General features: G+C 35.3%; 5 protein-coding genes across 5 annotated transcripts; 2 read left to right on the top strand and 3 right to left on the bottom strand.

Moving 5' to 3' along the window:
• Positions 1–3881: 3881 nt before the first annotated feature.
• LOC126699666 (F-box protein PP2-A13) lies at positions 3882–7986 on the bottom strand. Its single transcript, XM_050397619.1, has 3 exons — positions 7262–7986; positions 6665–6783; positions 3882–4549 (listed from the first exon to the last, which is right to left on the bottom strand). Exons 1-3 carry the CDS (start codon positions 7580–7582, stop codon positions 4129–4131), a joined length of 861 nt encoding a protein of 286 aa, XP_050253576.1. The 5' UTR covers positions 7583–7986; the 3' UTR covers positions 3882–4128.
• An 8329-nt stretch (positions 7987–16315) lies between these two features.
• On the bottom strand, positions 16316–19899 carry LOC126698287 (uncharacterized). The gene is made up of 3 exons (XM_050395411.1): positions 18571–19899; positions 17272–17318; positions 16316–17150 (listed from the first exon to the last, which is right to left on the bottom strand). Exons 1-3 carry the CDS (start codon positions 18698–18700, stop codon positions 16977–16979), a joined length of 351 nt encoding a protein of 116 aa, XP_050251368.1. The 5' UTR covers positions 18701–19899; the 3' UTR covers positions 16316–16976.
• A 132-nt stretch (positions 19900–20031) lies between these two features.
• LOC126698286 (DNA-directed RNA polymerases II, IV and V subunit 6A-like) lies at positions 20032–24689 on the bottom strand. Its single transcript, XM_050395410.1, has 6 exons — positions 24520–24689; positions 21651–21684; positions 21374–21546; positions 21230–21281; positions 20637–20704; positions 20032–20384 (listed from the first exon to the last, which is right to left on the bottom strand). Exons 1-6 carry the CDS (start codon positions 24552–24554, stop codon positions 20315–20317), a joined length of 432 nt encoding a protein of 143 aa, XP_050251367.1. The 5' UTR covers positions 24555–24689; the 3' UTR covers positions 20032–20314.
• Positions 24690–28479: 3790 nt separating this feature from the next.
• Positions 28480–30303, top strand: LOC126699804 (probable (S)-N-methylcoclaurine 3'-hydroxylase isozyme 2). Its single transcript, XM_050397777.1, has 2 exons — positions 28480–29476; positions 29568–30303. The coding sequence occupies exons 1-2, from the start codon at positions 28586–28588 to the stop codon at positions 30171–30173; spliced, it is 1497 nt and encodes a 498-aa protein (XP_050253734.1). The 5' UTR covers positions 28480–28585; the 3' UTR covers positions 30174–30303.
• Positions 30304–33692: 3389 nt separating this feature from the next.
• LOC126698250 (probable (S)-N-methylcoclaurine 3'-hydroxylase isozyme 2) lies at positions 33693–35731 on the top strand. The gene is made up of 2 exons (XM_050395354.1): positions 33693–34071; positions 34829–35731. The coding sequence occupies exon 2, from the start codon at positions 34892–34894 to the stop codon at positions 35432–35434; it is 543 nt and encodes a 180-aa protein (XP_050251311.1). The 5' UTR covers positions 33693–34071; positions 34829–34891; the 3' UTR covers positions 35435–35731.
• The last annotated feature ends 22334 nt before the right edge of the window (positions 35732–58065 follow it).

Genomic DNA, 58065 nt, shown 5'->3' with positions numbered 1-58065 from the left:
GATGAATGGAAAGGGAAATGAAATAAATATATAATTTTATTATGATATCATTCATCTTTTATTTGTTTTTCTTAAAGTAAGGATAAAATTAGTATTTCACATCCATTTCATTAATAATTTGTGGAGGGAAAGGAATAGAAATGAATGGAGTAAAATGATGTTTAGGGAATATTCTTTCTTTTCCTTGGTTAGAACTTGTATGTGTGTGTGTGTTTTTTTTTTTTTTTTTTTTTTTTTTTTTTTTTTAATTTTTATTTATTTACTAAAGTACATTTTTAGCCTTTAAAGTTTGGGGTTGTTTTCCTTTTATCCTTTTATGTTTTAAATTTACATTTTAGTCATTCAAATTTAATTCTATTTTTGTTTTTTAAAAAAACGTTTAATTCCATTTTTATATTGATTATGTCATCTATCTCTGTCAAACCTATTATGCGGCAACTCATAAAACCATTTACATGTATTTATATTTTTTAATGTCATGTGATACATTGAATGATGTTTAAGGAATATTCTATCTTTTCCTTGCTTGGAAGGGTTTTTTTTTTTTTTTTTTTTTTTTTTTTTTTTTATTTATAAAATTTTATTTATTTACTAGAGTACATATTTAGCCTTTAAAAGTTTAGGGCCGCTTTACTTTTATGTTTTATCCCTTTACATTTCAAATTTCCATTTCAGTCATTCAAATTTAATTCCATTTTTGTTTCCAAAAGAAAAAAAGAGTTAGATTCTATCTTTACATTGACTATATCATCCATTTCCATCAAACCTATAATTACGTGGCAATTTATAAAACTATTTACATGTATATATATTTTCTTAAAGTCACGTGATACATTAAATAGACTAGTGTATAACTTGTGCATATACATGCTACAATTAAAAACAATCACAATCACATACATATATGGGTTCAAATTATAACTAGTGTAAGAGTTACATATTTTTTAAGTTAGAGATATATACATGAGTTTTACTTCTTTTTTTTTTTTTTTTTTGGTGTGGATATACACATGAGTTTACTATTTTTTTTTTTTTTATTGGGTTTTTAATGGTTTATCTATATTAATTAGACTCTTCGTCTTTTGCGCAACTTTAACTCACTTAGAACCAAAAAAGAAAACAGAAAAAAAGATAGGATATGTGGTGCAAAATTAGATAACAATTAGAATAAAGATAGGATACGTGGTGCAAAATTAGATAATAATTAGAATTTAATTTAGAATCTAATTGGATTCTCTTAGCTTTGACTTTATATATATATATATGCACACACACACACACACTAGTGCTTAAATCCGTGCATATGCATAGGTACAACTAAAAACAATCATAATTATACGATTCAAATTATTCGTTTTTTTTAGAAGATGTTGAAATTATACATGGTATTAGCTTATACCTTTTTTAAACCATAGATTTCTAAAATATGTAATGGTTTCTCATTATATATATGATTTAGAATTTAATTGGATATGCAATCCTTGGTTTTTAAATCCAATAATTCACTTGTCACAAAAATTACAAAATTAGATGGACACGTGGTTCAAAATTGGATTTCAATTTAGAATCTAATTGGATTTAGAATTTTTGATTTTTACATTTAATAATTTACTTGACACAAAAATTAAAATTAAATGGGACATAAGGCACATAATTGGACTCTAATTGAAATTCAATTTATATTCTAATTTGATTTTTTCTAAGTTTTGGCTTTACACACACACACTTACTTTTTTATTTGTTTAATAAATTTGATAGTTACAATAGAGGAGAGAGAATTTATAACCTAGATGTATCAATTGGAAATACCATGATGTACTAGTTAAGTTACAAAACTCTTGATCATCCTGAATAAGTAAAATTTAATATTTAAAATAAAGTCCTTACTCTTTGAAATGATTATAGACATAATGTTAATACAAATTTAAACTCATTTTTTACTTTATTTGAAAAGTAGATGTCCATTTTTTCTTTTACTTGTTTTGATACATTTTAAGTGTGTTGGGAGATTCGAACCTTAGACATTTTTATTGAAAACTCCAAGAAATGCTATTTGAGGATAATTTAAACTTTAAAACTTGTAAATCATAGCCCATTAGGAAAAAAAAAAAAAAAAAAAAAAAACTCTTTGACATTTGCATTAATTTTTTAAGTAACTTATAGCTTCATACTAAAAGCCATATCATTCTTATAGAATTGTATTTTTTTATTTAAAAAAAAAAAAAAAAACTTATACAAAGTATGTTGTTTTTAAATGTGTTTTATACTTTTATCAACAAAGACTGAAATCTTAAACTATTGCCTTAAGCAGCACAATTCAATGGATTTGGTCATAAGATTTATTTATTTTTTTTGTGTGGGGGGAGGAGAGAGGAGGGAGGGTTGAAATGAAAATTTGATTTGATTATTTAGCCGGACTATTGTGGATGAACTAATAAATTGCTTGAATCATTAATCATCATTTGACTCTCTCTTTTTGGCTAAGTTATTTTGAGTTTATCCTCACACAAATTGATACGTGTTATAAATAGTGTATATAATAATACCTATACACATATAGTGTGACGGCACTAGGATTGTAGTTCAAGGGATGAGATTAAGAGGCAACACTAAACATTCTATTTCTATATATATTCTTCAATTTCTTTTTGATAATTTATTTTTTTTTGGGAATTTTTTTTTTGGTAAATTATAAAATGCGCAATCTTATCTCTTTCTACAGTTATTTGAAATATTAGAAATAGAATTGTGCTATTTTAAAAGAATAAAATAAAAATAGTGTTGTGGTATAAAGAAAAAAAAAAGATTCCTCTTTTTCTTGACCATAAGCAATTTACCTAGTCATGCACTACGGACCATGTTTTTACTTTTTAGTTTTTAGAGGCCAAAAAAAAAAAAAAAAAAAAAAAAAGAAAACCCACATCAAAGTTTCGTTTTTTTTTTTTTTTTTTTTGGGTATGTACTATGTAGTCTAAATCTCAAAATATATATACAAATAGAACAAAACTTTGAGCTTTGTTTTTCGATGGATAATAAGAGTGGGCAAGGTGACTTGCAACCTAAGTAATAGTCACCTCCGTATTAATTAAGTGTTCTCACCTAACACAAGTCGCATTTAATACTGAATGACCAACATGAACAATACTATACACACCCAAAAGTCCATTTTCATCGTCGAAATGAGAGAGGAGATGCCTAATGAGACAAACATCTTCTAACATCTAGCATCACTACCTACTATCAAGGGTATGGACTGTGTGTATAAATAGGACTTTCTCTCACACTTAGAGGAGGTTGGAAAATTTTAGGAATGAGAGTGTAAGAACTTGTAGAGAGTGATTGCATCTGCCCGAGGGTGCTAGTAACCTCGACAAGAAAGTATTTTGTATCAATTAATCAGAAAAGTGTTCATTCAGACTCGGATTAATTTACTTGTTTAGTTCTCCCACTATAAATTACCCTTTTGTTTTAAATTAATTGTGACGACTAGAACCTTAAAATATGTATTCGGGTTTTATTTAAGGAGTTTTTGACCCCACAAATAGTAATAGTAACAACAAAAAGAAAATATATAATTAACCTGAACATATTAATTATTTCTTTATTTTCCGTTAACAGGGATGGGACAAACGAAATATTTTGTGGGTCCAAGGATCTCTATAATTCTCTATTCTTTTTTCTTTTCTTTTTCATTTTTTTTTTTTAAAATTTCTGAATATAAAATTCTATCCATTTAAAAAAGTATAAGGAGAGATTATTTGACCTCAACAACCAGAAAGTTTTTCAAACCGGCAATTGTCAATTTCTCCTACCCACAGAATTAGAAAGGAAAGAAAGATAAAAGGTACAAGTTTTCCAACCAAACCAGACAACCACCAAACTAAAGATCACACTAGAGCTTTTTGTGCAATCAAATATATCAATTAATTCTGTGTCCCAATTTTCCTTTACAACGCCAGTACTCTTTAACATTAACAACGCTGTTAAAAGAGTACCACCCAAATCAACATTTGAAACAAAATAAAAACAAATGCATACACTACTTTGCTTCAAATGCAAATAATTCTAAACTAAAAAAAAAAAAAAATGAAGTACGAACTGAACTACTATACTTCCTGTTAGTGCTTCCTAAACTTTTTTGTACCTTTCTCTAAATTCACTTGGGCATATTAACACAGAGTCCACACATAAACCTCCTTTGATGTGTGTGCAATCAATTTGGATCATTGAAAACTTGATCTTTGTGGGAATGCTATGATTCTCAATCACAAAATCACCCACATGGTAATGAACCCAACTGCCTGGATCACATAAATAACATTCAGAAATTGCAGGCTGACCATTTGATACTGATAACTGGAACCGAACAGGTTTAATGTCCCAACCATGAACTTGGTCAAGGTTACAGACCCTTCGACCAAATCTTTTAGAGGCTTTGCCTAGCTGAAGCCGAAAGAATAGGCTATAGGTCCCAGGTGGAAATTCCAGCTCTAATTCTCCAAGTATCTCAACCCACCAAATTTGATGAAGATATGCAACTGTTTGAAACCTACACACAAAGAAAATAATGGAGTGGTCCAATCAATAATTGGAAGTATTTTAATTTTTCTAGTGTTCAATATAATAAATTATCATTTGTGTTATATTCTTCTTTAAATTATGATGTTGATAGGTTTATCACAAGAAAAGTTAGTGGAAACTTTGTTTTTATTAATAAAAGTCATTAGCAATCTATGAGAAATTATTAGATCTATTGGAATGATTGTTGAAGTGGTTATTTTAACTAATAAAACGTTGTTATTTATGCAAATATGACACCATCTAGTGGAAAAAAAATTTGTTTAAAATTTTTAATTCTTATGTTTTTTTTTTTGAGAAAGTTTTAATTCTTATGTTGATTAGGAATCCGACTTACACATTTGCATAAGTAACATTATTTTATTATTTGGGAGGACCACTTCAGCCGTCCTACCAGTGAATCAAATAATTTCTCGCAATCTAGATTAATAAGTAAGAAAAGTAAATGATATTTAGTTTACATTTTGGGAAACATGATATACAAGATTGCAAGAGAAAGTGACAACAAACAAGATCCAATATTATATACCATGTTTCCCATTTAGCATTAAAAATTTAAAATGCAGTTTGAGACGGCATTGAAATTGAAACAATCCTAATTTATAAAATAGGGGAAAATATGGTTCATGGATTAAGCTTGGAATGCTTCAAGCTGTTGGAAGATATGCTCTATAAAATGTTTGTTAAAATCAAACATTTCACTGAAGGAAGAAACTTCTTAAGGAAAGCAAAACTAGGAAGCAATTAATTAACATGTTATGTTCAGTCAACTTCATTGGCATTTATAAAACTGAAAGGCAAATAATTTAATCTATTCCACATGGATCACACCAAGATAAAAGAAAAAAAAAAAAGGAATATAATAATAGATTAATATTTTTGTTTTGGTTCATCTTTATGGTCAATATGTTGTCATACTCAAGACTAGAAGATTAATACGGGAAAAGAATACTTTGGTCACAAGGCAAGCTATCGTTTAACCAAATAAAATGAAATCTATTTTTATATATAGTTTGATAGTAAAATGTTGTGATAAGAAACCCACATTGATCAAGTCTTTGTGAGTCATTATTCTAGAGTGCAAATTAAACGCTAGCTTGCACTCTTTTTCTTATAGAATACTTTTGTTTATATTTAAGTCATGACAATGGATTCTCAAAAAAAAAAAAAAAAAAAAAAAAGTCATGACAATGGTAAGGGCTAGGGAAATTATATTAAAAAATGTTACTAGACTTTGAAAAAGTAGTGCTTTCTATTTTCCCACCCTGGTCTAACGAGAGGATAGTGTGATATATATAATAAGGGGATAAATTTCATTATTGTACTGTCAATAGGAAAACAATCCAATTGATTACAATGGAATTTGAAAAAGTAATATATCATCATGAGAAAATATCAAATAAAGCAAGAACTTTTTTTGACTTTTTAATGTTTGAATTTACTTTTCTCCTGGACACGCAGTATCTGTTGGTTTCTTTTGCACAGGCATCAATTATATTTTAGGGGATGTTTGGTTGTGTTATTTAAACAATAGTTTTCGTTATTTAAATAATACAATACGTATTTTTACAGTACTTAAATAATATTAATAGAATAACATTACCAAACGAACCCTTCAACTTCAATGACTTTCGGGATATATATATATATTTATATAAATGATATTCTCTTTTCTTTTGCGTGTGAGTTTTTATTTTTTAATAAAAAATCATATACATCTTGAAACCAACGGTACCAAAAAAAAAAACCGATCTATCTCGGCGCTTCAAACATCAGAATTGCAATTCTGACATTTGCTTTATGATCGCCTTGGGCTCTTTCGAGATAAATTTGCGAAAGCTTTTAATTGTAATAATTTTAAATCGAGTTCTGAACATGATTACTAGATCATCTTGTAAAACAATCGTATTTGGAAACAGAACAAAAAGTTAAAAAAAAAAAAAAAACATATATACGTAATTAAAAAAACTTGAATTTCTATGAAATTGATATTCCAATATATATTTAAGCAAGAAGGGATCAATAATTTCCACAGAAACCCAAGTCGTATCCAACGAAAACAATCTCATAGAATTGAATATTTCACCTGGATTCTTCAGTTGGAATATAATTCCAGTATCTTCGATCATCTATCCCCGTTATCCTCAAGGCCTTTGAAGAAATTGAGATAGAAACCTTACCACTCCTCTTGTCCAGCCAAACTTCCTACAGTTAAAAAAAGAAAAAAGAAGAAGATTATTTTGAACTCATTGTTAATATATATATATATATATATATAAAGTAGAAGGAGAAGCTATTGCTAATCTTTCCCACATAAGGAAAGTTGTTACAATCTTCTGGGCAAAATAAATTTGTTGGTCCTAGAATGGATCACTTAGCTGGTACAAAATTTGCTCTTAAACTAAAGTTGAGGGACCAACAATATATTTTTTTGACCTAATTTTTTCATCTTATAGAGAGAATAAGTTGCTAGAATTTGTGACATTATAATGAAGAAACTAGGAAGCTCTCAAGGTTTAGGGAATGAATTGTTTGTAAGTAGATGACTGAAAATGAAAACACACTATGTCTATCTACTGAAATCGATCTATGTCATCGACTCATTGTTAAGCACTTTGTTACTCATCTACCAGTCTACCACCAATCATCAACAAAGGAGAGAGAGAGAGAGAGAGAGATGTACCTTAGTGTCATTATCAAATCGATTGGATCGACACAGTCTTGCATAAATTTCTTTCTTGGCCAAGTTCTCAGGGCTTTCATGAAGAATTTTTCTAACAAGAAACTTATAATTTGAAGGCAACTTTGATTCCCACACAAAATCAGCCCAAGAAGCGCCACGAAAAGCACGGTTCAATCTTGCCAATTTACAGATCTCCGGTGGATCCAAGTACATAAGAATGGATGAGATACAATTCTCTGGCAGGTCACCAAGACTAGGTTTCGATGGAAGAGAGCCTCCATCATTACTCTCTGCTCCAAGACCAGAGAAAGCAGCCCCCATAAACAATAACAAAGACTTTCAAGAAAAGAAAAGAAAAAACCCAAAGCTTATTGAAAAAAGAGGTTCAAAGGTAGAGAAGGAGGTGATAGATTAGTAGATGAGAAAAAGGGTTTGAGAGAGGTGATGATCGATGCTGCCATTTTCTTGTGTATAGAGGCAGAGTTCTTGGGCATGTGGCATAACTCATAAGAAAAGAAAGAGAGAGAGAGAGAGAGACAAAGCCCAATTGCCCAAAGGGTCAAAGAATAAAAAAAAAAAAAAAAAAAAAAAAAAAAAAAAAAAAGGACAATTAAAAGTATAGCTTTCTAAAAGGAACGTGTATATGAGTGTGCATGGAATATGTTTCTGTGGGAATAATGATATGTTATTCTCACACGTTTAAGGGGAGTGTGGAAAAATAGTGGCCAAGCAATAATTCATGGAAGAATGGAACAAGTTCGTAGCTTTATGGAGCCTTAAATAGTAGTGTGGATCTGTGGATTTGGTATGGCTTGTTTTGGTTTTTTTTTTTTTTTTTTTTTTAATGTGGATAAAAAATTGAGGGGTAAGAGAGCGTGGTTGTATTATTATTATTTTTTAATAATTTAAAAGTTGGGAGAGAGGAGAAACTTAAACTATGGGAATTTTTGTTAAAAATTCCAAGAAGTGAAAATTGAGATATACAAACAAATAAGTTAATTAATAAACTATCAAAACAGGCCAACAAAGACGAACATAGTTTTAGTGAGCAATGAACTTGCATTGAATTTCAAACTCTTTTATGTGTAACTTAAGAGATTATTTGTATATACTTTTAATCACATGACATAACTTATTATTATGTGACTTGTTTAAATGATTTAATGAATCGTGTTATTTAATTCATGTGTATGATCTTATGAACTGCCACTTAATGAATTTAAGGAAATATTTCCAAATTAATTTGAAGGAAAACTTTATCTTTTGTGTTTCGTTATTATGAAATCTTCTATCAATATAATGAAAAAATTAATATATATATATATAATATTATACAAAACACATATATTATACGAGGATAAACTTCTTCATGGTAACTATAGATGAACTTGCCAATAGCTCTATGAACATTCAACAAATGTAATTAGGACAATAAACCAATTGAGTTTAGTTAAGTATTAAAAGTTTAAAATTGGTTCATATTTAGTTTTATTTCAAACACATATTGAGCTTGACTCATCGCCAAGTGAGAGTACATGCATGTTCAAGTTTGGTTCAATTTCTTATTAAGCAAGCTCAAGTTTGTCTACAATTACTTTGTTAACTTATATATACTTTATCCATATATGGTAAACCATCACAACTACAATCTTTTATTTATTCCCAAACCTATGCTACTAATTAATAACTAAATTGTAGTTGAAGTTTTATAATTTTAGTTAATTAGATATAATAGTTTTCGTTATGAAATTATTAAAAATGGATTCATTTACCAACCTTATATTGTTAAAAAATATATAGCATTTTTCCTAGGATATAGGTGATCTATATTATCCATAAATTACAATAATGATGTGATATCTTAAAAACTTATTTACAAACACACACTATTCAATCTCAAATTCATATAAATATTTTTGATATATGTATAAATATAAATATTATATATATTTAAGTCAAGTCTCATGCTCACTAGTTTGTTTGAGCACACAGTTATATTTGAGCTTAAATCTAGATTTGAGCTTGACTCTTGTTTGCGAAATAGACTAGTCTAAACAATTTGCTTTTTTATTACGTACTTCATTGATTCCCGCGTCTTTTCACATTATTTTTCTCTTCTTTTGTTTTTGTTTTTTGGTTAAAGTATAGATCCTTTTATGCTTATTGCTCCTTCTCATAGTTTTGTTTTTAGACAATATACAATGTGCTATGGAAAGATACGCTTGTCGGCAAGAAGATCAAATAGCACTGAAAGGTAAAAAAAAAAAAATGAACAAACCGTTAATTGCGATGCATGAAATTTGATGATGTTCTCTAATAGGGGGATCGACGGCATTGAGATAATGATGACCTACACTTTCTATGTTCAGTTTCCCACGTGATGCACTAATGGAAAATTTTCCCAAATCCCTTGGGGAAAAAAAAATCTCAAATCTATTTTTCTAATCTTTAGTGATTTACTTCTCAAAAATCATTTTAGAAATTTTATAATGGTGATATCTTGGATTCAATTCCCACTTTCAATTTAATGTAATAAAAAAAAAAACTTGAGATATTTTGCAACTTTTTATGTTTGAATCCGAATTTGATAAAGATGAGGTGTAAAATTCATGTTTTACAATACTATCTAATAATAGATTGTCACATCAACTTTTTACTTAAAAATTAATATATTTTACCACACGTAATAACATCTTAATAAACTTACAGTTAAGTTGGATTTTTAAATGAATATTAAAATTAATTGAGTGTGGTTGAGCTTATTCTTTAATATGTGATATGATTACGTAGCATGTTGGGATTGAAGGGGTAAAACTTGTGTTTTATACTATATTCTTATTGAATTTAATATTTTTTTGTTTACACATCATAGAATGCATAAAATATTGTCTAATTTATGTACTAATATATATTACATATAATACTTATATAAAAAATTGTGTGTGTATTGTTGAATATACATGTGTAAATAAAGTCTCACATTAAATAAAAATTAAAAGAGGGAGTAACTAATCCTTTTTTTTTTTTAGCTTTAGCTTGATGAGTTAATAAATTTTACTAAAATTACAACTCTAATTTTTCTTAAATTCAATACCTCAAAGTTTATATTAGAAATCTTTTCGTCAGACTACCGTGAGTTTGGATTTTTTTTTTTTTTTTGTCTTTTTTAGTTGGTTAGTTTATTTGTTTTTATATATTCTTTTAAATTAATTAAAATTTTAAAATTAATTAACTTTTTTAGAATTGAATTTTATAAAACAACTTGGATTCCTTTGACGATAGTTAATCTTGACTGCACATGTTTCATTGTGACTGTATTGTATTAATTATATATATGCACAAGAGAGTATCTAACTAACAAATATATATAGTAGATAAACAGCTAACGAAATAGAAAAAGAAGCAAAGAATTTAGAGGATTATTGAAACTTTCAAACGGGTGTAGTTTGCGTTAAAAGTGTCAGCAATGCTTAACATTAAACCAAATCTTGGAAATAATTTTTTCTTTTTCTTTTACCCAAAGAAGTATTATCCGCCCGGAGAGTTGGTTGCACAAAAACATAATTCTTTTTGCCCACTTGATTTATCATTGTACCACAATAAATAATTTGCTTACCTAAAGTTAGGGACAAGTTGGTCCCTACTCCCTCGTGTTTTGTGCCACACACTTTCAAGATCTAGATTTGTCTCCTAGCTATGAACAAGCATAAAGCAACATTCTAAAAAAAAAAAAAAAAACCATTGATTAATGTAAATGTGTGTGTTTTTTATTTTGAAGAGAATGTAAATGTGTGTGACTTACCCAAAAAAGATGTATATATATATATACATATATAAATGTGTGTGTGTTTTTGTTTTGTTTGAGAAATGTAAATGTGTGTTTGAGAAGGTTTAAAATCCAAATTATTTGGTTGATTAATTATAAATTTCTAAAGTCTCACTTTTGTTTTTTTTAAGTACAGTATATTCAAACATCACTTATCGCAAAAGAGTTTTTATTTTTTAGTGATAAAACGTCAGAATTTTATTCAACCATAAAAAGTATACAATTGGAGCAACCAGCACAAGCTAGAGGAAACATTCCAACCGAAACCAACAATAGAGACAGCATACAAATGAATCTTAATTAAGCACGTCCCATATATTTTTTAAAAGAATCATAAAATATAAGCCATTCCAAACATTAATATATTAAAATGAAAAAAAGATTTTTCTTCAAAATATACAAATAAATGAGAATCTCTGAATCCACTAGTTCACGTGAATCATGTCTAGTTTAGAACAATCTAGTTGATGTGCAGTTGAGTCAGCAGCACGCGCGCCTACATACAGGCCACAAGTTTGTGACACAGTCAGAGACAGAAATTGATCAAATTCATTATTGCATGGTTGATTAGATTTAGACCCAAAATCCCTTTCTTTAAAAAAAAAAAAAAAAAAAAAATCCCACTTGTTTAATTTAATATGTGTTTGGATATCGCTTATTTTGCTGAAAACTGAAAACATTGTAACAAAATAATTTTAAATGTGTGAATAGTCCTGTGAAACCCATTTTTAATGAAAGTTTTGTTGAAAAAAGAGATTTGTGGATCTTGTGAACAATGCACGAGACCCATTGGAAAAGCTAAAACCATTTCTCCAAAAAAAAAAAAAAAGGTGAAACGCTGGACGCAGATGCTATCCAAACATTAACTTAGTATGCGTTTGGATACACGTCTGCAGTAGACGTCTGCGTTTCAATTTTTTTTTTTTTGGGAAAAGCACTTTTCTGGGGTTGTTTTCAGTTTTCAATGGGTCCCGTGTACTGTTCACGGGACCCACAAACCTCTTTATTCTATAATTTTTTCATTAAAAATAGACTTTACGATACTATTCACACATTTAAAAATTATTTTATTATAGTGTTTTCAGTTTTCAGCAAAATAAGCTGTATCCAAATGGACCTTTAATATTATTATTGTTATAGATTAGACCAAAAATGCTCAATATAAGCATTACCTCACAGTGACTTTCCAAGAGTAATAAGGTTCTGCATGCAATTGTTGATGTGACAAGTAGCAATTATACCCTAAAAAAACATGTCCGTTTGTTACATGTATTTAAATAACAATTTTCAATGTTTAAACACTGAAAACTGTTATTCAAAAAAAAAAAAAAAAAAAAAAAAAAGCTTTGCCGTATAAAAAAATAGTTAGTTTTTCCTTCCACATTTCTAGATCATCCAAGATTTCCAAAAACCCATTGTCTTCAAGGTAGAAATGCCCACAAACAATTGTTAGTGCTATTAACTCTAGTTCCTATTTCCCCACTTTTCTTTTAGTTTTTCTAATATTATAAACATTTTTCCTCTTTTCTAATTTATTTTTTGAGAAAAAATTATTATTTTTCTTTATTGTGTGTACATTGTTTAATTCGGCTGTGTGCCTTCTTGCCAGCCAACCCCACCCAAAGTCCAATCATTATTCATTTGTTCTGAAAAATTTGAATATATCAAGTTTTTTTTTTTTTTTTTTGTGAGCGAAAGATATGAGCAAAGATTTGCTGTAAACTAAGTTGCAGTAACTCCTGTAATATGCACACATGTCAAGTGGCCATTTGGTAAAAAATTTAATCTTGACAAGAAAATTTTTATTTAAAATATAAACTTTGACAAGTGTCTATTTAAGGCATTGATATGTGTGAATTTTTGTAGGAGTTGCTTCAACTTAATTTGATAGGTAATTACCACTGCGCACTCTTGGTGCGGTGGTCATTCCACAGGTATAACTACTTGTGGGGTGTGGGGGCAAGAGCCGGGGTTCAAGTCTCCAAGAAGGAGTTTCACACACATATACACTTAGATTAGGCTAAAGTAAAAATTCTATCTTGTATTGAGAAATAATTTTTTGATAGGTAATTAATTACAATACAATTAGCGATAGGTAATTAATTTTGAAACCAACTTTCCAAATTTTCTTTCTTAAAGTTTCATTGGTGGCCTAAGAATCCACTAGTTCCTGAAACATAAGTTGTGAAACTTAATTTGTTGGGTTCGATTCTTTCTAGAATTCTATGTGAAGCCTAGCATATGATTCTCATACACTTGTCCCTACCTTTTGTGGAATATTTTCGAAATGGATGATCACATTAATTAATTTTAATTGATAGATCAAATACGGGGAAAAAAAACTGTAATAAAAAAAGCCATTTGAGTGGAAAATGAAATTCATCAAATCAAATTGTGTATACTTGGTTAAGCCCTGCAATTCACATGGATATTAAATAAATGGTAAAGGTCACAACCTTCCCCAGCATTTGGAGTATGTACTATTTAGTAATCTAAGAGGCAAGTTTCATCCCAAATACTAGAAAACAAATTCTTATCGGTTGTTCTTAGTTAATTTTATTAATTTATTATGAGAAATGTTATGTTTACAATATTTTCACAATAAATTTTAAGTGGCAAATTGCCATTGATTGTTACTGGAAGAAAAAAAAATTTTAGTAATAAATTAAAATTAAAATTAATAAAATTTACCACGAATAATTTATTGTGAAAATATTATAAATGTAATACTTTTTATTTATTAAAGGATGTGACAGTTTGAGAATAAGCATCAAATGGTTTATCCCAAGTCAATGAGCACTAGGAAAATGGAGGAAGAAAAAACAAAGTATCAGTAGGGCCTACAATCAGCCAAAGCCAATAGAATTCTCATAGGATAGAGGAACTATAAATGTCAAGCAACCCAATAAAACAAGCATTAGAAATTTAGAATAGTGTATTACATACTTGTCAAGTGGGTTGGAGTAGAGTTGCTGTGAAGTAAGTACTTGGGTTCATCCACCTTAATATGTTACTCGCTCTTGAGAAATCTTACAAATGTATGTTATTTACATTTTGGCTGCAGCAAAGCTTAAATTCATCTTCATGGAAAGGTAGTTGGAAAGAAAGAAAAGCTGTTGAATATGCATGGCCGGTTACTTTTGGTACTCAATAAAGTCATCCCCTCGAATGAACTATTTCTTCCAATATATTTATGGGTTTTTTTTTACAAGAAGTTGAAGCCCATCTTAGAATAGAGTTCAAGTTTTAATATACATAAATGTTAGTAAAAAGAAAAAAAAATAATATATATATATATATATATATTTTTTTTTTCTTCTTCTCCAAGGATGGATACAATTTTTTTTTATGCTTCTACTTTTTGAATTTAATGCAATAGCCATAAAATTATGGATCAGCAAAAATTTCACTATCCATACTATGCCAATTGCCAAGTACAATAAATTTAGTCATCCTCATAAATCTAATTATTATAATTTTTTTATTTATTTATAAATTGGTGAATTAAGCAAGCACTTAATAAGTTTTGAATAGTTAACCTCACCCTCTATTATTGCAATAGAAGGAAGTTAAACACATTGCCCATGACTTTTCATTCTATAAGTTTAGATGTTGATTGTTGAGTAGGATAGTTAACTCGTACTACATAGTCTATATTTTTGCTCATTGTCTTGCCCTAATTGCAATCTACAGCCACTATATATATAATGGAGCCAATAATATAGGTTCAAATCTTATTGCTTACACAAACACATAATTTATAATAGCTGCTCGAATTCATAATAAGGAGCCAAAAAGTCTTCTCCCCTCCCCTCTACCCAAGAAAAGAACCAAAAAAAAAAAAAGGAATGGATTATGATTTGAAGGATGGCCCTTCAGCTAGAATGAGCTTCTGCATTGTCCTACGGCCAACTCATTTATTTCTATCAACAAAATGAACAAACTTTTACAATAAATAATTCTTTATGGATAATATTTTTTGGAAAAGATTTTGTGCTCTCATTGAAGAAATCACTAAGCTGTATATAACTTCTTTGTTCAACTTAAATTTGATTAGCTAAAATAAAAAGACCCTGTCTACGCAAACTTATTGGGACCAGTAATTGTGACTCCTCCCATGCCAACCTTCCCTGGTCAAGACAATGTAGGGAATTAACCCGAATTCCCAACATGTGAAAAACAAAAAATAATAGTAAAAACACATGCCAAAGAAAATAATCATACGTACAAGATAATATTTACGTGGTTCTGCAATTTGCCTATGTCCATGGAGTTGCAGGAATTTCACTATTATTAGGAAAAAATACAGAGTGCGGCTACAGTTTTTCCTCTCTCTCAAAAACACGACCACACAAACCTTAATAAAAAAATTGCGTTTTCTACATCCTGCGTACAAGATTCACAATGGGTTACAAAATGGGCCGAAAATTTTTCCTGGGGGCAACGCCGAAAGGCTTATCCATGAGCGCTTTGGCTTGGGCTTATCAACCCAAGCCTCCACTCTATGGATTAAATCTTAGAAAATCTCCTATTAAAAACCATGCAACATTATTTGGGTTGGATTGGATCGTCAAACCGGATCAAATAAAACTAGACTCCACAAAGCCCAATAGACAAATCCAACTCCCACTTGCAGAGACAGCAATTCTGTGAGAGAGATAGAGGAAGTACACTATATGAAAGTAACATAGATACTTCTAAGATAGCGAATGATATTCGATAAGAATTATTACTAAAAATTATATGAGGGTCATTGTAAACTCAGTGATAGTAATGTAAGCAAGGACTGGTCTCAGTATATATAGACATCAAAACAAAATGAAAAATGACTTACCTTATTATTTCTTAACCATTTTTTAATGCAAAGGTCATGTTATTGGTGTCTGCAGGGCAAAGTGATCAGCATATCCCCATTTTTGTACTCCATTTTACATATTGGGCACCTAAACATGGACACGTCAGAAGCTTTATTACAAAATATCATCAATTTTGAAGGAAAAAAAGAAGAAGAAAAAAAATAGGAAGAGTGTGGAATAATTTGAAATTATTAGCAGTTAACTCAGTTTTCAGGAAAACCATTACTAATCTGCTGGCCATCATAAGAATGACTTGCACATCACCATAAAAGTATTAATTTTGTTCCTATTAACTGTAGTGACTCACGCTGAATGATGTGAATACTTGAATAATTAAATTCAAAAAAGAAAAATTAAAGTATTATCACTTCATAGAGTTATGTGAATTTCCAAATTAAAACCTGAAGTCATTAAGTGATAGCTGTTTTACTATTTTTTCTAGCAAGCCAAGTTTGTAATCATGCCAAAGAATTCTGCTCTTCATAGTATGACTAATGGTAACAGGTTCAAGGTTATGCACACAAGCGAGCATGCAATAAGCAAGCATGTTCACTTGAAACAAGCTTGCAACTTAAGGTGTATACTATTACTGGTGGAGAGTGCACATTTTCTAGTTATATGCACAACACTATGTGACAGAAAACTAAAGCTTATATAATCTGACTCTTCATCCTTGTATATAGATTTTCCTTTTCCCTCTAATGACACTGGTTTGTATTTGTGAGATGGCAACCTGGAAAGGAGCTTTTCAGACAGCTCTTTGCTTACACTCCCATTAGTCTCTTGCAATCTTATCAATTGCTGAAACAAGATAACAAGCACAAAGTTACATCAATAACATGAGAAAAATTGGAATAGCATTAATTTGAATTGGAATGAAGTCCCTTGGAATCCTTTATAGTATTTCAACACATGCATCTTAGATGCATATCCAGATAGTTTAGTACTTCTAGGGCCCAAAAATGTTTTATCAGGCTGAGCAGGAAATTTGAGACATATTTCTTCAACAGTTTCACTGATGAAATTAAGTGCATCATACAACAAAGTTTGCATTGAGGAGGCCAAAATTTCTTGGTTTGTCATGAACAGGTTCTACAGAAGAAATATTAATAAACTCAGACCACACCATACAAAAGGCTGTAGTCTCCATTGGTGAACCTACCTCATAACTCATTCGATCTGGATTGATACTACCTTGATATTCAGCCTGCATTAGTGCACAGAGACTAAGTTTTGTTGTTTTAGATAAAACCAAGTATCTTATCAATCAGAAGATCATGAGCTCAATACACAATAATTTTTTTGGTAAGGTGTAAAAGGTAGCATACATAATTTGATCCAAAAGGATTGTTTCTGTAACTAACGTTCTTGTTCCCTGCAGATTAATAGGATTACTTTTAGTATAAGCAATCTAGACACAAGCTATATGAAATGTATAAATATAAGGACTTCACAATCCCGAAAAATTTACATAAATCTCATGTTACAAACTTCAACATAGAAAGGCATACTAAGCTTTAGAAGTACAGTAAAAAAGACTGAAGAAGGGCTAGGGAAAACTTGAATCAGATTGTCATTATAAAGAAAACCAACGCAATTGCCATGGAAAAAAAAACTTCAAAAATCAAATTCCACATCCAACTAAAATTCATCACATAGGAAATTTGTGCTAGGGTAGATGTTGAAAAAGTTTTAAGAAACTCAAACCGATCAAAGGTCACAAGCTTATAATCACTGCCGATCAAGAATTCACCATAAAACCAGATAAATGAGTCTATACATAGCATTCTCAATATTATCAAAATTCTGACTCGGAAGTGTCAGCAAGTAAGTCTCTCAAGTCTGGGAACTATGTTGCCTTAATATGACTGAAATCCTTTGATGATACTTTTTTTTTGAAAAAAAGGAAAAGAAAAAGAAACTGTTCAGTCTCCGTTAGGTAGATAGGATTTCATTTACAGAGCTACACACTAAATTTAATTGATGAAAGTAATTCAAGGAAGGTTGTAATTGACAATGTTCTGAATAAAACATTCAGGGCAAATGCATATTTAGAAGCCAATATTTGATGAGATCATTGGTCATCAGTTAAGATGGACATGTGATACCTGATGGCATGAAAGGCATCAACCTCCAACAACATAAAAGATGTCAAAAAACTACATAAAAACTGATGTTCCACAAGTAAAGATAAATTCATTTAATCTAGACCTGATGTATATTCGAAACGATATCAATGCCAAATGCAGCATGGCTTACAAGCTAGTGAATGACACGAAGTCGTTTAGACATGGAACCAGTAGAAAAATTGACATAGCAATACATGGTTCAGTAACTGATCCACAAAATGATAGGATAGGATGAGGTTTAGGAGATAACATAACAGATATTTATCCAAAAAGAAAAGACAAGGATCAGAGGTGAAGAGAACACAACAGATATGGTCATCTTGTCAAATCAAGCATGGTAAATAATACCAGTGTGATATTCATATAAGTGCCAAGGAATAGTAGAATGATATGAATGCCAACACATAAATTGATGCAACCTCCCTTTGTGCATGAAAATTACAAAATTAATCTGAAAGTTCTAAAGAAAAATTCCAAGAGAATTACATGAATTCTTACCAGCTGCAGTTCCAAAGTTCATATTCTCCAAGGATCTGGATAGAGCTTCATCCACAGCTAATTGTGAGGGGTGACTTTGATAACTGTGATTACAAGTTGAATCCGATTGACCAACATTTCCCTTAAACATAATCAAACAAGCATTAGCAGAATTTATTTTAACAGTAAACTTTATGAACAAGATTGTCTATTGTTTATTTTATTAAGTAAAGAAACTAAATTAAATTCTTAGTTACCCACTTTTCATCAAGCTCTCCACCAAAAATTCCATAATACAATTCCCAGACAATGGGTGGGTATTCATCCATCCGACTGGAATTTGGTTGACTGTTTGCCATTTTATCTAAGTGTTTCATACAGGGCAGTAGAAGTCAGTTTCTTTTCCAAATTGAAGAGCCCTTTACTTGCTTTCCTTTCATCCATCCGACTGGAATTTGGTTGACTGTTTGCCATCTCATCTATAAGTGTTTCATACAGGGCAGTAGAAATCATTTTTGGTTCTTACATTTTGATAGCAGTCAATTTGGTTCATGTTATTTTCAACTTGCAGTCAATTTGGTCCCTACTGTTAACTCGCTAACGGAAAATGCTTACGTGAAAATTGATTATAAGTTGAAAATAATATGGACCAAATTGATTGTTACCAAAATATAAAAATTATTCCAGCAATTTATTTGCTGGTGTTTTTCCCCCAAATGAGTTGTCAAGCTCATTCTTTACTTGTACAAGTATTAATATATTAAATTATTAATACAATTTCTATATTTTTATCTTAAAAAAGTGTATGGACTAAATTAATTGTGAACCCAAAATGTAACAATCATAAATAAGAGAGTACCTGTGAGGATGCTCTTAGTTTCCAGGTAAGAGCCATACCGGAGTGAAGATTTTGGTTGGACATGTAGCTTTCTTGACCTTTTGATAATTGTGTTCGAGTTTCAGTTGATTGTAATTTGTAAAGGACAAAAAGCATTCTTCCATCCCAATCATGTTTTGGGTTTTTTTTTTTTTTTTTTTTTTTTTTTGGGCCAGAGCAGTTTATTCTTTATCAATGAATCAATTATGAAATTATGCATACTCGAAACGGAACTCACCTTGAAATTGTATGAAAATGCGATGATGGTGTCTGATTCAACTCATACCTATTTGGGGAAGAGTATCAACATCACGTGACCAAATAAAAAAGAATGCACTTCATCACCATGATTAGCCATTGAAGTTTGAGAACTGAGCACTGTTTTTTTTTTTTTTGGGTGAAATACTTGAGTAATGTTTAGAGGTCATAGTTTGAAACCTGAGCTACGTTTAGGTTACAGGAGTAGTCTGAATACAACATGCTACTCCCTTTTCTTATATATAAATATATAATAATAGTAAATCCAATGAATTAATTGATAATTCATTTGTTTTTGGAAAATAGCAAGAGAGGACTGCGTGTGTTTTGGGGTGTAAGTGAATGGATTGTGGAACACTTCATTCCCCTCATTAACCGAGAGGAATTTACACTTTTATTCTACATGTACATTTTTCTTTTTTTGGGAGAAAGGTTCCATTCCTTCATGTATCATGTTCTTTGTGCGCGCGGGCACATACACACAAAAGAGTTTTAACAGTCACTACATATTAAATGTCAGTCACATTCATGATTACACACAGAAATCAGTAGCGAGAAAGGAGCTTCAAACTTTTCAATTCACATCATACAGAACTCCCATAGTCCATCAATGACTGATCCAAGAGCAGATCAATCGCCCCCCACTTGCCTCTTCCATGAGTCTTCCACAATCAATTCATCAACTCCCCAGTCTTCATAACTGTTAAAATCATACAACCAGATAAAACAAAGAAGAATATATCAGACACACAACAACAAAAAACCATATTCCCAAATTTTGAAGGACATGTACACACGTAAAAAAGGAAAAAAATAAGAGAAGGCAACTCTCACATAGAAGCACTAATGCCAAACATTTTTTCTTAGGTTATAATGTGAAGATGAAGTGTTAGAATACAATTTTCTATGAAAACAAGGGAAAATATAAGAAACTTTGAATTAAGAACCTTACCTTCCATCTGGCAGGTAGCGGCGGATGGTGAAGGGTACTTTCCGCTGACGAAGCTCCTTCATTGCAATCTGAAATATATAAATAAGGTATCACTATTGCTTCTAATACAAACACACTGACATACCCCAAATAAGATCAAAAAAATTTAGCTATAAAAGATTTTACCATTCTTATCTTGAAACATATTAGATTACGACACGCAAGGGAAACTCTGCTTTATCATCCTATAAAAGTGAACCTATCACCTATTCTAGACAGACCTTTGAAGAATAAGAATGGTTGAATATTAGTAGATAATTTGAGTAACTGCAAACTCTAATGCTCTAATATAGATGCCCTGTTTTAGTTGGAGATAGAAAAGAGAACTTCTCGTACACATTCTCTGACCAAAATATATTGATTTATAAAAGAACCCAACAGTCGGCCCATAAATACAACAATGTCAACTTTATGCATGTCAATAAAGTGAGGAGGTTGGAGATTTGATAGCATCATTCCTTGGGTTTGGCAAAGGGTATGCTGACTAATCAATGAGAAGAATAAATGGATCTGCCTTTAAAATGTCATCCAACATGGTTGTTAGAGAATCTAACCTCAAGTGGATCAGTTTCACCCTCCAACTCGACCATCACAGGTGCATTCATACTGCTCAAAGAGAAGGAGATACATTATGGAATCCACCCAACTTGATTAGTGTAAAATTTAGACAGTCAGGCCAAACAAAAAAGGAAGAAAACCTGATCTGCAGAGCACGGGTACCCAATATTCTAGCGCGCTCATATTTTGTCATATATTTAGAGGTCTTACGAGGACGTTCAACTGGTTCCGGCTCTTCTTTATCCTCACCTTCAACGAGGTCTCCAGGAACGTCTTCATTGGCATTATTCTCTAGATCCTCCTCTGCACCTTCCTGTCCATCATTCAGCCAATATATTAATCAAACTGATTTAAAAAGGTAAATATTTTCTTCAATCATATTCTTTCAGGAAGGAAATCAAATAAATGATCCTTTACCTCGATCTCGGGCTCTGGTGGCTCATCCTCATATCTGCAGCAAAAACATTTGCAAGGAACTTTTTAACAGGATTATTAAAAAAAAAATACAGTTCTAGAAAGATTTGAGCCACCAATGCCAAGCATAGACATATGCAAAGTTATTCAAGTTAGAATTATTGCAATGAATCAATAAGGTTTCAAGGGACAGACATTTGAGTGGTCATCTGTATCAAAACTGCTGTCATTTAAAAAAATCACAATTAATCATAAGAATCATGTTTCAACATTTCATGACCTATGTGAGAACTAAAAGTGAAACAGGGACAACTTAGGCAACTAATTAGTGAACATAAACTCATGCCATGCAGCATGTATCATTGTCATTGCTTGCAATTACAGACTTTGTCAAAAAATAGCTGTGATTCTAGTGTCATTTTAAAGTTTTAGTATTAAAAAGAGAGATTGTGACAAAGAGAGCTATGTGAAAAGTTATTGCATTTTCCTTTTGAAAGCAATCAGAATGAGACTACAATTACTAAGCGATATTTGCACCCTATGAGAGAAATGGATGGAGAAAATTTGTGTGTCTTGCAATGTAGAGCCAGGATTTCACCTTCCAAAGTCCAAAGTGGGGAGGTAATGCATATATACATATATATATATATATATATATTTTTTTTTTTGGGGGGGGGGGGGGGGGTGGGGGGCATCTTCAACAAGCATAAGATTTATCAAGAATTGGAACTCGTGGACATGATAGTAATAATAAAATGTAAGACAGTATCTGGAATAAAAAAAGAAAAGAAAAAAAGAAGTAAGATAGTAACAGACTAAGAAGATGTGATTATAACCCCAACAGGTAGCACAAACGGCTATGGACCACGCCTCGTGAGGCAGACATCAGTAGTTCAAATATCCCCTCTACTCCCCCACTTGGGGCCAAAACTCACTTATAAAAAACAATTATGTTTAGATTGAAAAGATTGCCTCTTAAAAACTGCCAATGCTAGCACTGCACTCATTAGGAAGTGTCCATTCAACAGAAATATGAAGTAGCTAAAAAAGCATTGTTTTAACATAGTGAAGTCCCATGCAGGCTAAACAAAATATGTTACTGCAAGGTTTTTCCTAATTTTAGTTAGATTTCAGACAAGCATTAATTCCAGAAAAAATGATAATCACAGTCACAGACTCCAGGCTAGCAGTTCAATTGGATCTATAGAATAGACACCTCCAAAAGAAGAAATCAGGCAGGTAACTTTCTAGGACAGTACATATGGCCTCAAAAGCCCATTTAGAGCATTTGAATTGGACCTTTTATGGGCTGGTGGCAACTGAATAACTTTCATCCAACCCCTTTCTTTCAAAACTCATCGTGCCGTTCCATTTTTTGACTAGCAATGGATCCTCTTGGTGTAACATTCTTAACATAATATCACATGGAAATAAACATCATTCCAAGAATACCCACACTATCTTAAACTCACCAAAAGGCACCCAAATTCCCATAATGATCAAGTTGAGGTTCTTTTGCACAAACCATACCACAATTTTTGGGTATCACAAATACCCTCAATTAAGAGGATGAGCACATTAGTTTTATCTCTAGCTCTGCAAACTTTAAGTTCCCCACAAAATTCAATAAATCAATATTGTGTCTACTCTATCCGTACCAGTGACAGTGTTTATCATAAATAATGCACATCAAACAACAACAATCAAGCCTTTTTTTCCAAATATTTAGGGTTAGCCGTAAATTCTCAACAGACTAACAAAATTGGGATCAGAAACATGTATTCTTTTCTGCCATTCTATATCTAGGACATCACAAGCTCAAAAACAAAGAGAGTTATTTTGGTGCTAACTTATCACATTCATCCAATCTCATGTCATATAGATGACATAATCTATTCTATAATTTCAAGGTTTAAAACTTTTAATCCAATCCTTCGACCTACAAATCACGGAAAAATTGATTCAAAATACAGTTACTAATAGTTTTTATTTTTTATTTTTATTTTATATATATATATATATATATATATATATATTTTATGAATTTATCTTTTGCTAAACCATTTATTACACACACAATCGTCTATAATACAAGACTAACAAGTGAAAATGAACAAAATCAGTCTAATTTTCACATCCAAATAAGCCCTAAGTTTGGCCGCCATTACATATGTAACTTGAAGCTTTCACAGAGCAACAGAAAGTTAAAGAGCTGCAACTGCAACACCTTCTTACCTTAATTATTAAAAACCCCTAAAAGAATGTAAATAAATAATACCAATCTGTCTAGAACCCCAAAAATAAGTAGGGAAAAAAAAGTCTACTACAGAAAATTCAATCACTGATAAATATAACGAGCACCAACCGCATTCCCATCATCCAATCAATAACTCTGAAATCAGATATATCCCATACCCATCTCTCACAACACAAAGTACCCAAAAAAAAAAAAAAAAAAAAAACCCAATCCAGAAACTTTAATTTCCCCAAAAAACTATATACCATCAAATCTAAATCTGACCCCAAAAAACTATATACCATCAAAACTAAATCTGACCCAAAAAACAAAACAAAAAACCCAGAAACTTACTCAATCCGAACATGTTCTATACATCATAAACGTACTAAAAGATTGTCTTAGGTTCAGTTTTCATGATACAAGGCCATGGAAAATTTTTAAGAAAGAAAATGAAAAAAAGTATTTTGGTTTCTTTTTTCTAATTCATTGACCAAACGTAAACGTAGCTCATATAAATAGGAATCAAATGCAAAAGATGAAACGCAAAATATATATATATATATATATGTGTGTGTGTGTGTGTGTGTGTGTGTGTGTGTGTGTGTGGTTGTGGGAAAGAGATAGAGAGAGAACCCCATGTCCAAATCATTGTAATCTTCATCGGCCATTGTTGACTGCTGAAGAAAGAAGAAGAAGAAGAAGAAGAAGCTTTTACTTTTCTATCTCCCCTCTGCTTCCTCACCAAAACCCTCAGTCAATCGAAGAACTAGCTAGAAAGTAGAAACCCTTCTCGCCCACATACACACACACACATATATATATATATATATATATATATATATATATTTAAGGATTTTACTCACGTGCCACTAATAAACCAATTTTAGAAAAAATTTATCCAGAATTGAAAAAGTTTTGACTTCCTACTAAACTTTTTCAAAATTGGTTTTGTTAATATGAGCCTTAGGCACACATTTACTAAAACTTTTTTTTAAAGGAAAATATTAATAAATCCCCTGCTCGTATTGATTTAGAAAATATTTTTAGAAACTTTTTATGAAATAATAATAAAATAATTAATTTTTCTGACATTTTTTTTATTTTTATTTTTTATAAAAATGGTGTTAAAAACTTTTCTAATATAGTTTATTAACAATTATCTTAAAGCACTCGTTAACATGATTATTTTTTTAATGGAGAATGTTAAAGAATATCCTAAGAACATTTGTTAGTGAATTATTTTAAGAAAATTTTGATGGGAAAAGAAAAATACAATTACTATTTTTACAACTTTTTCTATTTCTCATAAAAGTGGAGTTCAAAATTTCCTAAAATGATTTATTAATAATTGCCCTAAGAGTATCCGTTAACATGACCATTTTTTTATTTAAATTTTTGTGGGGCCAGAGAATTTATGACCCTGGCCTACTTTACATTAGGGCCCAAGACCTGAGCCGAGGAGAACTATTGCCGAGGACACATAATGAAAGTCCAAAAAAGGCCTAAGTATATGGCTGAGGACGATCTTATACTCGACACCCCATAGAGCCCCTAAAGGAAAGGACGAGCTCAGTGCAGGAACAGGCCAAGTGAAAAAGCTGCCAATATTGCCATAAAGAACTCTGCGTTTGACAAGTCCATGCTCTTCACCATGCTATTCAACTTTTACAACCACCCCCAACCACTCTAGGTATGGCCTAATAGAGCTTACACGTGAACACTGGAAGGAGGGTAAATGTTAGTATAAAAGGGAAAAAGAACCAATAGAAGGGGAGGGTTCCCCAGACCAAAAAGTCTTAAACAAGGAGAATAATAAGAACACTAAGCTCCTCGGACGAGGTCTAAAGACCGGAACCACTCATGCCGCATCAGAAGAAGGTCTTGCTAGATACGTCAAGTTCACCTTCATGTAAATTTCTATAGAAACCATGGCTAACCGCTGTTCAGTGACCCAGGCCTAACCTTTCAAGCCCACGCTCTACAAATGATATTGTTTGGGCCCTTAAATGTACGAACCCAATATCTTTTTTGGGTCGCTACAAATTGTGTCCTTACAATTTTTATCAAGAAAAATATAATATTCAATAAATGTCCCCAAGTTTTTAATTCATTGTCAGTTTTAGTATATTAAGTTTAAAGGTTTTTAATTTGTTCATTAAAACTTTGATAACATAAACATTTTAGATGGGTTGGCCCGACCCGACCCATTTTTATTTGGCCCATGAGCATAATGGGCTTGGCATAGTAGGCTATTAATTAGTTAACGGGCTGGGTCGGGTTGAGCCGAAAAAGAAAACCTTAGCCCATGACTTGCCCATGGGTAATGACCATTTTGTCTTTAGTGGGTTGGCCTATCGAGTTGAGTCTAATGGGTTAGACACGGGTTTGTGTTAGCATCTTATTACATTATTTTTTATATTGGAATAATCAATCTATTTTTTTTAAATGAAAGAATTTAATTCTTAATTAATTTTTTTTTTACAGTCAAATCTATTTAATTTTTTTTTTTGTTGATAGAAACCTATTTAATTTTTTTTATTAATGCTTTAAATAGTTTTTTATTTTTATCTTTAATTAAAAAAAAAGTCAAATGGTTAATTCAAAATGACTAGATTACTAGAAAAATATGTATCTAGTAAACTAAGTTTAATATAATCACTTTAATTATCTTAGTGTTTGGGGGAGTTCTAATAATAAAAATCTCTATAATGTCTCAAGATCAATCCATCATACTACTCTTATATTGAGCTAGCCTAGCAGGCGCCCATAGACATAAAAACTAGCCCACAACTTGACTCACTGGGTTAGTGGCTATCCATGGGCCTCAATAATAACGGGCTGAGCTGATCATTGGCCGGTGGGCCGTCGGGCTATGGATAATAGGCTATTTGGTGACCCTTTTAGTCTTTTTGTCTATTGTTGACTTATCGTTAAAAATTTTTGTTAACTCCTCGATTTTGTTCTATATTTCAAAATTTAATAAACTAAAATGACAGTTTTTAAATTTAGTGGACTAAAATAATAATTACTCAGAGTTAATAAATTAAAATAAAATTTTTTAAATTTAGCAGACTAAAATAATAATAATTAATGAGATGTAAAGTATATTTTTTATTAAAATTTTAATAAATTTGGGAGGTTTTTAAATAATTGGTGACAAGTGCTAGAAATAGAACAAAACTAAATCAAATGGAAGAAAAAGAAAAAGAAAATTGAATCCGTAACGTCTATTGCTTTTGATTTGGTTTTTGGTTTGCATGTTTGATGGATATTGCTGATTGAACAGAAAAGTTTTAAAACCCATGTATTAAAACCCTTTTGGATATTCTTTTATTGTTCTAGAATCTCAGTTTTGTTAAGTGTAAGAGTGCATTTGTATAAATTGTTGCAAAACAATGTTTTGAATTTAAAATGAGTGTTTGTAAAAATGCTATGAGGAGTTTTAAGTTTTAAAAACTCGCTTTTAAATTTCCAAAATGTTTAACCAAACGGACCCTAAGTAAGTTGTGGAGGAACTGCTATTAAATTTGGAGGAAAGCTTGTTAGAGTATGTGTGCTTCAAACCCTTAACCTTTGCTTTGTGTCCTACATTGGTTAGGAATAAATCTTGTTATAAGTTTGTAAGTCTTTGCATATCTTAGGTGGTAAGTTGGAATACAATGGGCTAAGTGTTAGCTTGGGCTTGGACTTTTGTTTAATATATCTCTCTTGGACCTCATTCATTTTTCCATTATTTTCCTTTTAGCCCAATTCAGTTCAGTCCGTTAGGCATTACCCAAGCAAACAGTAACCGTTGGAGCAGCCCAAGTCCTTTGCTTTGTTGGCTTATTAAAACCCTACAACTCACACTATTTACATAAGTCCTTCATCTTCTCTAGTTGTCTCCCTTCTTTGTTTGCTCTATTTCAGCTTCAATTTTTTGGTTTTAAGGAAAGACAAATAACGTTGTTCTTGGTTTTTCTTGCTTGGGTATGCATCCAACTTGAAGAAATCGCTATAGTCTAATCCTAGGAGTTGTTCGGCCAAGAGAGCCATTAGCATCGAATTCTACTCCGGGTGGCACGAATCAACTATTAAGGACAACGTATTTTGTGTGATTCTATAGTTTGTGAGAATTCTTAACTCTATTTATTTATTTTTGTTATTGTTAATTTTTTAAAGTTTATATTGTTAAATCAAAACTTATTTATTTAGCCATATTTTTCAACAAATCTCACCTACAAAATCATTTCTTTAATAGTTTCATAGTATGCACCTAAACCTAAGGTCTAAGAATGACATGATCACTGTCCAACAACCATAGAGAATTAAAAGAAGCACAAGTGGTTTCTTCCATTGACTATTATAGTTTTAACTTACAAATTAAGGCGGCGATTGTGTAGAGCGGCTGCATTTGCGTTTATTTTTCTTGTGTTCTTTTTGCTAGTCTATGGTACTGTTCATGGACCATCCAAGTGCTAAAAACGGATGAACAGTAATAAAAAATATTTTGTTATAGTGTTTTCAGCAATAAATTTTCAATTTTCAATAAATAAAGGTATCCATACACACGCTAAATCAACTAGTTGTTAAAGATGCTTCCAAATTCCAAATAAGTTAAGAATAGATTATGATAAACAAAATGATCAACTGCTCCTACCATCTCTTAAGTTGAGCTGTATGTCAGTTCATCCTAAATCACAATCTGCTTCACAAATTCATGGATCAAGCAAGAGAATTCAATTTCTTATCCCCTTTCTTTCTCCTTCTTCTTCTTCCGCTTCTCTTTTTCATCTTCAAGCACATCAGTTCTTTATCTTCAAAAAGGCTACCTCTTCCACCAGGTCCAAAACCATGGCCTATCATAGGCAACATTCTCCAAATGGGAAAAATGCCTCACCTTTCAATGACCCACTTTGCACAAGTTCATGGTCCTCTCATTTCTCTAAGGCTTGGCACTCAACTCCTTGTTGTTGGATCTTCTCCCACAGCTGCAACTGAAATTCTCAACACCCATGATCGTTTACTCTCAGCTCGATATGTTCCACAAGTCACTCCCTATGATGACTCTGTCCGTGATGGTAATTCTCTTGTTTGGGCCAGTGGATGCAAGGACAAATGGAAGTTTTTAAGGGCCTTATGCCGGACTGAGTTATTCTCAGCCAAAGCAATAGAGTCACAGGCCATTTTGAGAGAGCAGAAAGTAGGTGAAATGGTGGATTACTTGGGGAGCAAGGAGGGAAAGATAGTCCATATTGGAGAAATTGTCTTTACCACTATTGTCAACACATTGACCAACCTTTTTTTCTCAAAGGACTTGGTTGATTGGGAAAATCAAGAGGAGGCTAGTGGACTGAAGGGGATGATTAGGAGGATTATGGAGTCGGCAACCACTCCAAATATAGCTGACTTTTATCCCATATTTGCAGAGGTGGATCTTCAAGGTTTAAGAAGAAATGCCTTCAAGTCTCTTAAGGAAATGTATGGTGTGTGGGAAGTTCTAATCAAGGAAAGAAGAGAAAGCCAGAGTAATGGTGTTAAAAAACTTGATTTCTTGAATGTTTTCCTTGCAAATGGGTTCACTGATGATCAAATCAATACATTAGTTGCTGTAAGCAAACTAGTCTATTTTCTTGTTCATACAGTTTTCAAATTTTTTATATGAATATGCACCAATTTAAAGCTTTAAACTTTATTTGCAGGAGTTGTTCACTGCAGGGACAGACACTACTACCTCAACAGTTGAATGGGCAATGGCTGAGTTGCTCAAGAATAAAGAAGCCATGAAGAAACTTCAGGAAGAGCTAAATAAAGAAATCAATACAGGATCAATAAAAGAATCTCATATTTCCCAACTCCCATATTTGCAGGCTTGTGTTAAGGAAACACTAAGACTACACCCACCTGCCCCATTCCTTCTTCCTCACAAAGCTCTTGAAACTTGTGAGGTTATGAATTACACAATCCCAAAGAATTCTCAGGTGTTTGTGAATGTTTGGGCAATTGGACGTGATCCCACAATCTGGGAAGATCATTTATCCTTTAAACCAGATAGGTTCCTAAGCTCAAATTTGGACTTCAAAGGCCATGATTATGAGTTTTTACCCTTTGGTGCAGGAAGGAGAATTTGCCCTGGCCTACCCATGGCCACTAAGCAAGTTCAATTGGTTCTAGCCTCTTTGGTCCATTGCTTTGATTGGTCTCTTCCAAATGGTGAAAATCCTACAAATTTGGATATGGCTGAGAAGTTTGGCATAACATTGCAGATGGAACAACCTTTACTAGTTATCCCAAAACAGAAAATGTAAAATTTAGACAGGCTACTTTTTTTTTTTAATGTTGGTTTGGCTATCCATCACCTGTGTAATTGTTTTTAAACCACCTTCATTTTTCAATTTTATGTAATCAGACAATAAATTTATAGTGATTACACCCTCAGCAAGCGGTTGGTGATGTCTTTAGGAACAAGAAAGAATCTCCTATACCCAAGTACCTTCGATTATTTTAGAGAAAAATTATTGCAATTTTTACTATTATTATTTTAAAGTTACAGGCACAGGAAGGTAGGGTTCAAACTAATGAGCCAGTGACATTAAATTTAATAATATTTCGGTTCCAGTAAAAAAAAAAAAATAACCCATGGCCCAATTTAATTTGTTCACGAGTCAATTTATTAGTAGAAAATAAACTAATGGAGATACCACTTAATGTATAAGTTTATTAATTTGAGCCCAGCAATGTTATAGACTCATATTAATCACTTACTTTTACCATTATTTTTACATGTGAGAGGGTTGTCCACGGGTCGGATTTATGCCCAACCCGGAACCGACCCGTCGGAATCGGGTGGGAAAAAAGGCACCTTCTGTTGACCCACCGAAGTAATCAAGTTGGGCAGTTCATACTATCAACGGGTGGCAGGCGGGTCAATCGAATTCAAGAAAGCGAGAAAACGTGTGGAAAAAACACAGATCCGGCGAAAATCTCATCGGATTCGATGAGATTTCGCTAGATCCGATCAAAATCTCACCGGATCTAAGGGAAACAGTGCTGGAATCTGGGTTTTTTCGCTGGATTCTAGAAAATTTTGGCTGGAATTTGGAAATTTTAGCCAGGATTTATAAATTTTGGCCAGAATCTAGAAATATTTCGGTCAGTTTGGGTTTCAGGGGAGGAAAACCGAAACCCGACCCGCCAGAATCGGTTTCGGGTGTTGAAGACCAGCCGTCGACCCGCTGGAGTAGTCGAGTCAGCCGGTTTCAGGTCAGATCCTGTCGGTTCTTCGGGTTGGTCAGATTATCGGATGAATTTGGACAGCCAGTGAGATTTCGCTCACATATGTATACCCAACACTATATTTAAAAATAAAAATAAAAAACTGAAATCTTCTATTTGCATTATAGTAGCTTCCTCAAGAAATCAAAGGAGCACACTTTAACATGGAAGTAGTAATTCAGACATTGCTCCTAAATTTATTTACATTTTGCATTTTCATGAAAGACGTTTGTTTGTTTGTTTGTTTTTTCTTTAAGTTGTCTCAAATTTTTATTTAGTTACTTATAGAGTTTTTCTACTTTGATTTGGTGTGGGGAAAAAAATCATTCCTTGTAAAATAATTACAGCAATGTGTTATGATGATGGAAGAAGCCCTCCCAAACTTAGGTGATCTTATTTTTCATTCTTATGTTGGTATCTCAGGTTACATAGACTGAAAGTGAAGAGTAAATACGTTTTTTTTTTTGCTGAATAAGTAAATACGTTACACATAAGGAAGTTTCTTTATAAATGTTTGATATAACATCTTGGGTCATCAATAAAGCACTTTATATTTGGCCGGCGCAATATTGGTTCTACACAGTCACATCATGAATCATGATCATATTTTAAAAATGGATAAATGGGCTGGCTCAGGGTAAGGCTCAATTAAAAAAAAAAGAAAAAGACTATTATTAGTCTTGATTGAAACTTTTCACCATCCAATCAATGCAGCATAGAGCAATGTTAGCGTGCGTTTGGAGAGTGCAAAACATATTTTAAAAATGGATAAATGGGCTGGCTCAGGATCAGGCTCATTTAAAAAAAAAAGACTTCTAGTCTTGATTGAAACTTTTCACTATCCAATCGATGCAGCAAAGAGCAATGTTAGTGTGCGTTTGGTAGCGTGTTTTGCGCTTTTCAACGTTCACGTCTGTATTTTCAATTTTTTATTTATTTATTTTTTTTTAAAGTAGTGATTGTTGACTTTGGGAGGTGAACGGTATATATACAGTAAATTTTTCAACAACTTTTTTGTTAAGGGATTTACAAATATCAATTTTTTAATAATTTTTTTATTAAAAATAAGTTTTATAATACTATTCACACATTTAAAAATTATTTTACTATAATTTTTTTCAATTTTTAATTTTTATACTTTAAAACAGATTTTCTCAATCACAATACAGCCTTTGTGTCTCAGAAACTATGGATCAAAAGGATATGCCACTGTGGAAGACTGACATGATCTTCTTCCTTCTCCTCCTTCCAATACCTCTCTTCTTTCGTTACATCAAGCATGTATTCTCTAAAAAGCCACCACTCCCACCAGGTCCATTTTCATGGCCTATTATAGGGAACATTCACCAAATGGGAAGGGAGCTCCATTCCATATTAGCCAACTTAGCTAGAGTTCATGGTCCCCTTATGTCGCTGCGGCTCGGCACCCAAACTATTATAGTTGCATCATCTCCAGCAGCTGCAAGAGAAATTCTTAAGACTCATGACAACTTTGTCAGGCAGGCCGCTTTCACATGCCACTCCAGTCATAAACCCAACACTCAACAACTTCTCAATCGGATTTGCTAACGAGTGCAATGATCATTGGAGGCGCCTGAGGGCTATTTGTAAAGCTGAGCTTTTTTCAGCCAAAGCATTGGAATCTAAGAAGATGTCAAGAGAGAAGAAGGTGATGGAGTTGGTAAGCTTCTTAGGTTCTAAGCAGGGGCGGCCCAACATAATTTGAGGCCTAAGGCGAAAAATTTATGCGGGGCTTTTAATATGTAAATATTAATTAAATAAAATTATTTAATACTAATCAAATTAAGGTTAATTTGATACATTAAATACATAAATAATACCAACTTGATTAATGTTAATTTCATATAGTGAATTGAATATCATAGTTGAATTATAAATATTAATAAAAAGAAATAAAAATATATTGCAATTGAAAAAGATACTTTATTTTGGATATAAGATGATGTATAGTTAAATAAAGTTGTAATCTAATTTTTAATTTTATATTTTGATTTCAAGAGAGAGAGAGAGAGACAGATATTATTTGGTGTACGGTTTTGTAGGATATTAATTTACAAAAATCAAAGTCTCAAACTATTAGGGGAAATTAATCTATAATTGATGATTTAACACACTTGCAACATCTTTTTGAAATATTTTAGGGTTTCAATTAAGTTAAGGTTCTATTGGTCTTATACTTTGAGAGTCTTAATAGAAATGAAAAAGAAAAATACACTAATTAAAAGCACTTTAAAATGTTCAAAATATAATGTGATATTATCTTTCATTGATGAACTTCATCAATTTAACTAATGAATGTTTATATCATGTTTTTTGTGATTAATAACATGATAGTTTGTAAGCCAATAGTAAAATTTGTACATCACTATAATAAAAAAAAATATACAACTTTTAGAAAATATATATAATTTTATAAAAATTTGGACCTTTAACTATGAAAAATGGGGCCTTTTTTTCCAAGGAAATTTTTTTTTTGGGTGGGGCCTTAGGCCTAGGCCTAACTTGCCTAGGCCTTGAGCCGGCCCTGGTTCTAAGGAAGGTGAGGTTGTGAATCTTGGAGAGGTAGTTTATATTACTGTGACTAATATCTTGAGTAATGCATTATTTTCATTAGACTTCTTAGATTTTGAAGGTGAAGGTATTGGAAAAGAATTAAGGAAACTTCTAACGGAAGACGCAGAATTGGGTATTACTGTAAATTTTTCAGATTTGTATCCAATATTGAGTGGATTAGATTTTCAAGGTATAAGAAAGAAAAGTAAGGTAATACTTGGAAAACTTATTACTATTTGGGAGGATATTATCAAAGAAAGACGGAAACAAGAAAGTGTGATTTCAGATCAAAGCGATTTCTTAGATGCTTTGATTAAAGATGGTTATACTAATGATCAAATTAATCAATTGATTGTGGTAAGTCTTCTTTCTCTCTTTCTCTTACAGATGCATATATGATAAGTTGCACTTAGCTACAATCAATGTAACTCTAAGTTTAGATGTTTGAATAATAAAAAATTTACACAATCCTTAGTTTACTTTCTAGAAATTTGAAAGTACCTCATGTAAGCTTTATCACCAACTTTAGTAATAGAACAGTGATTTGTTCTTAAAGCATTTTGCATATGTTATTTAGTAAATTTTCCTTTTGGTGTGTTATTTGTTTGCATGTCTTTATGGTGGTTAAAAACAAGATACGGAAATAGTATATTTTAGTTGGTAGGTTATTGTTTTTCATATTTCAAATTATGAGTAAAAAAGAAATAATATGGGCATAGGGTTCAAGATAAAGAGATTGCTATTATTGGTTTTTCTTTATCATGTATTTAACTTTTGCTACTTTTAGGCGATTTTTTTTTCTCTCTCCAAGTTATCTCCTTTATATGCTACATAAGGCTTTCATAGATTGTAAGAAATATCCAACAAGTGCAAGTGAAATAAGAGGCAAGAGTGGCGTGTAACAAATTAATACTTTGCTTTTACTAAGAACCCTTTCACGTATTATGTCATGAATGTGATGAGACTTATTACAAAGTATTTGATTAGATACCTTCTTTCCTAGTGTTAAATTTATTATTCTAACAAAATTTATACAGCGAGGAAATCTCAACACCTCATATGCATTTTTATAACTTTAATGTGTTGAATAACCTTTATTTCTCTCTTTGTATAGGAGCTATTTATAGCTGGCATCGACACTAGTATCATTGCAATTGAGTGGGGAGTAGCGAATTTGATGAAAAGTCAAGATGCCATGCATAAACTTCGTGATGAACTTGACCGTGAAATTGGCACTGATAACGTAAAAGAATCGCATTTAGCCCATCTTCCCTACCTACAAGCTTGTGTCAATGAGACACTGAGATTGCACCCACCAGGACCACTACTTCTTCCTCATCGTGCCTTACAAACATGCCAAGTGATGGGCTACACAGTTCCTAAAGACTCTCAAGTTTTGGTTAACATGTGGGCAATTGGTCGAGACTCCATGATTTGGAATGATTCATTGAGTTTCAAACCTGAGCGGTTTCTTGACTCAAGTTTGGATTCTAAGGGAAATGATTTTGAATATATACCTTTTAGTGCAGGAAGGAGAATTTGCCCTGGACAATCTTTGGCAACTATGCAAGTTCCATTTATTTTGGCATCATTGGTTCACTCATTTGACTGGTTTCTTCCAGGTAATATGAATTCAACCGAGCTAGACATGAATGAGCAGTTCACCATAACATTGCGGAAGAAGCAACCCCTACAACTTATTCCTAAAGGAAGAAAATAGTTGTGTATCATTTCTTGTTTCTTATTATTAGTTATTAAGATAGTAGTTTGTGCAAGTAGTGTTTCTTGTGAAATTGCGTCTTCAAAGCACAATTTCAACTAGAGTGTGTGCGACAATGTATAACTCAACGTGTGTAATAATAATTAGCTTTAAAATTTTGTGTATACAAAGGAATAAGGTGTGATATAATTAAAGGCCCAATAGGGAGCTTAAGTGTAAACTAAAGATCGGGTTGGTTAAGTAAATATCTATCAGACCCACCGCTTGCCCGGGCACCTAGAATTTTCAAACGTTTAATCTTGATTTTTCCTAACCTTTTCTTTGAAACTAATCGCCACCCTTTTATTCGAAGACTAATCAGGTGTATGATCGGTTCTAATTAGGAGAGAATGCTCATTACATTCCATTCTCATTTAGTATGTGTTTGGAAAAAAATATTTTTGCCAACTTATTTTACTATTCAGCTTATTTATACTACTATTTCTGGGTCTTACTGTACTTTTTGGTACTATTCATATGCCTCACTGTACTATTTCAGTTATCTTTAATTACCTTTATCTATAGTATCTTTAGCAAAACTCTTTCAATTTCAGCAAAATAAGCAAATCTTAAACAGACCCTTAAACATACTTTCCATTAGGAAGAAAACTCATTTCTTTAATTAAATGTATGTGAAAAATCAAATTATAATTTTATAATTATATATTTCCTTACATCCATACTTTTATAAACTTCTAAAAGTACTAGAGAATATAAATCATATTCCTCCACATTCTTTTATGATTTACTTTTCCAAGCCTATTTTGTTTTGAGAGTTTATAAACAAGAGGGAATTTGTTTAAAGAGGACCAAAACTTTTTGAATTTATAATTGCAACTGTTTAGTGTTTGATTAGTTTAATCCAATAGAACTTGTTTGATTGCTTTAATCAAATAGAAGTAAAAGTGTAAAACCTTGAGCAATTTATTGGGTATACACATGTGAGTGAAGTTCCATATTGAATAAAGATGAGAAGAATAAATAGTTAATATAACATAATTGAGCACATACCCATTGGGGCTTAAGCATTTTGGGTTAAAGTGTGTTTCTATATGTTATATTAATTACTCAAGGAAGCTCCCCAAGGTATTTATCTCTCCAACAAGTGGTATCAGAGCTAATGTTAGAGTAGAAACAATGGCCAGAGAAGAAGGCAACGCTTTAGAAATTGAAAAATTTGATGAAACAAACTTTGGATATTGAAGGATGCTCCCTCTTTTGGAGAAGAAACCTGATACTGTGAAGGATGAAGAACGAAACCTTCTTGATAGACAGGTATTGGGAGTTATTCGATTAACTCAATCAAGATCAGTTGTGTACAATGTTGTGAAAGAAAAAACCAACAGTTGTATCAGAGCTTGGTTGATTTAGTGGATGACTTTTTGTGTGTGAATTAAGATGGAAGAAAAAGAGGTTGCTTTGATTAAGGTGGAGCTATTCCAAGAGGAAAAGAAGACTACTTGATTATGGTGGAACTATCTTAAGAGGAAAGAAAACAGTTGAAGACAATTGATGGAATTTGAGTCAAGGTAGAGATTGTTGGGAAATTGCCTCAAATTCCAATTGTGACTTGGAAAGTTAATTAAGTTTTCTAATTGAAGAAGGAAAAATTAATTTAAGTTTCTTTGTTGTGGAAGGAAAGACTATTCATTGGGGTGGAAGGAAAGTATATTCCTTGTTAAAGAGGTAATATATTCCTAGTCCAAGAGAGAATAGGAAAATAGTCTTATAAATAGACAATGCTACAAAGAATTTGATGGCTTTGGCATTGGCTTTGGCCCAAGGGTCCTCTCTATGGGGAGAAAGAAAATAGAGCGTGAAACTAAGAGAGAGAAAAAAAAAAAAAGATTTTCACTTGGGAGGAACGCAAAAAGGAGGAGAGAGCAAATAGTTGACGCCTTCGAGAAGATAACCAAGAAGAAGAGAGCAATGAGTTGCCGCCTTCGAGGAGATAGCTAAGGAGGAGAGAGCAAAGTATTGCCGCCTTCGAGAAGACACAAAAAGAGTAAAATTGATTTGATAATAGTAAAATTGATTCGGAGTTTGTCCTGTGGATTTTACCTCCAAAGAGAAAGGGTTTTCCATGTAAATTTTGTGTTTTTATGTGTGATTGTTGTTTTGGATTGCTAATATTGCTGATAATATTATTTGGGACCCAACGAGTGGTATCAGAGCCCATGGTGGTGTGGGAAAAAGGTGGCAAAGGTTATTGAGGTTCATTTTGCAGGTGGAGCGGAAACGAAGTGTGTGTACTTGAAGCCCTTTTGAAAATGGAGCAAGGCGGGTCCCTTTTGCGGTTAGAGCGGGGACAATATATTGCAATAAGAAAGCCCATAAAGCCCACACAAATGATCTTGAAAAAGGCCCAACAAAGGATGAGGTGCGAATGGTGCTAGACAATGATGAGGTGCAAGGTTCCCATGGAGGATAAAAAGACGTGCCAGATTGACATGTGAAGGCCCATTGATGATGTACTAGTGAAGGAAAAAGTCCATTAGGCAATGGGGAGCAAGTAGAACTTGTTCATGGCCCACAAAGAGGTCTTGAAGCCCACAGAGAGATAGAGACTCACACGTGAGGGGGAGATTGGGTATACACATGTGGGTGAAGTCCCAATTTGAATAAAGATGAAAAGAATGAGTAGTTAATATAACATAATTGAGCACATACCCATTGGGACTTAGGCCTTTTTGGTTAAAATGTGTCTCTATATGTTATATTTATTACTCAAGGAAGCTCCCCAAGATGTTTATCTCCCCAACACAATTGCCTTAATATCATTAACTATAAATCTCCCCTTAGTGTATTTAGTGTAACACTGTTCCTAGTGTTGATCAAAGAAATAAGAGCTAGCTTCCAATATTCTACAGCCATCGAATCAAAACCAGCTACTCTACAGAACCGAAGTGCACACAAGAAACACGTTTAACAGGCAATCAACATCAATTTGTATTAATTTTTGGTCCTCTTTTGATAGTATTAGGGATATTATAAATTTTATTATACAATAATTCATCAGTCTTATAAGTTATAACATGATAAGCTTTCGACTAAAGTGCAAAATTCACCTTCTAAGTTTTTCTATAATTCATTTCAGTCCTCTAACTTTACTTTTATTCATTTCCATCATCTAAGTTTCAGATTTATTCAATTAAGACATTTCCATCAATTTTTGAAAAAAAAAATTGGAAAATATTTTCAATCATCAATTGAATTTTTTTAATTTAAAAAATTTGAAGAAAAATTTGGAAAATTAACCACAACATATAAAATAGAAAGTTAGAAGACTAAAATAAACGAAAGTATAGTTAGAGGACTGAAATGAATTTTGGTAAAACATAGAAGGTAAGTTTTGCATTTTAACCTAAGTTTTTTCTTATTTGATAATTTATAAAATGATAAGTTTTAAATATTAGATAAAAAGAGAAATATCAAATCTACTAATATACCACACAAATGTGTAGGAAAGTCGCTAATAATTTTATTATTATAAAAAATTTACAAATTGACGTGACAGTGAATATAATTGGAATTACATTAACAAATAACAATATAATTAATAAATTTATTAATTGCTTTCTTAAGTTTATTTGTAGGGTTGTGTTAACCAGTGCTCTTATGGCAATTGTTAATAAGCTATTTTAGAAATGTATTGATATCACTTTTATGGAAAATAGAAAAAGTTGTCAAAATGTTAATTGTTTTTTTTTTCTTTTCACATAAAATCTTTTATAAAATAGTTCTCTAAAAAATGTCCTTAGCGCATCCGTTAACTTTTTCCTTATTTTTATTAGTTAGAACTATCATGTGTATAGTTTCTTCTTCAAAAGTGAATGTTTTTTCAATTAGTCTTATCTAGATATGCTTTTTTTATTTTTTTTATTTATTATTATTATTTTATATATATATATATAATATAAAATAAAAATTCTACACTAGATTAGATTTAAGTGTATATTTTGTGAAACTCTTTCTTGAAAACTTGAACCTCAGCCCTTACCCCTCATATTCCACAAGCAGTTAAATACTTGTGAAGTGACAATTGCGTCAAGAGTGTGCGGTAGTCTATCTTAATATACTTAATTGAACACTTCTCATACCTTATCAAATTTAAAATTTTGAATCCAAATCCACCCGCATCTATTTAGAAATTAACTTTAAAATTTTGTCGGTGGTATCAATAAATTAACCTACACTTATTGCCATCCTTCCGTCTCAAATTCATCCATTTTTGACAAATTAAGCTAGACGACAAGGTTCGTTTAAAAAATTGTATCATGCTGCTTCTTGTTTTCTGGTTACAAATCCAGTGCTTGGATTTTATGTTTTTTATGGAAAAAGAAATCTCAAGGAAGGTCATCAACAGCACTAAAAATAAACAAATAATAAAAAAGAACAAGATAAAGATATTCAAAAAATATTCTCAGCTCTGTAATTAAAACAAACAGGGAGTGGAAATTAATCAAGATGCAAGTTGAGCCATGTAATGATAATTGCTCGGGCAATGATTTCACATTCTGAATGTGCAAATTCCATTATATACCCAGACAACCATTTACAAAGTGTGGGCATTAGGTATTACATTTTTCAAAATTGAGGTGAATATGAGGCATACACATTAGGAGTAAGAGACAATAATTTGCTTAATTTCTCAGCACCAATCCTTCGTCCATTTCACATAATAAGGGCACAATGCCATAGAGCCCTACAAAATTGGTGACACTTGCTTCACTGTTTCTTCATTGAGCAATGCTGTACACAAAAGATTTCATAATAGCTGACTTGACAACATTTTACTGGTTTTCATAAGGATAATGTAGGCAAATGAATTTTGTAAGAGCTGACTTGACTACACCCCTAGGGATAATGTATACACGTTTTTTTTTTTTTTGCCAGCTGCCACCATTATCATCTTTTGAGATGAAGACAACTCCTAGTACAAGATAGGCCATGTGCCTTACGGAAAAACAGCCATTATTATTTTTTTTTTTCACTATAATTTTAATATATGACTTGCCAGACTTCATTGACTCCCAATTCACCCCTACCAAAACGAAAAATATCATATAGTTTTCCACTATTATCTCAAGCTCAACGCGAAAATCCACATATTCACCGTAAATATTTTCTTTATTTTCTGCCACAAATAATACCCTAGGATAAGACCTCTGGAATGCATAAGGGTAAAAGTCACTTGTAAAAGAAGAGCAACACGTGGACTTCTCTTCTTTTTTTTTTTTGGGTAGAACGTGGACTCCTCTTCAGGTACACCGTACACGTTTCTTTTTTCTTTTTTCTTTTTTTTTTTGCCAGCTGCCACCATTATCATCTTTTGAGATGAAGACAACTACAAATACAAGATAGGCCATGTGCCTTACGGAAAAACAGCCATTATTTTTTTTTTTCACTATAATTTTAATATATGACTTGCCAGACTTCATTGACTCCCTATTCACCTCTACCAAAACTAATAAATAAAATATAATAATAAAAAGTAGTTCAAGCTGCTTGTTTCTTGTTTTAGCCCTCATCTATACTGACACACTCACATCATCAATTAATATGACGCTTCGCATCGACTTTCCTATTCACCAAAAGTACAACTTTTTAAGGCAAAAACAGTATAGAACCGGACCACCATGCCTAATTTTCTGCGGATCCATCCATACTTAACGTAATAGTGGCGTAGGAAAAGAATATCTATTATCGAAACAATTCAGATGCTGAGAATATAATTTAATCCCTTCTTTAGTTCGGATCGTAAAATTCATTAGATATTTAAATAGTTTCACTTCTTGGAAAAAATACCCACATTAAAAAAAAAAAAAAAAAAAACTCTAATATCACATAAATTCTAAATTTGACAAAAAAAAAAAGATTTCTTAAGCTCTTACCTTATAGCATTCTTGTAGTTGCACGATTTTCCTGGCCCAACTTATGTTGATTAGGCCCTAGCCCAAAGCGCAACCCACAATAATTATTTGTAGAGGATGGGTCAAAGAACTTAGCCTCAGTGAACTTGTTCGGTCTAATGCATGGACAGTATGGTTTGCAAAAAGAAAATAGAAAACGCCAGAATGGATCTTTCTCCAGTCTGATTTTATTTCTTTTTTTGTTCCTGATACAGTTCTCCCGTCCCCTTTCTTTTAGGGATTCCACTACATTATATATTTCTCTCATTTTCATCTCAACCTTACACCTGTTAATCATCCAAGCATCCACTTGAGCACCTGTCCCATCAGACGCCCTCATCAGACCCTTTGTGAGTTGCAGAGGCCAAGGCGGTACTGTTCAGGAGTCTTTTCCTCATTAATGCGGCCAAGAGGGTGGTTGGGGCGCAATTAATGTGGTGGTAGCCTTCCGTGAGATATTTTGGATTTAATTCATTTTATATGTTGGAAAGATGAGCTGAGATGGTTGGGGCAAGTTCCTCGTCTGGGCTTCGTGATGTCCGAGGAGGAGTTACTCCTCGGACAGGTTTCCTTGGCGCTGTTGGGGTTGAATAGCGCGTTATATGAGGCTTTTCCTTGGACAGGACGCTCCTCAGACGGGCCTGAGTTTGGAATAGCCCATCATTTTTGGGCCGGGCCCCACAATAGCCCCTCAAAACTCCGGTTTTTACCTCCCTCCGAGGGGAAAAGCGGGGTTTTGATGTTTGTGAGTGGAGGGAAATAAGGAGATCGTGGGGCGTGCGTGCGGACCGTTACTTTTGACGCGCTACAATTTACGAGGCGTGGCCATTAACTTCTGGAGGCGTTATGTTCCCTTCATCCAACGGCTTGGCGTGGATCGAACGGCCACCATTTTTTCCCGTATTTTTAGGCAGGGATGATCTTTTCTCTCTCCTCCCGGCTATATAAGACGTCAGAGGGGTTCAGTTCTTTCTTTCATCTACATTTCACAAACCCCAAAAGACTCCAGAGAACTCCATCGAATCCCAGAGATATACGAACACTTGCGTCCGTTACGCCGCCGTAGCCGTTTTTGTGAAGCGTTTCGTCCAAGAGAGATTTCCAGGCGTCCCCTTGAGCGTTTTGTGAAGGTACCAGTACATTTCGCTTTTCTCTCCGTTTCAATTCCCTCCTCGGACTCTACTTTTCTTTTCAGTCTTTACTTTCATTTCCCCAGTTCAGTTCAGATGGGTAGATTCGAAAAATTAGTAAAAACTCCTGCCGCTATGGAAGCCTTTAGGGCGAAATACCACATTCCCCCGAGGGTTGGGCTGCGGCACTGTCCTCTTGAAGGAATATTGACCGATAGAGTTGAGGGAGAAGTCGTTATCCCCATGATTGCTTTCATAGAGGGAGGGATGACACTTCCCATGCGTAGGATCACAAGGGAATACCTGTTCAACCATAGGTTGACGCCGTATCAGTGTGCCCCGAATATGTTCAAGATACTAGGCTGTGTAGATGTCTTAGACGAGCGGATGAATCTAGGCCTTACTTGGCACGATGTGGCTTATCTGTACGAATGTCACCACCTCGGGGATGATGAGTATTATCTTAAATCCCGGAACGAGGATGTTAGGTTGATCTCTTGTCTTCCAGTTTCAAATAAGACCGTGAAGAATGACTTCCTCATTGCTTCTGGGGAGTGGTTCGACGGTATTCATTGTCCGACTCGGGCAGGAAACCCAGGTGCGGCGCTCTTAGGATTGATCCTTTTTGGGGAAAGGATTTAGTGTTGAGGGGTTATTTTTCTTGCTTTCTTTGTAATTGAAAAATTTCATGGTTTAACCTCACTTTTCTTGGTTTGTTTGCAGACAAAAGTCACGTTGCTCCTCGGATTAGCCTTGTGAACGTGCTAGCGCTGAACTATCTTCTCAGGTCGGAGATTTACGTCGCCCATGACGGACAGTTGCGCGCGGCCCATTTGGTTCTGGGTTACCAACCTCTGAGCAGCGCTTTTCAGGCCGTCGGTCACGCTATAAGGGCTGGCAGTCCGAGGCTGGCTAAAATTGACGTATCCCAGGACGGATTCCTAGCTGACCACGATTTGCCACCAGTGGTGTTGCCAGGTGTCAGAAACCCTTACTTGGCAGAGCAGCTACCTCCGGTAAACGTGCCTGGTGCTGCTGTTTCGGTTGAAGAAGGAGCTGAATCATCTCGTCTTTCCCTTGAGGAAGAAATAGACAAGTTTTACTTCGAGGAGGAAATTCAGCAAAACCCCTTGGTGGAGCTTTCTAATCCCGAAGCAGAGCAGGACCAACATTCCGCGGTTGGTGTTCCCTCAATCGTTATCTGCTCGGACGATACTTCGGACGAAGAGGTAGAGCCCATGGCAGGAAAGGGAAAGTCTCTAAAGGAGCTGATGTCCTCTCGGGGGAAAGGTCAGTCATCAAAGGTTCAGCCATCGAAGGGACCAAGTCCATCAAAGGTCAAAACCCTTCCCCCTGTGGTCCCCCAGGGCATCTCGGACTCTGGCCTTAAGGTTAATCCGGACCTGAAGAAGAAGAGGCCGGTTGACACTCCTGAGAAGGGTGAGATGGCTGCCCAGCCGACCAAGCAGCAAAAGACTGCGCGGGCGCCGAGGAGCAGAAGGGGTAACTCCTCGGAGAGCCGAGATGAGGAGAACCTTGCTGACGTGCGCGCCTCCCCTCGTGCATGGAACCTCAAGCTGGAGCTGGATGGGGTTCCCATCTCCTACAATGCTTCGGTCCGAGAGTATAACCGAGGCCGGGCAGGGTATGTGGCGGATGCCTTAGAGCAGCCCTTACTCCTTCCTCGGGACATGGAGGCCTATAGGCGATGCACTCAGCCCGAGCTCTTCCTATCCCTAAAAAGGGATCTCGCGTTGGTAAGTAATCCTTTTACTGTTCTATTGATTTTCCTATCTTGTTAGATTTCTGTAACACTCTTGTTTCGTTCGCAGATTACCCAACAGGTGTTCGTGGCTGATGAGTTTTGCCGCGATAGCCGAAGTAGGGTTGAGGCTGAGACCCAGGCTCGGGCAGAGATGGAGAAAGCCTTGGGGTCTCTCAAGCACGAGCACCTTAAACTCACGGACGACTTTAAGGTGTCGGAGAACCGGCGCAAAAGTGCAGAGGCTGGTTTAAAGAGTGCTGAGACCCAGGCGGAGGACCAGCGCAAAGAGCTGTACACGACGCAGCTTGACCTCACCACCGAGAGGCAGGTAGTGCGGGATCTCAGAACTGCCCTGCAAAAGGTAGAGGATGAGCTGAGGCTGGTAAAGGAGGAGGCCCAGCTGATCCGAGAGGCCACAGAGGCTGAGAAGAATGCTGCTCGCCAGCTCGGGGCCGAAGAGACGGAGGCCAGGCTGTCTGAGGAGATTCCTGAGGTATGCAGAGAGTACTGCGACATTTTATGGGCTCATGCTCTCGACGCTGCAAGAGTTCCTGCGGATTCGGCCCTAAGACTGCCCGAGAGCATCTTCTATCCTCCGGAGATCCGAGCTAACACTGATGAAGCCCAAGTCGCTTCGGAGCAAGACCTAGCGGTGCCTGATGCCGTCCTTGTGCCTGATGTGGCTAAGGATCCTGCCACAGACTCTACCATTGAGGTTCCTCCTCCTCAGCCCGAGCAGAAAGAAGATTCTTCCGCTAAGGCTTAGTCTTTTTTTTTTTTTTTTTTTTTTTTTTTTTTTTTTTTTAAATGAGAGTTGTCTTGTTTTTTCATTCTTTTGTAAGGACCTCTCTTTTTAATGTACTCGGAATATTAATATAAAATGTTCGTTTTGCTTACTATGAATGTATGTCAGTAGCGTTCTTTTTTAAACACTTGCAACGAGGTAGATACAGGCAAACGGTCAAAATGAAAATGGGTTTTTGGGTTGCGCATTTGAGGGTCGCGATGGTGCTAGACTGTGCGCATGTATTAAAAGTGATTTCCTTTAAGTAATAATCTCCCAATCTATCACAAGTAATAATCTCCCCAAAAGTCTGTAGTCCGAGGAGCCAGGCAGGATTTAGGTTCTGCTTAAAACTATGAATTGTCATGAGTAATAATTTCCCCTAAAGTCTGTGGTCCGAGGAGCCATGCAGGACTTGGGTTCTGTTTAAAACTATGAGCTGTCATGAGTAATAGCTTCCCCAAAAGTCTGTGGTCCGAGGAGCCATGCAGGACTTTGGTTTTGTTTAAAACTTATAAATAGTTGGCTTAAATAATAATTTCCCCCAAGTCTGTGGTCCGAGGAGCCATGCAGGACTTGGGTTTTGCTTAAAACTTATGAATAATCGTAATGTAGACTGGCAAGCGGCAAATAGTCATAAAAGAAAACGTATGTTAAGCCATTCTTATTAATAATAATACCTCCTGAGGTTATTTACATTCCATGGTCGAGGTACAGCTTTTTCATCCAAATCTTCTAGGTAGTAGGCGCCTATTCCGGCCACGGATGTGACACGGTATGGTCCCTCCCAATTGGGCCCCAACTTGCCCCAAGAGGGGTTCTTTGCGCTGCCGAGAATCTTCCTCATCACGAGATCACCTGGACCCAGAGGCCGCAATCTGACGTTAGCATCATACCCTTGTCTTAGCTTCTGGTGATAATAGGCCATGTGAATCGTGACCTTTTCCCTTCTTTCCTAGGCTAGGTCCAGACTTCTTCCTAGCAACTCATCGTTATCGCTTGGGGTAAACGAGCTAGACCTCAACGTGGGGAAATTGTTCTCGATCGGAAGCACAGCCTCAGCCCCGTAAGTCATTGAGAAGGGAGTTTCACCGGTTGAACGCCGCGGCGTTGTCCGATAGGTCCATAGGACGTGCGGTAGTTCTTCTACCCATCTCCCCTTTGACTCATCCAGTTTTTTCTTCAACCCGTTCACTATGACCTTGTTCACGGCCTCGACTTGCCCATTTCCTTGGGGGTATGCGGGGGTGGAATATCGATTAATGATCCCAAACTCACGACAATACTCCCTAAAATTCTTGCTGTCAAACTGAAGACCATTGTCGGAAATGAGGGTTCTCGGAGTTCCGAAGCGGGTGATAATGTTCTTCCAGATGAATTTTTGGGCGTCCACGTCCCTGATGTTGGCCAAAGGTTCAGCCTCCACCCATTTAGTGAAGTAATCGGTTCCGACTATTATGTATCGCTTTTTCCCCGCAGCCTTGGGGAAAGGCCCGACAATATCAAGACCCCATTGTGCGAAAGGCCATGGACTGGAGAGTGGGTTGAGAACCCCTCCGGGTTGGTGGATATTTGGGGCGAATCTTTGGCACTGATCGCACTTCTTAGCGTATTCCTGGGCCTGTCTCTGCATGTTCGGCCACCAGTATCCTTGGGTGAGTGCCCTGTGCGTCAGCGATCTTCCTCCGGTGTGACTTCCACATACTCCCTCATGCAACTCCTCAAGAAGAGACTCGGACTCTTCTGGATGTACGCAGAGTAAGTAAGGTCCAGAGTATGAGCGTCGATAAAGTTTGCGATCCTCTGATAGCCAAAAACGAGGAGCATTTCTACGTATCTTCTCGGCTTCTAGTTTTTCTTCCGGTAAGATATCGTCTTGGAGGAAATTCCTTATGGGGTCCATCCAACTGGGACTCTGTCTAATCTGATGGACCTGGGTCGGGTTTCCGCTGATGGGACTGGCCTTGACTAGATCTTCGACTAGGATCGTTCGGGGCAAATTACGTGCCGAGGACGTGGCAAGAGTGGCCAACGAGTCTGCATGAGTGTTTATGCTCCTGGAGACGTGCGTCAAACTGAAGGATTCAAAGCTCGCCTGTAGATGTTTGACTTGTCCCAGATACTCTTGCATCCTAGTATCTCGAGCTTCTAGCTCTCCCATCACTTGTCCGACCACTAATCTGGAGTCCGAGAAGGCTTCTATTACTCTTCCACCCAATCTTTGAACCATTGCCATTCCTTGAAGTAAGGCTTCGTATTCGGCTTCATTGTTCGTAGCCGAGAAACCGAGTCTCAATGATTTTTCAACGACAGCGCCGTCCGGCGATATTAATACTATCCCAACTCCTAATCCTCTCTGGTTGGCCGCGCCATCCACGTAGACCTTCCAATGCATGGTCTCCCCGGCTGAAACTGTGCCAACCAGTTTTCCGCCCAGGTCTTTCTTCTCGGTCATCGTTTCTATAGAGGGCTCAGCAAACTCTGCTACCAAGTCCGCGAGGACCTGTCCTTTGACGGAGGGTCGGGGCATGTATTTAATATCAAAAGCCCCCAAAAGAGCACTCCACATGGCGATCCTTCCTGTGTAGTCAGCGCTTCGAAGCACGGCTCGAAGGGGTAGCTGAGTCAGAACGATGACCGTATGCGCCTGGAAGTAATGAGGAAGCTTCCGGGTTGCATGCACTATCGCCAGAATTGCATTTTCTAAAGGTAGGTATCGCACCTCGGCCTCATGTAGTGATTTGCTCACATAGTACACCGGTCGCTGCACCCCATTATCATCCCGTATTAATACCAGGCTTACGGCGTGGGGAGCTACGGCGATGTAGGCAAACAGCACCTCGTCTGCCTCCGGACTGGACATGATGGGTGGTCGGGACAGGTAGTCCTTAAGCTGCTGGAAAGCCTGAACGCAATCCTCTGACCATTTAAACTCTTTCCACTTGTTTATCAGGAGGTAAAAAGGCCGACATCGATCCGCCGATCGTGATATGAATCGGCTTAATGCCGCAATCATGCCAGTGAGCTTCTGCACCTCCTTCGGGTTCCGAGGAGTCTGTAGACTGTTAATGGCTTTGATTTGGTCAGGACTTACTTCTATTCCTTTATGGGTGACCATGTACCCTAGGAATTTCCCAGACCCGACCCCGAATGAACATTTGGAGGCATTCAGCCGCAACCGGTGCTCCCTTAAGATAGCGAAGACTGTTCCAAGGTCCTGTACGTGCTCGGACACCCTTTTACTCTTCACAACCATATCGTCTATATACACCTCAATGATCTTGCCCAGTTGTGGCTCGAACATCTGAGTCATCATCCTTTGGTAGGTTGAGCCCGCGTTCTTTAGCCCGAATGGCATCACCTTATAATGGTAATTTCCGATGGGCGTCATGAAAGCCGTTTTCTCTTGGTCCTCTAGTGCAAGGGGTATCTGATGATAGTCCTGGAATGCGTCCAAGAAGCTCATTCGAGGGTGGCCCACGGTTGCATCCACCAACCGATCGATTTTGGGTAGAGGGAATGGGTCCTTGGGGCACGCCTTGTTCAGGTCCGTGAAGTCCACGCAGACCCGCCACTTCCCCGTCTTCTTCCTTACCACCACTGTGTTCGCCAACCATTCAGGATAAAAGACCTCTTTGATAGCCCCTGCTCTTTTCAACTTGGCCACCTCGTCTCTTACGGCATTAGCGTGTTCTTTTGAAGGGCGCCGGGGTGGTTGCTTCCTCGGAGTGGAAGAGGGGTTGACGTTCAGGTGGTGGCAGATGAGGCTGGGATCAACTCCAGGGGCATCGTAGGCGTCCCAAGCGAATACGTCGACATTTTCTCTGAGAAATCTGACCAGTTCCTCCTTTTCCTGAGAGGGCAATTCAGAGCCGACCTGAAAGAACTTCTCCGGGTCATTGCTGACAGCAACCTTATCTAAACCTTCACACCTTATCTCCTCGGCCAGCCCCTCGTCTTGCTTTGCCGAGGAGGCTGGTTGCTATAAGCTCTTTGGGGCCGAGGTCTCGACCAAGGGCCGATGTAAAATGGCGGCCACCACACACTTCCTGGCCACGGCCTGATCTCCTCGGATCTCTTCCACTCGTCCTCTGGATGGGTATTTCACTTTCTGGTGAAGTGTGGAGGTCACGGCCTCTAGGCTGTGGATCCATGGCCTTGCAACTATCGCGGTGTAGGGTGAATAAGCGTCAACCACGATGAAATTCACCTCCACCACTTCCGCCCCAGTCTGTACGGGCAGTCGGATTTCCCCTTTGGCGTTACAAGCTTCCCCTCGAAGCTGAGGAGGGGGGAGTCATAAGCTGTCAAGTCTTCTGGCTTCAAATTCAGCCCCTTGTATAGGTCGGGGTACATTATCTCCACCGCACTTCCCGAGTCTACTAATACCCTTTTCACATCGAAACCCCCAATCCGCAAGGTGACCACCAAGGCGTCATCGTGAGGTTGAATTGTTCCTCTCTTATCCTCATCCGAGAATCCCAGTATCAAAGAGCTTCCCTTTTTTATCCTTTTGGGCTCCCTTTGCCTGCCCTCGGAGGGAAGGCGGTCCACGGCTAATACCCTGGGGATGGGTGGCCCAGTTCTTCCTGGTGCAGCGAGGATGACATGTATCGTCCCGGTGGGGGGTCTTAAAGACACGTCCCTTCGAGGTTCTTGTGTCGCTTGGCCGGGATGGCCGCTCGATGGGTGCAGCAGGTGACGTAGCTTTCCTTCTCGGACCAATTGATCCAGGTGATTCCACAAATTCCTGCAGTCCTCGGTAGTATGCCTGTGGTCCTGATGATATTGGCAATACAAGTTCTGATTACGATTGGCAGGGTTTCCAGCCATCTTTCCCGGCCATCTGAAATAGGGTTCATCCCTTACTTTCTCCAGTACTTGTTGTACCGGCTCTCTGAATACGGCATTCACTGTTTGCGGGTTGCTCTGCCCAGTTTGTCGCGGAAAATCTCTCCTCGGCTGACCAGGATTGTGACGTTCCGTCCTGAAATCATTTGCTTTAAGGGGGACAACCTTCTCCTTCCCCTTCCCTTGTAGCTGATCCTCCTCTACCCTTTTGTACTTGTCGATCCTATCCATTAGCTGTTGGACGTCAGTAACTGGCTTTCCGGTGAGGGATTTCCTCAAGCCATGCCAGGTAGGGAGGCCGCTTTTGAACGTGCTGATAGCAACGTTATCATGGTTGTCGTCTAAATCGTTATACACCTCCCAATACCTATCCGAGTATGCTTTCAGAGTTTCTCCTTCATGCATGGACAAGGACAGTAGCGAACTGAGCGGTCGAGGGACTCTAGTGTTTGTAATAAAACGGGAGCAAAAAGCTTGAGTGAGCTGCTTGTAGGAGCCTACGGAGTTTGTCCTCAGGCTGTTGAACCACCTCATTGCCATCGATCCCAAGCTGGATGGGAAGATCTTGCACATTAGGGCTTCGTTTTGCGAATAGATCGCCATTTTCTGGTTGAACTGACTCACGTGCTCTACCGGGTCTGTTCTGCCGGTATAGATGACGAATACCGGTTGGTTGAAGCGTCTTGGCAGCTTAGCCCCTTCGATTTTACTCGTGAAGGGTGACCTTGAGACCTGATCCAACGCCTTCTTCATGGCGTCGCTCCCCGAACCTTTGCTGGATGGGCTCTCATACTTCCGTACTGGGCGTGGTTCCTTTACGTAAGAAAAGGTCTCGCTTGGGGGGGTCCTTGACCTTCGTCTGTAACTCATGTCCTCCGCATTAGAAGACTCGCCTGAGTCAGAGGGAGATCGTCTTCGCTGTACACGTCGTAGCTTCCTTTTTAGGTCATCTATCTCTCGCTGCATGGCCTGGTGACTATTTCGCCTCTGAGACACGTGACTTCCTATCTCTGTGTGACTCTGACTCGTCCGGGTGGTATGCACACTCCCCTCACGATTCCCCCTATCGCCTGGGTTGGTTGGGTTATTTTGCCTCTGGGACTCGGCGGGTTGTGTTCGTTGGGAGTTAGCTTGGTGAGGATCCTCCTGGTGTGGATCTAGTTCTTCCATGCTCGACCGTTGCACTAGCTGATGCCTTAGCTCTTCCCCACAGACGGCGCCAATTGTAGTTGCACGATTTTCCTGGCCCAACTTATGTTGATTAGGCCCTAGCCCAAAGCGCAACCCACAATAATTATTTGTAGAGGATGGGTCAAAGAACTTAGCCTCAGTGAACTTGTTCGGTCTAATGCATGGACAGTATGGTTTGCAAAAAGAAAATAGAAAACGCCAGAATGGATCTTTCTCCAGTCTGATTTTATTTCTTTTTTTGTTCCTGATACAGTTCTCCCGTCCCCTTTCTTTTAGGGATTCCACTACATTATATATTTCTCTCCTTTTCATCTCAACCTTACACCTGTTAATCATCCAAGCATTCATTTGAGTACCTGTCCCATCAGACGCCCTCATCAGACCCTTTGTGAGTTGCAGAGGCCAAGGCGGTACTGTTCAGGAATCTTTTCCTCATTAATGCGGCCAAGAGGGTGGTTGGGGCGCAATTAATGTGGTGGTAGCCTTCCGTGAGATATTTTGGATTTAATTCATTTTATATGTTGGAAAGATGAGCTGAGATGGTTGGGGCAAGTTCCTCGTCTGGGCTTCGTGATGTCCGAGGAGGAGTTACTCCTCGGACAGGTTTCCTTGGCGCTGTTGGGGTTGAATAGCGCGTTATATGAGGCTTTTCCTTGGACAGGACGCTCCTCGGACGGGCCTGAGTTTGGAATAGCCCATCATTTTTGGGCCGGGCCCCACAATTCTCATCAGCTCTCTCATAAAAAATGCCATTTTGACACACTAAAAATCTACTTTATCATTTTAGCACATCATTTTACAATATCTCATTTATCAGATGTTTTATTTTTCAATTCTATATATTAAAATAATATTTCCAACCCATTAAAATAATATATTTACCCAAAACCCAGCAAATATACAAATGTACAGCCAGTGGCAGTCGCCACTGGTTCCAACAGCTACCGCTACAACCACCGCCACAACAACAACCACTACCACAAACTACAACCATAATTACCGGATCCTTCAACAAATTCCAAATCCAAAAACCTCAACCAAAAAAAAAAAAAAAAAAACTCAAAATCTTCAACAAAACCCCAACCCAATAGATCAATCAATGACCAAACTCAACCAACCATCGGCGGCGAGAGTTGTGGAGGACGACGAGCAAAGATCGGCGACTGCCCCTAGGTGAACAGAGCTTCAGATCGGCGAGCAGAGGTTTGATTGGTGAGCTTCAATCGACGACCTCTGCTTCAGATCGGAATCGCCTTCTTCGTGATAGGAAAAGAAAGAGAGAGAGATAGTGACAGGAAAAAAAAAAAAAAAAGAGAGAGAGAGAGAAAGAGGCGCAGAGACGGAGAGATGGAGAGATAAAAAAAAATGAAAGTGAGAAAGAAATAGGGAGCAGCGAAGAGATGGAGACCAGAGAGGAGAGAGAGGGAGCTGTGTTGCAGACGGAGAGAGATGTGTTGGGAAGAGAGAGAAAAGTGAATAAAATAATCTAAAAAATTATAGCATTGTTGTCCGTACGCTCTCATATTTGAGAGCGTACTGTAGCATGTCTCATAATTTTGAGACATTTAGCACATCTCATAAGGGATTGTTTTTGGTGTTTGGTGTGCCAAATGCCAAATATTTGGCAAATGCCAAATATTTGGCATTTGGCACACCTGATGAGAATGCTCTTAAGGATGTAGTCAATTAACCTAATCTTATTTGGGTTTTATTTTACTTATATTAATGTATTTTTAACTACTAAAAATTGTTTATAATTGTTAGAATTTTTATTTCTATTGTATTACTGATTTCAAGTAAAGGATTATTACAAATATATTTTAATACTGAGTATATGATTTTTATAGACATGCTTGAATAAGACATATTTTTGATAGAAACTATGATTTTATATATATGATTATGGATAATCTGACTATAAATTGATTCTGATACCCAAACCAATGAGGGTTATTCATTGGTACTCTGGTATCCAAACCAATGGGGGTTATTCATTGGTAATCTAATACCTAACCAATGGAGGTTATTCATCGGTACTCTGATACCCAGTCACGGGAATATAACGTGAACATAGTCATAAGATTGTTAAGAATATGAATTACGTTTGAATATTTGAACTATTTTGAGTCACTAAAACTGCTTATGTGTTTTTGAAGTCTATTGTAAGTTATAACTTTTGATATATGGAAAACTAACTATTTTCTAAATCATCTATGATATATTTGTAAGATTAAAGTATGTGATCTATGTGCAACTTATTATTTTAAGATTATGAAACTTCTTCAGTTATTTTGAAAACACATGGTATATCATAACTTTTGAAAACACATATTACATCTTATACTTTACAGATTTATTATTTGATAGAACTTATTAAAACTTTGGTTACTTATTGAGTTGTCAACTCATCCCCCCGCCCCCCTCCCCTCTTTTTTCCCTCAAGTTTCAGATTGTAAAGAATAGCAAGTTTTGGGAGTTTTGATGTTGTGTTGTGAGCAAGAAAAGAAGTTTAGTGATTTTGAGATTGGATGGTCTTCTAATAGTTTTATATATATTGTCCAATTGGCATTATGTACATGAGGTTTGGATTTTGTTCCTATTAAATTATTGGAGATCTATTCATAAAAAAATTGTTAAGGTATTTTGGATTTATTTGATTTAATTTTTGAGAATAAATTTTAGTTGCTAAGAAGGTCTTGCACACTTGTAGGGTGCTTACTTTATAAGTATATGGCGGTTGTCACGTGCCTATCTTTATAGTTGGGTTCGGGGTAGTGACAATTTTAATGGTATTAGAGCTTAGGTTATGATCTTGCATACTCTATACTAGGATTTGATTTGGAATAAGGTTTGCGCATTAGGGATTACGGTTATAATCATTGTTTATGAAGGTTATTAGGCCATAAATAGTGTTCTTTTCATGACTTGATGAGAAGTGTAAGTGAGGTTCCATCATAGGATGACTTGTTAGGTCATATTCGAAGGATTTGATACTTATGTCTACGTGGTTATGCATATATGACTTATAAATACAAAAAGGAGGATTTTAATTGATATACTTCCGTGATCTTATACTAGTATTAAGTGGGTATATTTTATTCTTGAAAATTTTGTAATTGATCATATTAGTTATTAAAACTTCTTCTTCTTATTAAAAGGAAAAGAGAGTGAGAAAAGAACAAGCAAAGGAAATCTTCCTGCTGTTTTGCGACTGATCTTTTGAAAACTCATTTGATAGTTTTGCCTAATATAGTTGACCTACCTAAGGTTAGTTTGATCTGCAGGAGATTCTCATAGGTTTAATTATTGAATGATAGTTTACTTTATGCCCTATTCAGAATTTGGAGTGCTTTTAGGGAATTGAAAATTGTAGAACTTTATTTAGGGGTTAAGGTTTGATGTTAGAGCTATGATTCCTTGATTTTAGTTTATATGGAGTAAGGAAATTAACGGAAAGTTCGTAGTGTGAAGGAAATTAATTTGTGGTTATTGTAGTTCACATTATATTATATGTTATTATATAAATTTTGAGGGTGTTAAAAGAATTCAGTAATATATCAGTGGACTTCCTTGGATTCTAATGTTAAGGACCGACCTTCTTTTGGATCACTATTCTTGTTAGGGTTGACCTACATGGATTACCATAGCCTAATTTATGTGTAAGGTAGTCCGTAAATGTTTTTGAGACATGCTCTGTTACTTAGAAGTTTGAGGTCCTCAATTTCTTTCTATGGACTTGGAGGATTGTTTAATATCCTGGGGAAATAAGTTTTGATGCCAGAAATGTAATTCTTTGAACTTAACTGATAAGAGTTAATGGATTGGCTCAATAGAAAATGAAGTGGATAGAACACAAGTACGTGGTAGTACTGAATTGGACTAGTGAACCATATTTCTGATTGGATATTGAAGGAGTTGGGATGGCAAGAGAGTTTATTTTGAAAGACTATTACAATTTGAATTATAGTCAATTGTTGTACCTTTTGTTTTATATTGGCAAATGGTTAGTGATCATAAATTGCAGTGTACTCTTAAGTTCTAGACTGCTCGGACTATTATTTGTAAGGTAGAAAAAAAAAGGGGTTGAGATACTTCATGGACAATTCCCTTCTAGCCGATGTATACTTAGAGATTTGTTTTCATAATAGGCCATGTAATTATAAGGAACCCAGCTCTTCAATGAGTTCCAGCCCAAGTATCATTTGGAGATTAAAAGTGAATAAATGTTGCTTATTTGAGAAGATAATTTATGGTTAAGATAGAGGTTCTATGAAAACCTTATATCAATGCTCAATTGATTATTTATGGAGATTTTGGAATTTCTTTTTCTTACAAAACTTGAGGAAGAAAAGATATAGTGATATACGTATATGTTGTAAATTAGTTTTGAACTTAGGAAGGATTGGATCCTTGGATGCACTACTTAATTTTGAGGTATAGAATTAAACGGATGCTAGCATTCAATGGTCTATGGTGAATCTCAAAATTGTGGATTTCCCTTGTTGTAATTTTTGGAGACTACTTAGGCCTTGGAATTTTGTTGAAATTAATAATTGATGGAAAATCAGTTATTGGGGTTAATCTAAACGAATGAGCCTTGGAACTTTTATTCATATTGAAAGGAACTTAGAGGGCTATTTAGACTAGAGATATGTATATCTTTAAAGAATCTTATATTTTTTCGTCATAAGGTTGTTCTTAAACTATGGGTAATTGAGTAAAAGATTTTATAGTGGTATTGTATTAGGTAGCAGAAGCATCATGACTCCATTTGCTTTGGAAATTTTTATTTACAAATCTCGGGAAGGAAAAGTCTATGCATATGTTGTGAAATGGTTTTGAACTATGGTGACGAGTGATAAATTTGTATAAATCGATACAATTGTGGCTTTAGAGTAGCGCAGTGGAAGTGTGATAATTCGTTCAGCTTGTAATGAATTCAGAGGACTGAATTCTTATAAATGGGGGAGATTGTAATACCCAAAAGAAAAAAAAAATTTAAAAGGAGGGTATTTAAGTAATTTTATTTTGTGAGGCCAATTTTATAATTTATAATTATAAGGGAGTTTTTAGAAAATGAGATTGAAACCCTAGCTATATATAATTTTATGGGTTGTGTTAACAGGCACTGAACGGTGCCCGTTAAGCACAACTTTTTTTTTACATAATTTTTGTTTTTGTTTTCAATTTAGGTCACTTTTTCAGTTTTGTAGGTACAATTTTCATATTTTTTTTTAACTTCTTTTGACAAATATTTTTTGTCTTTTCTGCGCTTAACCAACACTTGCTTGGTGCTGGTTAACATTCTCCTAATTTTATTAAGTCAATGTACATGGGGAGATATTTTGAGAGAGAAGACTATCCAAAGGACTGAAGTAGAGAATGATTGACTACGCCTTTGAGGTAAGAGCTTAAGAAATCTTGTTCTTTTCTCAAATTTAGAATTTATGTGGTATTAGAGTTTTTTTTTTTTTGGGAAATGTTAGCGTTTCCTTTTTTGTGTTTCACTTACAAAAAAGGAAAAAAAGTTGTCAAAAAAATTGCCAAAAAAAGTTGTCAAAAAAAGTTGTTAACGTTTCCTTTTTTGTGTTTCACTGCACGGTGCCTGTTAAGTACACATTTTTTGAAAAAAATTGTGTCTTCTTTATCAATTTATAATACTTTTTCAGTTTATAGGTATTATTTTGGGATATTTTTTACTTTTTCTGACAAATATTTTTTGTTTTTTTCTGCCCCTAACCAGCACCAAGTGGTGCTGGTTAACATTCTCCTTTTTGTATTTGGGTATTTTGGCCAAGAAGTGAAACTATTTAAATATCTAATGAATTTTACGATCTGAACTGAAGAAGGGATTAAATTATATTCTCAGCATCTGAATTGTTTCGATAATAGATATTCTTTTCCTACGCCACTATTACGTTAAGTATGGATGGATCTGCAGAAAATTAGGCATGGTGGTCCGGTTCTATACAGTTTTTGCCTTAAAAAGTTGTACTTTTGATGAATAGAAAAGTCGATGTAGCAGCAGCATCATATTAATTGATGATGTGAGTGTGTCAGTATAGATGAGGGCTAAAACAAGAAACAAGCAGCCTTGAACTTCTTTTTATTATTATATTTTGTTTATTAGTTTTGGTAGGGGTGAATAGGGAGTCAATGAAGTCTGGCAAGTCTTCCCCATAACTCCAATGAGCATCAGAACTGGGGACTTGCCGTTGGACCACAATGCGTGGAATCTCACGCCCAACCCGTGGTGGAAATTCCTCAAGGACATTCCGACGATTTCATGGGAAGCAGCAGAGGAGTTGAGCAGACAGCGAAGGCCATCAGTTGTGCCCCATTGGGACGAATCCGGATGGCTAAGACAGGAAAGGAAACTGGTGGATGTGCGAGGAATGGCTATGACTCATATGGGGAATCACCCAACACTGAAATTGATCCAAATCATGGCTCCAATGCAGAGGTGCGATGTGCTCCTGTGTTGCAAGGAGGATATTCCGGGCATTCTGAAGTATATGATAGTATGGAAGCCAGAATGGACAGCTTCCAAAAGCCTTTTGAGGAGGATGGGATGGAGTATGGTGGAGTCGGCGACAATGAGTGCTAACCCACCTGAAATTGAGGTACCTTTAAGCCAATTTGTCAAAATGAATATATTATTATGGAATTGTAGAGGTGCTTTGAATGTTGATTTCACTAGAAGGATTTTTGAAATGATAATTAACCATCGCCCTTCAATTGTGATTGTTACGGAGATGAGGGTTGGAGGAGCCAGAGCAGGAAAAATTATTGAAGGATTGCCTTTTGACAGGTACATTACTACTGATACAATTGGCTATGCCGGGGGTCTATGGATGCTGTGGAAGACTGAGGATGTTGAAGTGTCTCATCTCTCAAGTACAGAACAAGAAATCCATGCCTCTATTAAGGTGCACTCTTCTAACCTTACCTGGCTTATT

Source organism: Quercus robur, chromosome 9 (assembly GCF_932294415.1).
Source record: "Quercus robur chromosome 9, dhQueRobu3.1, whole genome shotgun sequence".
Lineage (NCBI taxonomy): Eukaryota > Viridiplantae > Streptophyta > Magnoliopsida > Fagales > Fagaceae > Quercus > Quercus robur.
The sequence above is the reverse complement of the archived record's forward strand: the minus strand, read 5'-3'. Positions and strand labels throughout refer to the sequence as shown.

Bases quoted from the DNA above. Each gene is read 5' to 3' on its own strand.
- LOC126699804 (XM_050397777.1), top strand. From the start codon at position 28,586: ATGGATCAAGCAAGAGAATTCAATTTCTTATCCCCTTTCTTTCTCCTT. The intron at 29,477-29,567 runs GTAAGCAAACTA...CTTTATTTGCAG, and splicing joins AAATCAATACATTAGTTGCT to GAGTTGTTCACTGCAGGGAC.
- LOC126698287 (XM_050395411.1), bottom strand. From the start codon at position 18,700: ATGTTTAAGGGAAATGTTGGTCAATCGGATTCAACTTGTAATCACAGT. The intron at 17,319-18,570 runs GTAAGAATTCAT...ATTAATCTGCAG, and splicing joins GAACTTTGGAACTGCAGCTG to GGAACAAGAACGTTAGTTAC. The intron at 17,151-17,271 runs GTATGCTACCTT...GCACTAATGCAG, and splicing joins ATCCTTTTGGATCAAATTAT to GCTGAATATCAAGGTAGTAT.
- LOC126698286 (XM_050395410.1), bottom strand. From the start codon at position 24,554: ATGGCCGATGAAGATTACAATGATTTGGACATGGG. The intron at 20,705-21,229 runs GTTAGATTCTCT...TATATATTTCAG, and splicing joins GTGAAACTGATCCACTTGAG to ATTGCAATGAAGGAGCTTCG. The intron at 20,385-20,636 runs GTAAGGTTCTTA...TGATTTTAACAG, and splicing joins CGCTACCTGCCAGATGGAAG to TTATGAAGACTGGGGAGTTG.
- LOC126699666 (XM_050397619.1), bottom strand. From the start codon at position 7,582: ATGGGGGCTGCTTTCTCTGGTCTTGGAGCAGAGAGTAATGATGGAGGC. The intron at 6,784-7,261 runs GTACATCTCTCT...TTTTAACTGTAG, and splicing joins GATTTGATAATGACACTAAG to GAAGTTTGGCTGGACAAGAG. The intron at 4,550-6,664 runs GTGAAATATTCA...CTTTGTGTGTAG, and splicing joins ATTCCAACTGAAGAATCCAG to GTTTCAAACAGTTGCATATC.
- LOC126698250 (XM_050395354.1), top strand. From the start codon at position 34,892: ATGAAAAGTCAAGATGCCATGCATAAACTTCGTGATGAACTTGACCGT.